We start from the raw sequence: 72,089 nt of genomic DNA, 5'->3' as shown, positions 1-72,089 counted from the left end.
AATGAGAATAAAAATTCGTCGGATTGATATGGGGAAAGGCTGGCGCGGCGTGCCCTAGATGGGGCAGAAGGTCTGGCATGGTGTGCCAGTAGTCCACCAAGAATAAGTCTCTGAAGTTATGGGATTGTCTCCTTGTGCCAGCAGTGTGCCAGAGTCATCTGCCCCCACACTTTTTCTGTCGTTTGCTCGGTCTTAGTCCTTTTTAAGTGTACCTTTACTCCTTTTTTTTTATAACTACTCTAAACTACATCTAAACATCGAGATATCCTTCATAACATGAATCATAACTCTTGAATTCATAATTTGAATTCAAGGTAGAGTTAGGAGTAAAGTCTTGAGAGATCATTTGAGTCATTTTGGGAAGTCTTTTACAATCTTTTAAAACTTCTTTTAAGACCCTAGTACTTGAGTATGAGAATGAGGAGAGTTGAGTTTCCTTTTTCAAATTGAATATATGGGGACTAAGTATCCGCAAGAGTAAATGTTTTTACATTTAAAATAAGAGGAAACACCGATTTCCAAATGAGTTCATGAGGAGTTTTGAGTATTATCTCTTTTAAGAGAAATCTTTTGAGTAATAATCTCAAAGTTTGAGGATGAGAAAATGAGTTCATGAGGAGTTTTGAGTATTATATCTTTTAAGAGAAATCTTTTGAGTAATAATCTCAAAGTTTGGGAGCAGTATTGAGCAACGATATGGGGACGAGTTCATACAACTTAAAGTCTTCATAAACCATGTAGCCAATGTGGGTAGAAAGTGTCATACTTTTTAGATGATTCATTATTGCTTTTTAAGCATAGCTTAGTGGATCCACTTAGTTGAGGATGTCTTATACTCTGGCAAGGTATAGGATAGTTCTGGAAGCGTGGGCGAGACGCTTTATCATCACATAGCTCATAATGATGGTTGTCGGTTAAAGAATCTCCCAATTTGAGTTATTTTGTATCTTTACATACAAACTGAGTTATTATTGTATTTTTAAATATATTGAGTTGTTATCTACTATTTTAAATGCTTTATATAAACTGCATCTTTATTGTTGTATTTATACTGTATTGAGTTGAGTATCCATGAGTTGAGTAGAGTTGAGGTGAGTATGTTTTCTTCTATCCAAGTTCAAGCTTTTATGTTATATTATGTGTTCCCCTTACATGCTCGTACATTTAATCTACTGATGTCATTTCGCCTATATCATTTCATAATGCAGATACACGAGATCAAGGTCATCAACAAGCATTTCATTGATACCATTTGTAGTCCCAGAGTTGTTTGGTGAGCCTCCTTACTTCTGGAGGATCCCTCATTTATTTCTATTTATTTCAGTTTTGTTAGGATGACCGAGGGTCTTATTCCAACATTCCTCATAGTATTAGAGGCTTCATAAACAGTAGTAGTTGAGAAGTGTGTTTCATTTTCTATTATTAATGTTCTAGACTTGAGTTGCCCTTGTGGCCAGTTTGAATATTTTTAAATGTTCTAAGTTAAGTATTTGAGACATTTGAGTTATAACTTTATATTTGAGTATGTCTTATGTTGAGTAAGTCTTCTGCTGAGAGTTAAGCCAGATCAGGGGTTCGTTTGGTGCCAACACTGGTTCTCGAGTATTGGCCCCGTTCATGGTGTAGGCTGCAAATGGGTGACAACTACTTTATGATTATGTACTATATTTTGAGATTATGCATGCTTTATTAATTAAGTAATTTATGAATCAAAGATTCTTTTAGATAAAGTATAAACATGTTTTATGAAAATGTTGTTTCAAATTGAAGTATTCTCATTATGAAAATGTTATCAAGATTTTGATGCTTTAGATAAGTGTCTGTATAAATATTTTATGAAATCATGTTTTTGAAAAAAACTATTCTATGAAGTTTATGATTGGATTTGTATTACTAGATTCTTACCATTTCAAGTATTATGATATGATATGATGATACTTATTTTTGTTAAGAGTTTACTTACAACTGAGTGGACTTTGGGATGGAAGCTCACCCATTAATAGATTCAGAGTGCTTTAGTAGCAATTTCCTTGTCTCATAACTACGTCCCACCATAAGATTGTCTTAGAAAGGCATTAGCTAGTGGATCCACCAAAGCTTAAGAACATTATCCTTACCTTATCAAATGGGATACTTCTTTTCAGTGTGGGAGTAGTACATCGGACTCCATATTACAGCTCACATGGTTTATGTCACTTATCAATAAACATCTAATAAAAGATTATGATTTTCTCAACAAACTATGTTTTCCTCCAACGATTATGATTTAAGCTTATGTTATAATTTTCAAATGTTGCATTGACCTTGTTCTATGATTTATGATTTTTATAACTACAGTAATGAGGATATTTAAATTTTTAGAAAGACTGGTTGATATAGTATATAAATTAATCTCCAATAACTAATCTACAATACTAGTCAATGGACTACCCTTTGATTTCTTTGGATCATCTAGAGGACTAAAGTAGGGTAATCATTTATCCTCTAATGTATTCATTATTACAACAAAACTCTTAGAAAGAGAATTACATAGTCTACATAAAAATATGAATTACATAAAGTTTAAAATTTCAAAATGAATCAATGACATAAACTTGTTGTGTTATGCAGATGACACAATATTTTTATATTTAGGGCTTAATATCACTCAAAAAGGTGATGAAGATTTTATAAAAGATATGAACATGTATTTGGATAAGTGATAAATCTATTTAAGAGTTATGTTTACTTACATGAGAAAGTTTCAGCAGCTGACTATCAGAGAATCAGAAAATTATTTGAGCGACTCAAGACTCTTTATCTTCACATACTTAGGTTGTTCTATTTTCTATGAAAATAAAAAAAACTATCATTTTGTAGACTTGATTAAAAATGACAATAGAATGGTCTCCTTTGGTGGAAGGTATACTATTATTACTCATTTTGTACAATCCATGCCTATATATCTTATGTCGACAATGAATCCCCCTAAAGGGGTGATTGACGAAATCTATAAAATTTTAGCCAATTTTTTTTGGATATATTGACGGGGTTAAAAGGAATTATTAGATTGCTTGGAATAAATTATGTTTACTCAAATCTGAAGGGGGGGATTATATTTGGGTCATTACATAATGTTGTTGATGCCTTCTTTGAATGTCTTGATGAAATTTTAGAACTTTCACAAATGTCTACGAATAAAATTGAAATATATATTGTAAAAAATGGCACCCTATAATGGCATAAAGAAATTGAGAATCTCATATTTGGAGAAGATTGATTAAAGTATAATAAGGAAGAAGATAAAGCATAATATTTGATGATAGATAATTAAAATGATAATTGAATCAAACAATGAGCATTATATTATGTCGAAGAAGTTAATCAGGAGAAGAGGAAATAATAACAAAGAATTTCGTATAATAGAAGCCAATGAGACAGGAGAAAATTACCACAGTTTATATCTGAGAAAACTACTAATCATATTATTGAGAACGTTAGTCTTATCTTAACAGATAGGGAGAATGATATAACTTGATGAATGACATGTGCCAGTGGTAAGTTCTTTGTTAAGTATGCTTGGGAGATGATGAGGCATAAGTATGAGGAAAATGAATATTTTGAGAAGGAGAAGATATGAATGTAAGGTCTGTCTTCACTATCAATTTCTTTCTATGGAGGGTTCGAAAAGGAACAATTTTCACATATGACAACCTTACAGAGGATGAGAATTAGCGATGTCTTTAGATGTTGATGTTGTGAAACACATAATCAGAAAATAATGTCGCACTTATTTTTAACAATCTCCATAGAATTTAGGATATGAAAGAATTTTACTACTTATGCAAGTTTGAACATTGAAAATATAAATCTCGTACAAACAATTAAGACTTGACCGGTAAGCATCAAGAAAGTTGCAAAATGCTTATAGGTTCATTCTAGCAGTGCTTAGGAGCTATGAAACAAAAGAAATAATATCAAATATGAAAGCACGATCTCATTTAAGAAAATGATTTACTAGATTCAGAAAATCATTCAACTTATTATAAAAGTAAGATATTCTCGGATTAGATACTTTTGAAGTGACCCGAAGGCGATGGTGAGAATTTTGAATTCATAAAAATAAAAGATATATCACCACTTGGTGTAGTGAAAATTTTCTCACAAAGGAATAATGAAATACAACACAGATGAAACTAGCGAAGAAAATCCAAAGCAATAAGAGTTGCAACAAACATTGAGGCAAAGACAAGGACAATTAGAAAATCTTTAAAGAAATAATAGTAGAAACAAATTATTTGACTGTGAAAAATATAATTCAAAAATTATGAAAGAGATAGCAGTGCATATGAAAAAGAAAAATTTACAAATAAGCCATATATTCAAGAAAGACAATCAAATGACAGACTAACTTGCAAATCTAGCAATAAAATAAAAAAGAAACTTACGAGTAAAAAAGCTTTGGAGAATTACCAATTATGTGAGGAAAGATTTTTTAACACAAAAAAAAATGCATATACCAACCATAAGGATAAGAACAAAGCAAATAAAATCACATGAAGAGACATAATAAGCAAACAACTTTGATATACAAAAATGAAAGTGACAACAAAACATATTAAGACAAGCATATATACATTTTAAGGGTTATTATAGTTGCATTCATAGAGTTTTTACTTATCTATGTTAAGATACAAAAATTTTGACCAAACAATTAGGAGTACGTCATGATCATTGAAGCACAAAGGTAAAAACATATTACAAGCATATCATGGCAAGCCAAAAGATAGTTAAGGAACTAAAGTTCACTATCTTAGAGAAAGAATAAAAAAAGGAAATTAAAAAAGGAATACATACCATTGGTTGACCTGCAAACTCCAGACGGCTACTTCAATCAAGTCAAAACAGTGGAAAAATCCTGACCTACTATAAATGAAAACCAATGATTTAGAAAAGGAAAAAAAAATGAGAAATACAAAAAGTAGAGAGATATATCTTCAAGCAGTTAGTGCTCTTGTGTGTGCTGTGAAGAAATCTTACCCTCTATTTAAAAACTAGGTTCTTGTATGTTTACTGAAAAAACCACAATAATACAGATTTATCGTAGAAACCTTCCAACCTCAAGGAAGGGAAAAACCACTCCACAGTTAGAAACAGATCCACCCACCCTTGAAAGTATAATAGATCAAGAACCTTCTTAACTACATCTAACGTTCTAACTTCGGGATGAAAAGTTCTACCCCTTAAAATCGCCTTAGATCCAAAATATCTTTCTTTCCCCATTGCCAAGTATTTGGCCAAATTCTTACTATTTTTTTGTGGTGGGAGAGATGACTCAGAGTGAACACACTCATCAGGTGCCTCATCAGAGTCAGAGTCCAAGTACAATAGTAGACGGAGGAGGGAGAACCAAAGACTTACCAATACGATGACATTTCTTACTTGACTCGGCTACCTCATTATATTGTGTTTGACTCACGCTCCATGTGAAGGGGATACAGATGCATGTCCTCTTAGCGGCAATATGCTTGTTTGGCCTCCGAGGACCAGTTCGACAGAGTTGACTAAGGGGAGTATCATCGATGTCCAAGTTTGAGGAAATCGCGATTTGTGTGGGTGTAGGGGTAAGATTGGATGGTGGTGGATCCAATCATTGTGGAGATATGGACATTTAGGGGTTAGGTTTAGGGTTACGTTTTTCAATAAGTGGTGAATATGGTGAAAGGGTAAAAGGGTCATTGGAGGCGTATGGTAGTAGAGGTGAGGATGTCCGAATTGGAGAAGGAGATTAGTGAGAAGGGGATTTTAGAGGCGGTGATGATGGTATGGTGGAGGAGACACCTTCCCCCTAAGATAATTCCCAGGGTGACTCGGGTATAAATTTTTTTTCAATATGGCGGAGTCCTCATCGTCGGAGTAGGTAACTAGGTTTAGTGGTGTAGACTTGGTTAGAGTTTGAAAGGGTTTGAAAGGGTTTTTTTTTTGGTGGGGGCGGGGGGCAGTTAGTTTGTGAGAGACGAATGTTAAGGATTGTTTTGAGTAGGGAAGTAATGATAGTGTTCAAAAATGTCACGACTCAGGGGTACCCCCTAGATGTAACATGGCGTATAGTTCCAGAAAGACTCCATACAAGCCACTTAGAATATCATTACATAAAGTACTTAGAACAATAAAGACTAAAACACATTTCAAGTTTTAAAAAGTTTTTCATAAAAGAAAGTGGAAGTCTAGACTTGTCTCAATGTAGCCATCTATTACAATCTTGAATGAAATAGGGCCTAGCCCATACAACATGTCCGAAAAGGAAATACATGAAAGGAACTACAACATATGAAAAAGTCGTCCTCGAACCATGAAGACTCACCAACAAGCTAGGAAGATTCAAAAGTCCAAGCTTTAGCCACTAGAATGATCACCTCGAGAATCGGACCCTACACATGGGGGAAAATGTAGGAAAAGTAAGCTTTAGTACAAAAATGCACTAAGTATGATAGCCATGCATAAAAACCTTTAAAACGTACTAAAAGGGACATTTCATTTGAAGGCATGCAATTAACCAAGTTTAACATGCATAAGAGGTTAGAAACCCATAAGTCATAAAACATAAGCAATATCAGTCATCATCATCATTTATGCCTTTGAACTCATAAACAAAGTTAATACAAAGCTCATCATAACACAAGAGAAACACTTCATGAATAACCTCAAAGCATACTTGTGAAAGGCATGAATGAGACCCCATAAATCTCACCCATGTTAACTAAACAACTATAGGCCATCACTCGTGTTCGTCACCTTTTGAAACTCTTGAACACTATGAGGTACTTCGCAAGAACATCCTAGTTCCTCTCTACATTGAACACTTCGAGATACTTCTTTAAGTACATCTTAGTTTAATATTATTTTGAACTCTATGAGATGCTTCTTCAGCATATCTTAGCTCATTATGTTTGAACTCTATGGGATGCTTCTTCAAGCACATCTTATTTCATTATGTTTGAACTCTAAGAGATGCTTCTTCAAGCATGTCTTAGTTCATTATGTTTGAATGAGATGTTTCTTCAAGAATGTCTTAGTTCATTATTAATCTTGTCGTAGTTGGGATATAGCCTTAACCGACATGAGACCATGTGAGCGATCGCATGATCCCTCATGATATTACCCACACCGAAAAGGATTGGTCAACTTGCCTAAGGTAGAACCGGTTTGTTAGCTTAGTTGGATCCACTAGCTAAACATCCTATGGGGCACCTAGTTATGGGATACAGATATTTCTACTAGAAACCCAGACTCTACTTGGTGAAGGATTCCATCTCATGAGACATGTTTTGGGAAAACATGGACTCTATTAGGTGAGAGTTCCCATTTCGGAAGACCGGACTCACTATGTGTGAGCCTCCATCTCATTTCAATATCCACTCAGTGTTAGGCCTAAATCCCACAAGATAGTTATTAAGTCCTACTAAACTCAAGTTTCATGAAAAGATGTCCTTGACAATCAGTCCAAGTTAATTAACTAGAATAACTCTTTTAGACCATGCGTGAACAACTATCACCATCCATGTTCTAGTTATGACGGCTCTTTAGCCTTTGGTTCAATTAGGTGAGAAAAAAGCCCTTCAACCTTAGAACCTTTTCCATGTGAGAACAACCTTTCAATCAGCCCACAACAACAACCTAATCATTAACACTTCAGTCTCAAAGCATCATTAAGACAATTGCATAGATATTATAGAAAATGCACAATCTCCTACTTTACCTCCTTGAGGTTAAAACCTACTTTAAATCAACACATCTAGAATTCAAGAATTAGACATTGATTTAATCATAATTTCATGTGAATCTATCACCACATACATCAATTCATATAATTCACCTTTCATCAATAAAGACCCACATCATACTATCAACTTTGAGAAATATGGGGATTTCATGGGTTCATGGGGATACAACATGAAACTCATAGGAAATCATAAATTAATACTTATAATAACATAATTCAACTATTAGAATCATTTTTGAAAGGAACCCATGACTTTTGAATCAAACCCTAACTTTTGGGGATTTCTATCTTTGAAATTTGGGTTTTGAAGGGACTCCATGATTGAAAGCTATCCATGGATAAAGACTTACCATACCTTTGCAATGAAACCCAATGAATTTGAGTAGAAAACCTTGATCCTTGAACCCTAGATTCAACTTCCTTCTTCTTCCTCCTTGAAGTTCTAGAGAGAGAATATTTGGAGAGTATAAAGTTTTGGGAATAGTTTTGGGTTTTAGAAATAATGAGGTGAATGACTTAATTTAGTGGTCTAAAATACTTATATAGGTGTTCTAAATTAGGCTAAAACGATACCACTTAATATTAATTAAAACTGGAAAATCCTAAAGTACCCCTAAACTTAACCACCAAAAACCAGTTTCCAGGCCTCATTTACGACCCTCACTGACGGACCATGGTTGGACCCACGACCCATGCTGGTGAAGCGTGGGTTGGGGTGTGTTGGGGTTCAGAGACTTGGTTTCAGGGCCTTGACCTAGGCCCCTCACCCATGGGCATGGACTGACCAACTGAGCGTAGGTCCCTTCCGTTGGTCACTGTCCAGGTATCTTCTTAGGGGTCCTCTTCAAGGACCCATTGTTGGTCCTTGGGGGTCGTACCTTGACGTTCTAACATGAAACCTTATATTTTTAAGTACAGAGACTTACATCCAAGACTCTAACCCTCACGTTAAGCTCTAGTTTAGCCTACCAATTTCTAGAGTGTTACAATATTTCCCCCTTGGGAACATTCGTCCTCGAATAATAATCTTGACACCTTACGGAAGTAAAGACTCAAGACTAGCAGCCCATAATACATGCAACATCAAAACAATGCTCAGAACGAAGGAGGAAACATCAACTCCATCTCAAACATACTCATTGCATCACAAGGTTACATCTTATAACCCATTATGCATGAATCTTCAAATTGCTCATCTTTTAGGGAGGAACTTCTTTCTCCAATCTCAACGCATGCTCAATACAATCTTATGGAGTCATTATGCAATTTACTCTCGAAAATCATAACTAAAACATGTTCAACAATTCATCTCATGAAGGCATTAGGCAACTCAGACTCAATGCACAACAACATGAGGAAAATCAATCATATAACCTTTTTTCTTTCAAAACATAAGATTTCATCAACATGCATAACTTAAAGAGATCATGGAACACATAAAACACACATGACTCAAAAACATAAGGCAAGTTAAGAGGAACTCTTTGTCTCTAGCTAGAGTAGGAGTAGAAGGAAAGAGATGGGGATATTGAGACACTCAACAACTTTGCTATCTAAGCACACCATCTCCCCTTTGGGAGGAAGCCTCTACTAGTTCCTTAAGTATCACTTCTTTCAAGCAACTAAGGTCGGATCAAAACATCAATGCCTAGCATATCAAGTAATAAAAGACAAAGCTAAACTAGAATCTAATAAAGCACAAAACACATACCGGTATCCACATCCGGAGGACACTCTTGTCCACCTCTAGCTTGGAGTACATAGAATATATATTTCTTGGGAGCACTAGTACCCAAACCACTTGGAAGAGCTTGTTTTCCCTCTCTTCCCTTAACCTTAAGTACCGGGCAATCCCTTATTTTGTGACCACTCTTACCACAACCAAAACAACCATTTGTGCAGGCTAGACACTCACCCTTATGCCTCTTTCCAGACCTAGCACAAGTAGGAACTAGGGGTCTACTACCTTTTCCTTGAAACTTAGGGTTGGATACCCTCTCTTTCTTAAACCTAGGTAAAATCCTAGAAGGACCTTATCTAGAGAACCTTCCTTGAGGGGAATTATCGTTATCTATTCTAAACCTTTTTTTCTCCCTAGACCTCTCTTCGAGTTTCTCCTCTTCAACCCTTTGGGCACAAACCATAAGACGAGAAATGTTCATATCATAATCAAGCATGGTCGTATGACATTCTTCCACTACTAAGTCGGATACGCCCGACACAACTTACTCATTATTGACCTAGGGTCGGCTAGTATGGATGGAGCATATCCCGACAATCGAGTAAATATCCAAACATATTCCTCCATGCTCATATTACCTTTCCTAAGGTTAATAAACCCAAGTATTCTAGCCTCTCTCATCTCCAAAGGGTAAACCTATCAATAAAACCATTCTTAAACCTTTCCCACTCCATGGGACCCGCTTCTATCATCCTTACTTCTTTCCATTGGTTGAACAAAATCTTAGCAACACCTTTCAATTAACGAGCGACCAAATCCGCCTTCTCTATCGGAGTCACTCCCACAAAGTCCAACACCTTAGAAACATCATCTATAAACTCTTGAGGATCTTCCTCCATCTTTGACCCATAAAATTCCAGAGTTTCTATCCCGACATGAGTCAACAGTTGAAAACCAATCCTAAAATTCTCGTCAGTCACTTGATCGGTCAAAGGATTAACCGAAACTTGAGGAGCTTGAGGAGGAGCTCCTTGATCAACATTGTCTCCCTCAATTCCACTAGTGAAAGCTCCTTGAGTAATCATGTCCTGCAAACCACCAGGAAAGGATTAGGAGAGAGATCTTATAGAGTAAAACACTATGGCACGACTTAGAGTAATGAAGAAGCGAAATTTCCAAATCATCTTGTAGCCTCTTATTGATAAATGTGGTGCGCTTCACATTATGAACAAGACTCTACTAGACGTGGCTTATGAAACATCATCCTAAGATCATTCTAAACCTTGTGCTCTGATTACGAAGTTTGTCACGGTCTATGAGTACCCCCTAGATGTAACATGGCGTATAGAACCACGAAGGACTCCATACAAGCCACTTAGCATATAATTACATAAAGTACTTAGAACAACAAAGAGTAAAACACATTTCAAGTATTAAAAAGCTTTTCATAAAAGAAAGCGAAAGTCTAGACTTGTCTCAATATAGCCATCTATTACAATCTTGGATGAAATAGAGCCTAGCCCATACAACATATTCGAAAAGTAAATACATGAAAGGAACTACAATATATGAAAAAACCATCCTCAAACCATGAGGACTCACCAACAAGCTAGGAAGATACACAGGTCCAAGCTTTAGCCACTTGAATGATCACCTCGAGAACTGAACCCTACACTTGGGGAAAATGTAGGAAAAGTAGGCGTTAGTACAAAAATGCACTAAGTATGATAGCCATGCATAAAAACCTTTAAAACATGCTAAAAGGGACATTTCATTTGAAGGCATGCAATTTACCAAGTTGAATATGCGTAAGAGATTAGAAACCCATAAGTCATAAAACATAAGCAATATAAGTCATCATCATCATTTAAGCCTTTGAACTCATAAACAAAGTTAATACAAAGCTCATCATAACACAAGAGAAACACATCATGAATAACCTCAAAGCATACTTGTGCAAGGCATGAATGAGACCCCATAAATATCACCCATGCTAAGTAAACCACTTTAGGCCATCACTCATGTTTGTCACCTTTCGAAACTCTTGAACACTATGAGGTACTTCTCAAGCATATCTTAGTTCCTCTCTACATTGAACGCTTAGAGATACTTCTTTAAGTACATATTAGTTCATTATTATTTTGAACTTTATGAGATGTTTCTTCAAGCATATCTTAGCTCATTATGTTTGAACTCTATGAGATTGTTCTTCAAGCATGTTAGTTTATTATGTTTGAACTCTATGAGATGTTTCTACAACCATGTCTTAGTTCATTATGTTTGAACTCTATGATATGTTTCTTCAAGCATGTCTTAGTTCATTATTAATCTTGTTGTAGTTGGGATATAGCCTTAACCAACATGAGACCATGTGAGCTATAGCATAATCCCTTTCGATGTTACCCACACCGAAAATGCTTGGTCTACTTGCCTAAGGTAGAAACGGTTTGTTAGCTTAGTTGGATCCACTAGTTAAACATCCTACAGGGTACGTAGTTATGGGATACAGAGATTGCTACTAGAAACCCAGACTCCACTTGGTGAAGGATTTCATCTCATGAGATATGTTTTGGGAAAACCCGGACTCTACTAGGTGAGAGTTCCTATTCCGGAAGCCTAGACCCACTATGTGTGAGCCTCCATCTCATTTCAATATCCACTCAGTGCTAGGCCTAAATCCCACAAGATAGTTATTAAGTCCTACTTAACTCAAGTTTCATGGAAAGATGTCCTTGACAATCAATCCAAGTTAATTCACTAGAATAACTCTTTTAGATCATGTGTGAGCAACTATCACCATCCATGTTCTAGTTATGAAGGCTCTTTAGCCTTTGGTTCAATTAGGTGAGATAAAGCCCTTCAACCTTAGAACCTTTACCATGTGAGAACAACCTTTCAATCAACTCACAACAACAACCTAATCATTAACACTTCAGTCTCAAAGCATCATTAAGACAATTGCATAGATATTATAGAAAATGCATAATCTCCTACTTTACCTCCTTGAGGTTAAAACCTACTTTAAATCAACATATCTAGAATTCAAGCACTATACATGGATTTAATCATAATTTCATGTGAATCTATCACCACATACATCAATTCATACAATTCACCTTTCACCAATAAAGACCCACATCATATCATCAACTTTGAGAAATATGGGGATTTCATGGGTTCGTGGGGATACAACATGAAACTCATAGGAAATCATCAATTAATTCTTATAATAACATAATTCAACTATTAGAATCGTTTTTAAAAGGAACCCATGACTTTTGAATCAAACCATAACTTTTGGGGATTTATATCTTTAAAATTGGGGTTTTAACGGGACTTCATGGATGAAAGTTATCCATGGATGAAGAGCTACCATACCTTAGCAATGAAACCCAATGAATTTGAGAAGAAAACCTTGATCCTTGAACCCTAGCTTCAACTTCCTTCTTCTTCTTCCTTGAAGTTCTAAAGAGAGAATATTTGGAGAGGATGAAGTTTTGGGAATAGTTTTAGGTTTTAGAAATAATGAGGTGAATGACTTAATTTAGTGGTCTAAAATACTTATATGGTTGGTCTAAATTAGGCTAAAATGACACCACTTAATATTAATTAAAATTGGAAAACCCTAAAGTACCCCTAAACTTAACCACCAAAAACCAGTTTCAAGGCCTTATCCACGATCCTCACTGACGGACCGTGGTTGGACCCACGGAGTGTGGGTTGGGATTCAGAGACTTGGTTTCAGGGCCTTGACCTACGGCCCCTCACCCATGGGAGTGGACTGACCAACAGGGCGTATGTCCCTTCCGTTGGTCACTGTCATGGTAGCTTCTTAGCGGTCCTCCTCAAAGACCTATGGTTTGTCCTTGGGGGTCGTACCTTGACGTTCTAAAATGAAACCCTATATTTTTAAGTACGGGGACTTACATCCAAGACTCTAACCCTCACATTGAGCTCTAGTTTAACCTACTAATTTCTGGAGTGTTACAAGACATATGATGGGAAAATTTTGAGAGACAGTTGAGTTTTCTAATGTGAGAAGTAAGTATGGATCATTTATGATGGATTTTCCCACGTAAATGCCAGGTTTAAGGTGGGTTGATTTGGATAGACTAGTTTCACAAGATTCTTTTAATACAAAATCATATGCGTGGATGTGATGTTTAGTTGAATAAAATGAGGATCAGTGCATACCTGTTAAGACGGAAACATGTCCTTGACATGAGAGCACCTTCACACCATAGTATAGGAAACTAAGGGTAATATCATTAGACATGATTGATGAGCTTTCCCATTTTAGGTTTATACTTGTAACAAGGTACCAAGATGAGTTAGTTAAAATTATGTGCGGAGATCATACTTAAAACCCTTTATTAAGGAAAACTTATTCTTGATACACCATCCCTAGGGCCAGTCGATTTCGTTGAAACACTACGAAAAAACTAACTTTTAGCGGTAATAAATATTAACATTAATAAAGAGTGCTAAAGTATTTGCCGGCATTAGTTAAGTGCCATTAGAACCAATGTCGCTAAAGGCTTTAGGGACATATACAAAGAGTGCTAATTGCCGCTAAAACTACATATATTTAGCGGCAATTAATTCTTAATTGCCGCTAATGATCATTTTTTTATGTAGTGAAATTGTTCTCATCCAAGTGCTTTGGTAAAAATGTCAGCGACCTGGTCCTCAGTCCTGCAAAAGGTCATGATGATGAGTCCTTTTTCCACATTGTCATTGAGAAAGTGGTGGCGTACATCTATGTGCTTTGTTCGTTTGTGTTGGACCGGGTTCTTGACCATGTTCACAACACTTGTGTTGTCGCATCTAATAGGCATACAACCTACTTTGATGCCAAAATCTTCAAGCTGCTACTTTATCCATAAGAGTTGGGCACAACATGAGGTAGTTGCGACATATTCAGCTTCAGTAGTAGATAGGGCAACAAAATTATGCTTCCTTGTATCCCAAGACACTAAGAATGGTCCTAAAAAGTGAGCCATGCCATACGTACTCTTTCTATCTACCAAGTATCCAGCGTAGTCTGCATCACTGAATCCTACCAAATCAAATGATTCTCATGTTGGGTACCAGAGTACCAGGTTCATAGTTTCTTTAAGATACCTCAGAATTCTTTTCACAGTGATTCCTTCGGGTAAGATTAGAAGTGGGAACATATACCAAAGTTGAACAAAATATCAAGTCTGCTAACAGTTAAGTATAGAAATGATCTGATCATTCCTCTATACTTTGTATCATTTACCGAGGAAATAGGTTCATCTTTGTTAATCTTGGTTGTCGTGCCAATTGGGGTATCATTTGTTTTAGCTTCATGCATCTCACACTTCTTGAGCAGTTCTTTTATGTATTTTTGCTGATGAATTGACGTGCCCGAGGGAGACTGGTTGATCTAAAGTCCTAGGAAGAAGTTGAGTTCTCTTATCATACTCATTTCAAATTCACTAGTAATTAGTTATGCAAATTCAACCTCGAGGTCTGCATTAGTTCCTCCAAATATAATTTCATCTATATACACTTGAACTATGAGTATGGCTTTACCTTTTCTTCAAAGAAAAAGTGTGTTATCAATCGTGCCTCTTGAGTACTTATGCGTAAGAAGGAAGTTTGATAGTCTATCATACCATGCTCTTGGTACTTGTTTCAAACTGTATAGTTCTTTGTCTAGCTTGTATATGGAATCAGGGTAATACAGACTTTCAAAGCCTGGAGGTTGTTTAACATAGACCTCTTATTAAAGAAACCCATTTAGAATGGCACTTTTGACGTCCATCTGGTAGAGTTTGAACTCCATATGATATGAAAAAGCGATCAACATCCAGATTGCTTCCATTCTTGTTACCGGGGTAAATGTTTCATCATAATATATCCCTTCTTCCTGATTTTATCCCTTAGCAATCAATTTGGCTTTATTGCGTGTGACTTGTCCTTGATCATCAAACTTGTTTCTGAATACCCGTCTAGTTCCTATAATGGTTCTACCATGAGGACGAGGGACCAAGTCCCAAACCTTGTTCCATTCAAATTGAATGAATCATTCTTGCATGGAGATAATCCAATCTAGATCAAGAAGGGCTTCTATGATGTTTTTGGGTTCAACTAAGGACACGTAAGCTGAGAATGCACACATATTCCTTAGTTTTGATATGGTATGAATCCCTAAATCCAAATAAGTGAGAATGTTATGCGCTGGATGAGAGCTCTGGTGTTCCCAGTTGCTTGGCTAAATTTGGGGCACACCTTCTGTGGGGGATAGACTAGGTTCCACGGGACTTTCTTCATCAGTTGTCTCTTCTACTTCATGAGAATTTGGATCTGAGTCAGAAGCAGGTTCATTTGGAGAGTCATCATCAGACTTGATTTCTTCAGGCTGTTGTGGTTTTTTCATGCCTATATTATGTTGATCATATTCCGAGTCCATTTTGATCGAGTTATTTTGTTCATCAAAGATGATGTGAACACTTCCCTCTACACGAATTTTCCTATTTTTCAAACACTTTATAGGCTTTGCTTTATGATGAGTATTCAAGAAAGATTCTTTCATCGCTATTAGCATCATATTTTCCTATTGCGTCCTTCCCGTTGTTGTGCACATAACAGACATACCCAAATACTCCGAGGTGTGCTAAGTTGATCTTTCTTACTTTTAAAAGTTCATAAGGATCCTTATATAGCACTGATCTGATCATACATTTGTGATAAGGTAACACGAAGTGTTTACTACCTCAGCCCAGTAAGATTTTGGAAGATTACTTGATATCTATTTTTGCATTCAACTACACCATTTTGTTGTGGAGTTCTTAGTGCAAAGAAGTTATGATCAACCCTATTGTTGGCACAAAATTTAAGAACTTTACATTTTCAAATTCTGATCCATGATTTGAACAGATGCTAGTGAATTCACTTTTAAACTTCCTATGAACTAGTTTCATGAATATTTCAAACATTTCAAATGTCTCATCTTTTGTTGCAAGAAATATGGTCCAGGTGAATCTAGAGTAGTCATCCACTATTACAAAAATGTATATTTTCCTCCTCTACTTTACACACACATTGGCCCACATAAATCCATATGAAGTAGGTCTAAATGCTTGGTTGTACTTACCACGCCTTTTGGCTTGAATGAGGACTTCACATGTTTTTCTTGAGCACATGCTCCGAAGACTTGATCCACGTTGAATCTCTTAGTGGGCAAGACCTTGACTAGGTCTCCTGATATAAACTTGTTTATAGTTGGGAAACTTATGTGTCCCAGCCTCTTATGCCACCGGTGAGAACTATCAGTAATGGCACTAAGGCATACTAGCATGTTTTCTGAAGGACTCATGATGTCAGCTTTGTACACATTTTTATGCCTTTTTCCACGAAGAATCAGTTTCCCAGAGATTGGATTGAACACTCTACATTCATTTGAGGTAAATAACAGATTGTTTCCTTTGTCGCATATTAGTGATATACTTAGAAGATTGTGTTGTAACCCTTTCACATACCCTTTGATCACATAATACACATTATCTATTGCTTGAGTGTGATTGGTCCCAAATTTTCTGATTCCCTGAATTTCACCATCTTTGTTGTGTCCAAACAATACATTTCCGCCCTTGTAGTTACTTAGTGAGAGGAAGTTTCTCTTATCCCCGGTCATGTGTCTAGAGCATGCACTGTGTAGGTACCATAACTTTATCTCTCCTCTCATGGGTTCCTACATTAAAAATTCAAGGGTAAGCTTTGGGTACTCAGATCCACTTGGGTCCCTATTTATTAGAGAAAGCATGAAATAAGTTTCTCTTTGCCCATTTTGACAAGGTTTTAGGTTTTGGAACCGATTTCGTGATTCTTTCATCACATGATTTTTTGAGAAACCTTAGATTGTTTTCATGTGCTTTTAAATTTTTAGGACATGCATTGCTCTTATGTCTTGTTAGTCTACGGTGATAACATAAACAATCTTGGTTAGAATTTGTAATTTCAGCAGACTTCTAGTTAAACCCTATTTCATGTCTAGTAGAGGACTGACCCTTTTGGATGCTATCAAGCATGATGGAGGATCTTGTCCATCTCATATTATGCTCTACTTCCATTTTGGTGTTATGAAGTTCTTTGTGAAGAGCTTCATTCTATTTAGTCATTGACTATTGGTTATTGCTTAGTTCTTTCATTTAATTTTGAAGATGGTGATTATTTTTCTCTAGATTCTCATTTTCTTCTCTTAGATAAGCATAATCATCCATCATTTGCTCCTTTGTAAAGTTGATTGACTGGTATGCATCCATAATAATGTTCAATAGGGATTCTAATTTTCTTTTGGAATATGAATGAAGATTTTCTCTAATGTGATGAAAATTTACCATGGACTGCTTGTCATCATCTTCATCTTCCTAAGAATCAATTTCAGCCATTAGTGCCAAGATGCTTGGGATTGACAAGTGTTTCTTTCTTCTTCTTCTATTAAAGTGACTAGTGCAAGAAAGTTGTACTTGTTTGTTTCCTCAATTGCCAATAATGACTTATTTTTGCATCCATCGTCTTCAGATTCTTCCTCAAATTGATTGCCCAAAGTGGCAAAGACCCTTTTTACGGAGACATGACTTCTCGATTGCCCAACTGTCTATTTTTGGGAATATACTTATTATTCTCTATTTCTTTTGCTTTCTTTTGCTTTCTCTTGATTGTTTCTCTTGTGCTCTAGGGCCCATAATGGAAAGAATTTGATAAAGTGATCTGGACTCCCACATTTGTGACATACCTATTCCTTTTGATCCTTCTAAGCTGATTTCAGGAAGTTCTTCCTCTAAAATACATGTCCCTTTTTTAGCATTCTATAGAATCGTTTGGTCATCAATGTGATGTTCTCATCCTTAAGATCTTCTTGTGTTGTAGCCTTGAGAACCAAGTTCTTATCTTTATTCTTTCCTCCAATTTCCTTTTTTTGATTTTTCTTGAGTTCAAAAGTCATAAGATTTCTAATTAGTTCATCCATATCTAGCTTATCTAAGTCACATGCTTTACTGATAGCTTCTACTTTGCTCTCACGGGATTCTAGTAAAACACTTAGAAGTTTTCTGACAGGCTTTTCATTAGGAATCACCTCCCTTAATGAGTAGATCTCATTGATAATTGCAGTGAACCTGGTATACATATCTTGAATTGTTTCACCTTTTGTCATTCGAAATAGTTCATATTGTTTGTTCATTTTGTCAATTTTAGATTTCTTTACCTGAGTTGTCCCTTTATGAGCGATCTGTAGAGTTTCCCATATTGATTTCGCATCCTGACATGATGAGATTTGATTGTATTCATCAAGACCTATCCTGCATATCAAAAGAAATTTAGCCTTAGCATTGTTTTGGATTGCAAGAGTATAGCAGCATCTCATTCCTTTCATGGGTATACTAGGCCCATCCAAGACAGCCCCTAGAGATCAGGATTTTCACCTGTTAGGTGATTCATTATGTGGTTTTTCCACCATCCATAGTACTTTCTATTGAGTAGTGGTGGTCGAGTTTGAGAAGCGCCTTTTTGTGGTGTAGGTGGTGCAACCATTGATCATTTTCAAGATGTGAGTCTTTTAACGAAACGATCTGCTCTGATACCAATTGAAGAAGTCTTACCCTCTATTTAAGAGCTAGGTTTTTGTATGTTTACTGAAATAACCACAATAACACAAATTTATCGTGGAAACCTTCCTCCCTCGAGTAAGGGAAAAACACCACTATTTTGTTAACTTCGAGAACAATTCAAGATTGCAACTCAATAATCAAAGAATTAACTCTAATGCTTCTACCCTTTATCGATTAACTATAATCGAAGACTCTACTCTACAAGAAGTCAAACTTGCTTCTTGTTACAATTTTCTCCAACTCTCTCCAAGAACAACTCCTAAACACTGATTCGACGATGAATCAATGCGACTCTAAAACCTAGAAAGAAATCCTAACTCTAGTACTTCTTTCTTCCACTTTGTAGATCTCTTTGAATTGTTCGGCCCTCCTTCAGAATAATTCTCTTGATTTGTGAATTGGCAAAGACGCCTCTCTCTTTCTTCAGCCTTGTCCTTTTATAAAGATTGATTAGAGCTTGACCAATTTCTAATAGGAAAGGAATTAGTTTTTCCTCTAATACTAATCTTTTTCCTCGAATACGAATCTTTTTCCTTATAGAATTTGTTTGCCTTTTTCCTTATTTTTGTTGGACTCATCTGCTTTTATTATTTTCTTTCTTTAATTTGAATTGTTGTTAGGAACAAACTTTTCTTTTTTTATATCTAACTGAGTGAACTTCTTTCCGCCTCTTTACTTTTGAAAACTTGGTACGTATTATGTGAACCTAGTTCATGTTGTCATCATCAAAAGCATTTTGAGAGATTTGTCAAAAATTGTCAAACCATCAATAGTTGAATCGGATGAATAAGAAGAGGAATAAGGTGGAAGCAAATCCATAGAAGAAGACGGCGAAACTGGAGATCCTGATGATTGCCGATGGGAGCTTTTTGAATGAGAGAGTGGATTTGGGAAGTGAAGAGGAGGCCTTTAGAGTAAACTCTACTTTTATGCAAGTATACTCAAATTAGACAGGGTTACAGATACAGCAGATTTTATGTTATTTTGCCTTTTTTTGTTGGGACATTTGGTTGGACTAATGGATGTAAATATGACTTATCAATGGCCTAAAAATCCATAAAAATATATTTTTTTTAAATAATCAATAATAGTGTGCTTTATGTTGTTTTCCTTCTTTTTTTAATATGTGAAAAGCATAAAAAATCTTTTTGAATCCAAACCACTTCTTGATCTGATATCATATTGAAGTGTGTGATCATCTCATATAAAATCTTAAATTATTAGCGAAAAAATACTTTTATTTACTTAAGACAAACCAGTTTCTTGTAAAAATTCATCTGTCATTAGAATAATAACCAGAAATTTAGGTTGCAAAACAATATATATTTAAAGGAGATTCTTTGGTATAAATTATCATGGTTTGGCATTGAATGTGTTAGTGGACCATATATAGTGAAAGTAGGCACAAGTTGGTTATTTGAGAAATGTTTGGTTCCTCAATCGTGCCACTCAGCTGGCCTGGTACCTAAAATGGCATGAAAATGGTAACTTTTTTTAGAAAGGTAACATGGGTTGTTTGAACTCACTAGTTCAACTCATAAAAACTATTTGCGCAAATAACGACCACTAAAGGATGATGTGTCGCATACGTAGATGCTCGAGTCTAAAATTAAAAAAAAAAAGTTATTATGAGAAGGTGCAAAAAAAAATTACTTTTTCCCTATTTAATTACGTAGTATATTTTTTTATTGGAAGGAGTTCAATTCTACCCCCTTTTGTGCCCATCTGCATCCACCAAGTTTATCATGAGGCTCAAATCTAAATTTTAGTTAAATGTGAAAGAATCTTATCTATGCAGATGCAGAAGCCAAGTGCAAGTTTAATTATGTGATCAAAGCTGGAAACATTTTACAAATAGTTATACTATAAAGTTATGGTAGTACACCACTATCTCAAATGATTAAAGGGTTTTAGACACATTCCTTCAAAAATGAACAAATTCAAACATATACTATGAATCTTGGTATCATTGTTTTGACAAACTACGTAAACGTGCAATCAAATTGACTTCATTTCAAAATATCAATCGCTTTGACAAATTTTATTGTTCAAAATTTAAGAAAGTATTTATTATTATTTTCTTTAAATTCACCTTTAACTTACTCCAATTAGTGATGTGTCAATAAAATGAGATAGTTAAGAGACATCAAATTTTATTTAGATAACTATTATAGTAGTATTACGATTAAAGTTACCAATATATATCTTTTTTAAAGATGGGAAGCAATGTCTAGGTTCTTGACAGTTGACACTCTTAATTAATTATTTATTAAGCAAAATCCTTGATTGTGTTTTTTGATTAGTGATGGTAATCCTAGGTTTAGAGGACAATTGCACATGGAAATTTCTAGAAATATAATGTTCCACTATTGTCTTGTCAAGATTGATAAAAATATATATGATGTGCTAGCTCTTTTTAAGATTATATTCTCTCTAGATCATATGACTGACTCACCGTAACATAATTAATTACGATATTATAACTTTCTTGTAATCGAATGGGATTAATATACTACTTCTTGGTTTCCAGCAAAATATAATATTCCCACGGTTCATATTTATATGAAAATAATTTAGAAAAATTTAAGGGAAAAAAAAAGTTTTAAAATTTATAGTCTAAAAATAAATTATAGATTTTTTTTATGATGGCAATTCATCTCATTAAAATAAATAAGAATTTTAAAATTTTAAATTTTACTAAATGTTAAAAGATATCTTTCTTTTTAACGACTAAAAAGAAAAAAAGAGTTACATAAATTGAGATGAAGGAAGTATGTTATTTAAATAAAAAAAGAACAGATATTCCCTCAACTTTGAGATTTAGAACGGATATATATTCAAAACATTAAAGAATATATTTATTGTAATTATATTGTATATCTTTTAAATATCATGGATTATTAATTATTGTGATTTACATTACTTTTTACATGATTTTCAAATATGTAAATTTTATTTCAAAAATCATAAATATTTCATGTCGAAATTTATAATCAAAATTAAATTGTATAACTTTTTAAAATTCGAACTGTGTCACATAAATTGAAACAAAAAGTATAATGATCGAATAGTTTATTGGTGACTAACTTGATTTCTTTTAGGCAGGGGTGAGATTAGATAGGGTGGTGAGTAGAAAAAGATTCTTATATAAGACACAATATGAACAGACGTGCAATGTCATTTATAAACACAACAATGCATTAGCTCATCCTACAATAAAGGAAGATGGAATATAATTTAAAAAAATATGTAGAAGATCTTCTCAATCAATTCGTTTAACTCTTCTCTAATAAATAATATTTTCCAAGATATTTTATAAATGTTTCTTTAATTTGCAATTTACATACAATTGAACCATAAACTATTAACCACATGTTTCATATAACACTTTTACTTTTCTTGTACATTCATATTTTGTGACAAAATTTTATTCCTTTACTAAGTGTACTAATGATTACATTGTAATTTTCTAGGATAATGAAAAGTTTTATAAGTTTGCTTTAGATTTTGGGAAAACTATGTCATATCTTTGCTAAATAAATGACTGTCAATACTGCATATACATTGAGAAATTTAGAAATACGTGAAAATTAATTTGGATCAAATAAAATACTTTTTCCCTCCCATAATAAATGCCAATTTATCTCATTTTATGCCCATTAAAAAAAAGTAGAAGTCGCTTTAATTCATATTAAGTGAACTGTTGGGGTATGACACACTCTTTAAAAAAAATTAAGAATGTAATTTTAAGGCTACTTCTTACTATTATCTATTTGCTTATTTCCAATCTATTCTTCTAGAAAATGTGAAGTAGTTAAGAACCTTTCATTAAATGAAGGGCAAAATGAAAGGTCATTCTAAATAGCTATCAAACAAATTCTAAGGGGTTGTTTGATAGATGGTTTGGAAAAGAGTTATGCATGGCCAGGTTGGTTCGGGTTTTTCAAATATCAAGTCAAACCATTTGTGTCGGATTTTTAAATCTATAAACCAAACCAATAAAATTTGGGTTTTTTTTCAGATTCTTTCGGACTTTTGGATTTTTCCGATAAATTATACATACAAAATATAATTTACTTGTACTTCAAATATTTCTTTAGTCCTACCAAAATACAACCATCTAAGGTGTTTCTTAAGAAAATAACACAAAATATGATATGAGTAATGACACTAAAATATTCAACAACTAAAATAAAAATAATGAAATCGCGTAAAACAAATATTGCAAATTAACAAATCATAATGAAAATGATCATAATTTAAAAGTACTAAATCATGCTAAACTAAGTTTAATAAGTATCAGTTACATGACTAAATATTAAAGGAAATTAAAATTAGATTATATATTTGAATTGTCTAAACCAATGTAAAACCAAAGAACAAATATTCAATATTATTGTCATTCTTAGTGTTGAATTGATTTTCTTTTTGCATTAATATTAATTTGATTTTGATTTAAGCTTTATTATAATTACCAACATTTGTGGACTATAATTTTTATTGAACCATTCAGAATTCTAAGTTTCAAACTTGAAATAATACACTAAAAGACAAAACTTTGAAAAAGTATAAGAAATATTTAAAAATTATATCAAAGTAAATATATTTATGTATAAAATAAAATTTTAAAATTATATATCTAATGTCGGGTTGGTTTTTTTTAGTTAAAATCAAACCAACCCAAATATAGTCTGGTTTTTTTTTTCAATACCAAGCCAAGTCAAACCAACCACTAGTCGGGTTTTTTTTCTCGGTTTGACTCGATTTGCGATTTGGTTCTGTTTTCGGTTCGGTTTGTACACCCCTAGCTACGATTGTGTACCCTTACTTTAGTCTTTAGGTTTTGAGTAAACAGTAAAGACTAATAAATCAGTCTAGTGTGAAGTGGGTAGAGTACTAGTAATTTTTGATATAATTATAGTGTCTAGTTATATATTAAATTATTAATATTTAATAATTAGGAAGTGTAAAATAGTAAATTATTACCGTCTTATTGGGTTATAGGTTTATCCAATAACCCAATAGTATAAATCGATACAAAACTAATAAGCCAATTTTTTTTTATAAACCCATTAAAAATCCAATAATCCAATAACCCAATAACATTTTTTCGATTCGATTTGTCGATCAGTTCGGTTTTTGCACACCCCTATATATAAGTTATGATGAAATCTATACATGATATTATGTGTGATAGAAAGTGAAATAACTAATACATAACTAATCCTTATATTATTAATACCCGCATAACTTTAACCAACTACCAAACGAAACCTCAATATTGGTGAGGTCCTCTTTCTATTTGGAGAAGTTATGGAAATTTACATAATTAACTCACTTGAGACTTACATTCTTCTTTTTCTCAGGAGCCTTTGTAAGGATTTCACTTGCAGTGACCACTGTGGACCACATCTATAAAGCCCAGAAAGGGGAGAAGCTATTTTACAATAGTCACAATTAGGGATGTCAAATGAGCGGGTTTGGTTGAAATTAGAGATATTAAAATGGGTTGAAATAGAAATTGGGTTGGGTCTTGACCCGCCCAAATTTACTTTGGGTCAAATGGGTTAAAAAACGGGTTGGGTCTTGATCCGCCTAATTTGACCCGATTAATCTCAGTAATTTTAACATAGTGATATTTAACTTTTATAATCACAATTTTAATTTGAGCTCAAGATTTTTTTAAAAAAAAGTAACAAATGGATATATAAATCCTAAAAGATTTTAAATAGATAATAATTCATACCTTTAACATATGAACATATCTTAGTAAAAAGTTTTAAAACAGATTGAAATTAGAGATTGAATTGGGCTCAATTGAGAATTCTCTTAAAGGCAAATTACAGAAATCACATACTTTTAAGGCAAAATTACAATCTATCTCTCAAAAGTTTGTAATTACAGAAATCCCTCAAACGAATACAATAATATAAGCGTTAATATATTAATCTGTTGCGCGAGATACATTAATCGTTAAGTAAGATACATTACATTTTATACATAATACACTAATGTGATGTACATTTTATACATGATATACTAATCTGATGCGCGAGATACAATAATATAAGCACTGATACATTAATCTGATACGCGAGATACACTACATGATACAATAATCTGATGCACGAGATACAATAATATAAGCGCTGATACATTAATCTAATGCGCGAGATACACTAATCTGATGCACGAAAATGAGGGATTTTTGGAGATTTGTAAAACTTATAGGGGATAATGATAATAAGTAAACTAAAATATGGGATTTCTGTAATTTTTCCTTCTCTTAAAATGGGTTAGGCTTGAATGAGTTGAGATTGAACCCAGTTCAAATTATCTTGAGCCCAACCCTTAAAATTCTAGACAGATTGAGCGGGTTATCTATGCTTGGGTTCATTTTTTACACCCCTAGCCACAATGTAGGATGTTATATATTTTGCCTTATTTGATCAGAATGCTGCAAATTTATTAAACTTTTTGGTATTTGAGCACGAATATCTAATAAATTATCCTTCTATTTGAAATTAAATACTTAATTTAAAAAAATAAAAAAAAATCTTCCACGGTTAGCTTTAATTTAAATAAAATAAAATGATTCTACAATTTTTTAAAAATAAATTATTATATTATAAATTCTTCTATTTCAATTCATGTGATTTTTTTTATAAATAAATTTCAAAAAGAAAACATTTTTATATTTAGTACAAATTATAATTTAACTTTTTTCTATATAAGTAAATATTATGACATGAATTGAAATTAGAGGAGAAGATTATTTGCGCCGTCCACATGAGCGCGTGAGGAAGTAGGCAAAGAAACCCTTTTACAGTTGCTGCACATTTTATGAAACAACTAAAAGTGCGCACTCAATAGTCAATAGTAGGTCGCCGGTTCGAGCCCCAGCAGGGCCACTGGAGGCATTACAAACCGGCCGCGTCTCCAGGGCCCCGTGGAACTAACCGTGGTGGACCCGCCTTGAAACAGCGGGACCCGGTAGGTACAGCTAGTCGGGTTCGCAAAGCGACGCCCGGAAACCACGGTAAAAAAAAAAAAAAAAAATAGTCAATAGTAGGCAGTGCAGTACTGCTACTGCTCACTGCTGCTTTGGCGAGTTGTTAACATATTTTTTTAATCTGGATTGCACACCGCAATATTTATTTGGGTTGATATAAGGATTTTTTTGAGTAACTTTTATAAATAGCTAACATAAAAATCATATTTGTATGTTATAGCTATAATTTACATAATTGTGCTTTATAACAAATTTTATGTTTGCTATGAAACTTTTGATTTGTATAATTCGATAGATACATCCAATTTTATACAAATTGTTCAGTTTTGTATAAATTCATTTATACATTGTAATTTGTATAATAAGATCTGTATTTGTATGATTATGAGTGTATAAGACGAAATATATGTATTTGTATTTGTATATACATTTTTCTCTTGTTTTATACAAACACAAACACATTTTATACATTTGTATACTGAATGGGTAATTGTATACCGAAAATAACTAATTGTATACCGAATTAGATGACAAAAAAATGGAATGTTTGCTGCGAATTACAAATAAAATAAACTATGACTATATCATTTAATTTGAATTATAGTTTGTTATTTCATACAATTTCCCCCTTTTTTTTCATATTTAAGGTTCGAATCTATGATTCTTTTCATATTCAGGACTCAAACTCGAAACTTTTGATTAAGAGTGAAACAGTCTCACCATTATACCACAACTTACATTGATAGTTGTTCAAATGTTATAGTCTCTCTCATTGCCCCTTAATTCATGCATTCATCCAATAAGTTGCATAGCTAATTAAAGGCGAATTTAGAATTTTTCTAATATTGATATATCACTTTTCAAGAAAAAATCGTGGGTGGAAATCAATTTACCTTTTTAGGTATATGTTTAACATTTGATTAATTATATTATATTATTTATTTTTAATATGAAAATGCTAGCAAATGCTAATAGATAAATTTTAAATATATACCTAAAATGTTTAAATCGACAAACAGATAATTTATTTCTTATTAAATTCGTCCTTATATGCATTTTCTCAGTTCAATTTGAATCGTCCACAAGAACTTTGCACTTTCTTTACACACATATAATCCTTAAATTTAATTTTTATGTACCATTTAAAAATAAAATTGAAGGGTTGAAATGGAACAAGACTAAGCTAGAGTGTCAACATAAAAAATGAGGGCAAGTTGACAGGGCTATCTATGTATTTGACATTTACTTTACTTTATTTGTTTGATTTCGATTTGACATACAAGCAACAATAACAACAACAAATTTAATGAAATTTTACAAAATGAAGTTTGGATATTTTTAGAAGACCCCTATATAAATATATGGTCTCATTAATATCATAAATTAATAATTCTTTAAAAGTACAAATATATCTAAGACAATTTAGTGAAAATATGATTTTATTGTGTTCTGTTTTTTCTTAAAATTTAAATCTAGTTGAAACTCATCTCTAACTTTTCCTATTGCATCCAGGAGATCCGATGTTGTCTTTTCGAACTGACCATAAAATTGTAAAGAGTTCTAGATGTGATAAGTTTTTCCTTACGTGTAACTTGTTCCAAAGGTATAGTAATCATCTTCAACTTCATCATCAACATTGTTTTTTCCGATGGTATATCCACAATTTCTTCTAAACTCTAGACCTCTGAACATGTATTACTTTCACCCGGATAATCCAACAGGTTATTGACATCCATTTTATTGTGGTAACCGAGGTCATTAATCATGACCTTAAGTTCATGAATGACGTTTTCACAAGTAGGTTCATTGAAATTTTTTGATATTGCATCCCCCGAACGAATTTTATAGTGTCGAAAACAATTTGCTATTGTCTCTTGCTGAACATTTGTTGTCCAAATAGGGATTGCAAAATTGATAGCATCCAAAACATTAATCTTTGTTTGATCAGTTTGTTCCACTTCATAGCCTTCTAATATCCTACGATGAAATCTGTTCGATAATACATCTTGAAAGCTCTTATTATCCCAGCATCACAAGGTTGATATTAGTAAGATACAATGATTTTGATGTATTCGTAATACTTTATGTATAATATTTTTTTAATGTGAAATCAATAAATATGATACATAAATTAGTAAGATACAGTGATTTTGATATAATCAAAATTAACCTTCATTAAATCTCAAACCATTCTTTAAATTAATAAATATTAATTTATCGATTAAATAATATCTCTATAAAATAATAAAATTTCATGGTCCCACCTATATTAATTTATAAAGATTTTACTGTATATGCAAGAAATCATATACTCGGCATATCAAACTATATCATATAAAATGGAATGAAGGGGCTATCAACTTTTTTCTTCTATTTATTTAAAAGAAAAGTATTGAGAACACTTCTAAACTCGGCGCAAATTATTAGTTTCATCTTCGAACTATTGACAGTCTTAAAAACACCCATTTACTCGACTAACAAGACTTAAATACACCCCTGGTTTTTCAATATAATTGAAATTCACCTCATAAATTCTCGCCAAGTTTAGGGGTACTTTCAACACTTCTTTCGTTTTTATTAAAAATTTCTCGGGAGTGTATCTAAGTTTAGTTAATAAAATAGATGGATATTTTTAAGGCTGCCAAATACTAATCGTTCGGTGACAAAACTTATAATTTCTCGTTTAGTTAATAAAATAAATGGATATTTTTAAGGTTGACAAATACTAATCATTCGGTGACAAAACTTATAATTTGTTCCAAGTTCAAACTATTTTCAATATTTTTCTTTTTATTTAATTCAATTTTCGATTTATGAGTTTGACATTAATACCCCTACCCCTTATGTTGCTCCCAAATGACCTTCTCACAAATACCACCACGTGCTCTTCTCTTAGATGTCTAAGGTGGACCTTCGTTCCCCTCTTCACCATACACACTCCCTTTTTTTCCTCAAAACATTTTCTTCTATTTAAACCTTTTCTTTCCCTCTCTCTTCTACCCAACCCCAACAATTCTCATTTCTCCCTTTCTTTTTTCCTCTCTTCAAAGAAGGAAAAAATAATGACTTCTACAATTGCAAATTATGGAGTTTCTCACTGTTTTTCACCATCTACTTCCTATTCACTTGATTTCACCCTTCCTTCAAAATCAATCTCCATGAAAAATCACACAACAAAAACTAAAATCCATTCTGCTTTACTCACTTTCCCAAAACAAAACAATACCCCCAAAAAACAACCACAATTTCAAACACCTGATTGGAATTTTTTCCAAAAGGCAGCAGCAAAAGCTTTAGATATAGTAGAAAGCGCGTTAGTCTCACGCGAACTACAAAACCCACTTCCTAAAACGGCAGACCCACGTGTACAAATCGCCGGTAACTTTGCTCCGGTACCGGAGCAATCAGTCCGGCATAATCTTCCCGTTATAGGGACGATCCCTGATTGCATTAACGGGGTTTATGTTCGGAATGGAGCGAACCCGCTTTTCGAACCGGTTGCCGGTCATCATCTTTTTGACGGTGACGGCATGGTTCATGCCGTCACTGTCGAAAATGGTTCAGTGAGCTATTCTTGCCGTTTTACTGAAACGGAAAGATTAGTTCAAGAGCGTGAATTGGGTCGCCCTGTTTTTCCTAAAGCTATTGGTGAGCTTCATGGTCATTCTGGAATTGCGAGGCTATTGTTGTTCTATGCCCGTGGAGTTTTCGGGCTTGTGGATCATAGCCATGGGACTGGAGTAGCTAATGCTGGATTGGTTTACTTTAATAACAAACTTCTAGCAATGTCTGAAGATGATGTACCTTATAATGTTCAAGTATTGCCTTCTGGCGATCTTCAAACAGTTGGTAGGTACAATTTCGATGATCAATTGAAAAGCACAATGATAGCTCACCCAAAAATTGATCCAGTTTCGGGTGAGCTTTTTGCTTTGAGCTACGATGTAGTTCAAAAGCCTTACTTGAAATCCTTCAAGTTTTCTCCGGACGGGGAAAAATCGCCCGACGTTGAAATCCCACTGGATGTTCCAACGATGATGCATGATTTTGCGATTACTGAGAATTACGTTGTAATTCCTGATCAGCAAGTTGTGTTCAAGCTTCAGGAAATGATCAAAGGAGGCTCCCCTGTGATTTATGACAAAAATAAGAAATCAAGGTTCGGAATTCTACCCAAAAATGCTAAAGATTCTGATAATATTATTTGGGTAGAATCACCCGAAACGTTCTGTTTTCATCTATGGAATGCTTGGGAAGAGCCAGAAACAGATGAAGTCGTTGTTATTGGTTCATGCATGACACCACCAGACTCAATTTTCAATGAATGTAGTGAGAATTTAAAGAGTGTATTATCAGAAATAAGGCTCAATTTGAAGACCGGAGAGTCGACAAGACGACAACTACTTTCACCCTCAGATCAGGTAAATTTAGAAGCTGGAATGGTGAACAGAAACAAACTCGGTAGAAAAACACAATTCGCTTATCTTGCAATTGCAGAGCCATGGCCAAAAGTATCTGGATTTGCAAAAGTCGACTTATCAACAGGGGAAATTAAAAAACATATATATGGAGATAAACGATATGGAGGTGAACCATTATTTTTACCAAGAAATGTGAACTCAGAGAAAGAAGATGACGGATACATTCTTGCATTTTGCCATGATGAAAAGACATGGAAATCAGAACTACAAATTGTGAATGCCATGACTCTAGAATTAGAAGCCACTGTCAAGCTACCTTCAAGAGTTCCATATGGTTTTCATGGAACTTTCATTAGCTCAAAGGACTTGCAAAATCAAGTATAATACCTCGAAAATTATCGGTATATATACGTACATATTAGAAGGGTAGAAAGGGTGTGATATAATATATGTTATAGAGGAGATATGTATAATCTTTTAATTTTCCTCAACATACCATTTTCTTGGAATAGAGAGTTGAGAAGGGAGATTTTCAGAGACCAAGCTTGAAGCTTGTAGCTATGTATGTAGGATTCGGAAAGCTCAGATGGTTTCTGTTTTCCTTCTTTAAATCTTTTTTTTTTGGGACAAATATACTCTTAGGTCTTTCACATATACCTATTTATCATTGTGTATGAGTGAATAATATTAATTCAAATTTACATCGCATTTTCATGATCAAATGAGTAAAGGTATGGTAGTTGATAAAATAGGATGTCAGTATCTCAAAAGTGTAGCGCTCTGGTTTAAACTTTCTCTGGATCATGACTAAAATATGGCAAGTCGAAGGGAAAATAGTGTTTATGATAAAGTATTTTCCGTAAGATTTCCAATAGAAATTTGGTATATAAAGGGTCATCAAGAACAAAAATGTTCGCAAAATGAAGATTCAAATCAACAACATATTTTTCATTGGTTTCTCATGGTCCAATTCTAGTAGAATGGTATACTAGCATTTTCTACTTTGTAAGCTCATAATCAATTACTTCGATCTTATAACTATTCGTTTATCACTTTGGGATATATAACCAAAGAGTGTGGTAAGGCGGTTGATATGTTTATGAAAGTATTTTTATCCTTCTTAGTGAATCTATTCATTAATTTGAATATCAAAATTAGTTAGATGTGAATTCAAATTGGTTGATTCATTATATATAAGTTTTTTTTTGTTGTTATTTTTTTATATCAAATGCTTAAAGAAATAAATCATGTAGGACATAAGTCTTTTTGATGAGACATGTCTTTTGATTCGAATGACGCTTCAATAATTGCATTTAGCATGTGCAAAATTGATAGATGGGATAAGTTCTTTTTTTTTTAGTTTTTCGCCCCTGTGTTCAGTACCCACATTGGAGTCTGGCTGATTTTGAATACACATCAGAAAATTTCATATTAGAGGTAAAATGCTCCCTAACAAAGCCGACTTCATACCCAGGGGACTTGAATCCGAGATCACTGATTAAGGAACCAGAAGGGGTACTTACTACTCCATCACAACCCTTGTTGGTTGCCATCACAGTCCCTTATTTTTGTTGCTGCAGATTTCATTATTGTCCTATTTTTCAAATATTGTTCAAATGGCCTTTAATTGTTTAGTAGGAGGCAAATAAATTTGCATATTTCTTGAGAAGGTCACCTGCATGAATAATCTAAAGTAACTTGTTTGTACGATTGTTGTTCATCGTTTTTCACATGTTTTCCCTCTTAGATTGATTTAAGTTACGTGTAAGAGATTTCAAACACTTCTTCATGAGTAATAATAATTGAATTGTCACAGCCAAAAGGTCAAAAGAAATATTTGATTTGATTTAAGAGGGTGCTGATCTTAAGGGATTACACTCTTGTATCTTATCTATAATAATTAAAAAATAATAATGGGGACGAAAATTATAAAGAAAAACAAAAAAATATTCATAATATCTTGATTAAGATTTTTAATTTCACGATATGTTCCCCTATTAATTCCTCTTTGTCCTATATATTGTATGGCCTTGTTCAATGCATCTTTAAAGGTTCTTTCGGCACAGACAATCTCCCATGTGATATGCACAACTACTTTCCTTATTTTGGGAGGGCCAAACAATCACATATATATAGAGAGAAAAACCCAACTTTCCTTTCTTTAATTACTTCATCATTTTTTGTTTTATTTCATGTTTTTGTTTCTCTTTTTACTTGTCATTTTCTTTGTAACTTCTTATTCTAATAAATGGGCAAAGAGGATGTGTTATAACAAAAAAGGAAAAAGGAAAAACTTTCAACATTCTTAGTTAAAGCATAATTTGCATTTCATCACATAAATTGTGAATAAAAAACAGTTGATATTATCATGAACATGAGTGTACTCTTCCACTAATTATTATGTTTAGTTTAAAATTAGGATTTCACAACTAGACGTATCGCATGGTGACACGTGGATATTGAAGGCAAATCAGATATGATGCAACAACAGTGATATCGGCCTTTACACGAGCTTGTCCGATAAAGTTGTCAACATCTTCTGAAGGTCTGGACCCGTGAGCTTATGTTCATCTGACCCCAAAGCTACAAGGTTGGGAACACCTCATTACTGACTTATTGAATGCATCTTTTCGAATAGAATAATGTTACAAATCGTACTAATGAACTTCACTCGTTGGAGGATTTAGAGCAATGCACCAATTTGTATAAGTTTTTTTAGAGGACAACTCTGTTGCACAATCTAGAGTATGAAAGAAGTGGATTCTTAAATGTTTGTAGTCTCTTATTTATAGAAGTGAGTCCCTCACCAGTGGCGTAGTTACAGCCACCCCAGTGTCACGATCCAAGGTAGCCCCTAGGCGTAACATGGCGTACATGACCACGAGAGGCTACATACAAGCCACTTAGCTTTCATAATACAAGATAATAGAATAAGGAGATTTAAAAGACCATTTCAAGATATCAAGGTTTTATAAAGTGAAGCGAAAATCTAAACATCGTCCCAAAGCCATCTAGTACATAAGAATGAATTTGGGCCTAGCCCATACATCATGTCCAAAACTGATGGTAAAGAAAAACTGAAAACAGTGAAAGTCCAGTCCTCGAAGCATGAGGACTCACCAAAGCTCGAACTCTCTCAAATTAACCTCTAGCCACGAAACTAAGAACCCTGACTGTCGGACCCTATATTTGGGGAAATATAGGCAAGAGTATGCATTAGTACAAAATATGTACCAAGTATGATAGTCATGCATAAAAACATTTAAAACATGCTAAAATAGGACATTTTCATGAGCATGCAATGATCAAGCTAAAACATGAATCTTGTGAGTTAGAAAACATAAGTCATAAAACATGATCAATGCAAGTGAACATCATCTTAAAACATATGAGAGATACTTCTTGAAGTAACCTTAGTTCATCATAACTTGCTTTTGGAAAGTAGCCTTAACCGACATATAAGACCATGTGAACTATCAACATGGAATCCGGTGTCTCCCACACCGAAAAGAGTTGTCCTAGTTGACAAGGTAAGGACCATGAACTTCTAGCTATTGTGGATCCACTAGCTAATGTCTATCTAGACAATCCTATGTTGGCACATAGTTTATGGGACTTGGGTAATCGCCACTTGTCCACTCGGTACTAAGCTTAACTTCCACGAAATAGTTCTTGATCCTTTTCATCTTATCTCTTAAAGGAACATGGGTAATTGCCTCTTTGTCCTTACATCATATGACATGGGTAATCACCTCTTGTCATTCAATAGAGGGCATTGTAATCGCCTCTTGCCTCAACATTATCATAACTCCTTAATTATCGGTTCATTTTAGGTGTGAAGACCTTTCACAATCATGCTTTCATGTGTATATGATAAATCCTTTCAACAACACAACAACAACATCATCATTCATACTTCACTCTCAAAGCATCCTTAAGACATTTACATAAATTCCATAAGAACATGCTTAATTTCATAATCTCTTTTTTCATAATTCAAAACCCACATCATATGCTCATAACTTGGAAAACATGGGTTCATGGGGAATCATCATAAAACCATAGAATGAACTCAATTCATGCATAAGAGATCATAATTCAATTATTTAAATCAATAATAAAGAGAACCGATAACATAGAAGAAAAACCCTAACTCAATTGGAGATTTCTAGCTCTGAAAATAGGAGAATTTGGGAACTCCATGAATGAAAGGAATCCATAGATGAAAACTATCATACCTCAATGCCAATTGCTTATATTCAATGGAGGAATTGGAGACTTGGCTTGAAACCCTAGATGGAACCTTTCTTCTTCAAGTTTTCTAGAGAGAGAAATATTTGGGAGGAAGAAACTTGATCTTATTTTGTAAATTTGAGAGAACGATTTTAATGGGTTGAATTTAGGGTTAAGATCACTTATATATGGGTTCTAGGTAAGTGCAAAATGGCATAGTATCAAGATAAAATAATTTGGAAAAGGCCCAATTGACACCTAGCTTACAACTGACGCGAACCTCCAGATGGAGGCCCTCACGAGCCGTCTCAGGGTCCAGAGCCATCTGGGAAGTCGTGACCCTAGACTAGTGGCTTGGGGAGTTCTTCCTCCCCTTCACGGCCACCACCACGAGCTATCTAAGGGCTCGTGAGAGGGGATCTTCACTTGGCAAGCAGGCTACACGAGCACCACCACGAGTCGTGGTGCCCTTCACGGCCTGTGAAGGGCCCCATGAAGGGTTCCATGGCTCAGTTATGGGCTGGTGACCTCCCACTTGGCTCTTTTTTTCTAGACTTCTTGATTCCGAGGTGTTAAACCCAGTTGTCCAATTGGACACCCTTTGTCGGAATATTACGTTGTATATATATATATATATATATATATATATATATGTCAAATTCTACATTTAAAGGATATATATTTAAAGTTGGACACCCTTAACAAAAGCTATGTCTTTTGCGCAGTGGTAATGGGTGTCCATTTGAATGAAGGAGTTCTAGGTTCAAGCCCCAAATAACACAGCATGTTTTTTGTTTTATTTTTATAGTCACACACCACTATTCTTGGACACCCTTAATAAAATTTTTGGCTTCACCACTGTCCCTCACAATCATAAATAAGATCATATTGACACAACTTCATAGACTTCCTTGGACATTTGAACTCTGTTCTCTAATACCAAATTTGTCACTCCCCAAGCGTACATTTAAACGTGACCGACACTCGGGACATTCTGATCCCAAGAAAGCCCTTGGTCTAACCTTCTACTAACTAAATACTATAACACTATATGAATATTTTTTAAAAGATGAGCGTGCCATAACTTTGAAACGAACTCAATAACTTTATAGTTAAAAATCTGAAATATCTATAATATTCATATGCCTGTAAAACAATGGTCAAAGTTATAACTGAACTTACTCGTCTATGAATCCTCTAATTACTGAAGATAGATTATCAGGATAAGACCTCTGCCTAACTACATACTCTACTAGCAATACATAACGACTACTAAATACGCTAGATGACTGGAGTCCTTTGAAAGTGAGGAGACATTTAAAATGCTAGATGAAAGGTGATTAATCCTAATGATGCGTCCTATGTCAATCCTGATGCAGCGCCGAATAACATCAGTACATGAAATGTACGATATTGAAAATAGTCTAATGAAACAAGTGTTGAAACTAAACATATATTGAGATAAATGAATAACATTGAAGATAGACTAAAATAAGTTACCAAATTTATAAAATAAGATGTTTCAGTTAAAAAGGGGGGACATGTTCTAAAACTGATAAACTGAAACATGATAGTTGAATACTTTAGATTGAGAAGAGAGATACGTAAAACAAGATGCAAATATTTTAAAGAATTTTTATCATCTAAAAATATAAAATTATTTTTATGGATTTGAGCTGAAAACATGTCTAACACTTTAAATATGAGAAATCAACATATCTATGAATCCATAAATGATAAAACTGGCCAGTTCGAACTATTAATTCATTAGCTAAGATGTTCCCGGAAAGTCGAAAACTAAGTGATAAAGGTTTTGTAAAATCTTCTACGATGTTAATAGGAAAAAGGATTGGGGTTGGTTGAATATATTTTCTGAAATAACTTAGATCCCTTTTTTGTTAGACATGCATAGAAATATGTCATAGATGTGAGTAAAGCCAAAGTAACAATAGTGTTTATATCATTCGTGGATGCGGCTAACTCCCCATGAGGTAATTATATGATTTTCCAAATGTAAAAGAACTCCTGACCAATTAGAACCAAACTTAGTCTAGATTTTATGGAAACTTTAACAATTTATGGACTAGTTGTAGCATTAGCACTTTTATTTGCAAATCCTTTTGTTTAATCTTAGCTTAGAAATATGAAAAATGTGTCTATTTCACACACACACACACCAAGTGAGCTCAATTTTCTGAATTTGTGTCCTCTCGATGCTAAATAAACCTCTCAAAATAATTTATATATACTAATATGACCATAAATAGATAAACTATATGTCTGTCTCAAACAAGTATATACTTTACTCGAAATCTATAGAACTGCACTATTAATGAGTCTACGCTCACAACTGTCTGAAATATAATGATATTTTGAGTTTTCATGATAAAAGCAAATTTTCTTTGAAAATCATATCTATGTTTGTAAGGAAAATTTGTAAACGTTTGTAAGAAATATTTTGAGTGAATAAACTTTCTTTAAAATATACTCTGCGAAATATGTATAAATTTTTATAATGAAAATATATTTTACTTATAAAAAAATACATATGAAATATTATGACCTGGTTTTAAAAAATAACTTTAGCAGAGGAGGGTCCATGAGCTATCATAAATATGACATGAAACACCACCCGAATCATCAATGAATATGAAATACAATGACTTTCAGGCTTTAGGAAGTTGTATTTCCGCATTGGTTATCGCTTTTGATTGTTTTAAGACTATGTTTTTAGTATTTATATCATAACTTGGTTCTTAATTAGTTATTAGATTAAGCTTGAGTTATTAGTTGGTTCTCCCATCGGAGGGTAGTGTGGGTGCAACTCATGACGATTCAGAGTTTTGACAACGTAGAAAGAGTAAGTTGTTATTAGATTTTAGCTTCCAGAGTTTCAGATTATTTCTATCCCTAACTTTGATTCAATATCCTTGATATACTTATTCTTACAGCTTTCAGCCTTACATATCAGTATATGTCTTTCGTACTGACGCCTCTTTGCTTGGAGACACTACATTTGTATAACAGGTGCATGTAGAGACTCCTATTGTCAATTATAGTAGGAGTTCAGACTCAACTTAAAGTTGATATGCTCATTTCTTTCTAGAGCCATGTTCTAGTTCTTATAGAATTGAGTTTTGACGCACTGCATGGGTAAGCCAGGGCCCTATCCAGTGAACTTAGTTTGTTACTTTTTAGAAACTTTTGTGAACATGTTTTTACAATTTTGGGTGTGTTTGGTATGATTCCAATTTTCTCATGTTTGGTTGGGTTAAATGTTTTGGAAAATGTTTTCCAAATCAACTCATTTTCCTCAAATTTAAGGAAAATGACTTCTCTTCAAAACTTAAGGAAAACATTTTCCAAAACTTTCTTTCAACTTCAAACTACAATTACTTTTTTGTTGAAAAAATCAATTTATTTTGTCCCTACCCTCAAACCAGCCCCCCAACCAACCCCCCCAAAAAAACAATAATTTAAAGCTTGTTTCTAAATTCAATTTTTTTACCCACCCTCACCCCTACCCCTACCCCCACCCCCTCCCCAAAAAATATTAAAAATTATTTTTAAAAGATATTTCTACATTTCAATTTTTTATTTTTTACCCCCACCCACTACCCTGGCCCCCCCTATCAATTTTTTAATTGTTTTTAAAAAATATTTTCAACTTCAATTTTTTATTTTTTCATCCCGATCCTCGATCACCCACGCCCCCTCCCCAGCCTGCCCCCCCTCCCCCCCAAAAAAAATTGAGTTTGTTTTTAAAAAATATTTTCAACTTCAAAATTTTATTTTTTCACCCCTACACTCGATCCCCCCAACCCACCCACCCCCTACTCGCCACCCCTACCCAAAAAAAATAATTTAAGTTTGTTTTTAAAAAATATTTTCAATTTCAAAATTTCATTTTTTCACCCTAACTCTTATTATGTTGAGTTCAGAGATGATTAAGTATTTTCTAAAACTTTAAATGATTTAACTCTTTTATTTCTTTACATCCAGCTTAAGTATATTTTATCTATTTCCATCCTCTCATGTAGTTATTTTACTTTGGCTATATTACCTACTCGTACATTCAATGTACTGATGTCATTCGACCCGCATCTTTTTAAGATGCAGATACAAGTGTTTAGGATCATCAACATGCACTTCTTTGAGATCACTCTACACTTCAGCTAGCTTTTTGTTAGCCTCCTTGCATTCTGGGGGACTTCACTTTTATTTTCTAGTCAGTTGTCTTGAGATGTCATGGGTCTTGTCCCGACATCCATCTTGAGTAATAGAGGCTTCATATATAGAAATAGTTGAGGAGTCTCTTAGTATTTATTTTTCCTTGAAATTTTTTTACAAACTATTATACTTATGTCGTTAAATATCTTACAGATAGTTTGAGTTGACTATTTACTCTGAGTTTAAATGTTCTAAATTTTGTTTTTAAACCTATTATTGCTTGAGTAAGTCTTCCGCTAAGTAGTCAGTTAGGCCAAGGGTTCACTTGGAGACCACCAATAGTTCTCGAGTGTCGACCACATCTAGGGTGTAGGCTCGGAGTATGACAAACTTGGTATCAGAGAACACAGTTCAAGTTTCCTAGGGTGTCTATAAAGCCGTTTCAATAGGATCTTATTTATGATTGTGAGGGTCCCTCTTCTATAAATGAGAGACTACAAACATTTTAGAAAAGTTTCCCTTCTTTAATACTCTAAATCGTGCAATAGAACTATGTCATGAAAAACTTATTCAAACTTGTGCTTTTCTCAAATCCATTCACTACCCCTCATACTCAAGTTTGAAAAGCAAAGGCTTTATCCTTATCGATGAATTACTCTAAGAAAAAATCTTTAGAAAGTCGTGAGACTGTAGAGGGGATTGAGAGAAGCCCGAGAGTAAGCTTAAGTGTTTGGATTCAAAAGAATGCACTCTTATTCATATGAATTGTGTGTTTGAGCTAAAAGTGAGATGTACTCCCAGACTCTCTTCTCTAAGCCTTAATTCAGGTGATACCCATTAAGGGGGAAGTATGTTGTAGAGCTCAGATAGTGTTTTCATCTGAAAGGATGTTATTAGTTACGATGTTATAAGCAGTAGTAGTAGAAGTGCCTTGAGTTAGATGTACGCATTTAGAGGTCTATTAACCTAAAAAATAAGGATAGTTATTGAGTAAAGTGTGTAGTTACAGTTATGTACCATGTAAGTCATTAATGAAGATTTTTCCTTTATGTGTAGGCTAAGGAATAATAATTTTTGTTTGAATTTCATGATAAAAGGTAAATGAATAGTTACTTGTTAGGATGGGTTAGAGTATACTTTAACCAGAAGGAAGTTTATATCGATGTAACATTGTGTTACTGAAGATAAGTATAAGTATTGAATAAAAGAACAAACTATTCATGAGGTGATAGACCTAGGCTAAGCTTATGATTTTTGAAGGGAGAGCTCTATGGTATTTAGAGGGTTACAAAACTTATTAGGCAATAATGTATAGTGAAAGGGTAAAAAGTACTTGGGTTGTAAAAAAAGTGATAGTAATATATAAATAGGTAGACCGAGAGATAAAGATAGACTACTTGTCATAAGATCTTAGTGGGTGAGTGTTTCTTTATTTTATCTAGTAGTAAGAAATTAGTATAGTAAGCCAGAAATTATATTGATATCCGTGTTCAGTAATATACACTAAGCTTGAATTTGAGATGAGTGTCGTGATCAAAAGGATGACAACATGAGGGTGATGATGCTAGTTTGAGATCTGATCTAGTAGGTTTGACATAAATTAGGTGAAATATTAAGGTGTTACTTTTTGATAAGTATGAGTGGTACACGTGTGGTATTATGACTCGTATATGAGACCAAGGTAGCGTGGCTAATTCATAGATTAGCAAGAGTATTAGGAGGTGTACTTGAGATCGTATGTAGTAAGACGAGGTTCCAATTAAGTTAATGATTTTTATGTGTCCCTATATAGTATATTTAAGATTTCAATGTGGAATAGGCTGATGTAAGCATTTTTTCCCCTTAAGAGTTAGATGAAGCTGCCTTATAAGCCAACGAGAAGAGGTTAAGAGAAGCATCTTAGAAAGATGTCTTAGAAGGAACCTTAGTACCTTCACATGAAGAGTTCAACAACCATGAGATAAGCCTTTCCCAATTATTAGAGTAAAGCGAATGTAGACCAATTGACTTAAAAGGGAGATGATAAGATGAGGAACAAAGTCAACTGTGGAGAATCAAGTAGCGATGTGTTCAAAAAGAGTTTTAAAAATATATCATTTCATTCATAATCTTGTGTATTCCTCAAAGTTTAGTCATTCCAATATCTTATTGATATTTCTAATATTAGAATTGTGTCCATAACCTGTGTTCATAAACTTCAGAGAGATTCACATCTATGCAAGTTCTGAGAATGAGGGGAAAAAACTTTAGCCCATTGATCTCAATATTACTCCATAAAGTTATGGATATTATCCTCATGGTATGAACCTATTCATATAAGCACTCATGTCTCATAGTATTCTCAGTATTACAAATTCATGATTTGATCTCAATGGCTAGAAACATAATTTTATGTCATGCATATTCTTATTTCAAAATTCTCGAATGAATTGTGCTTATGATCTTTCTCCTCAAAGCTCTTTCAATGACCCTTTTAGTTAGAGAATTATGTTAATGATAGTAGTTGAGTGATGATAGAAGGAGAATGTTGATGTTTCTTATGTTGGTAGCAGTAGTGTGATTATTCCATCTAAGATTATAAAAGTGGAAGAAGGATGAATGAAGTTTTATTATGAGTAATAATTAGGTGAAAGTAGTTAGTTAGTTTCTGATAGTGATGCATAAAATTTCAATTGATAGAGATGACGAGGAGAGGAGGAATTCTTAGAATGATTGGTTAGTAGGAGTCCATGGATTTACTATAGTATTAGGGTTGAATGCGGTGTTGTTACATGTAGATTAATACATGATGCATTAGATGCTTCTTGAATAGGACTCAAAGTTTTGTTGAATGTAGTGGTAAGAAGTAGCATTCTTGGGATGTGATTTCCTATAGAGGCATAAAACCTGAATCTTGTGGTTTAGATTAGTATAAACATCTCATGTTTAGCATCTTGTGATTTATAGGTTAGACTTGAACACAGTAAGAGCAGACAATTTAACTTAGACCTTGGTAAGAGTAGTCATAAACTCTTGTAGGAGTTATGAGTTGTAGCTAATGAGGTGCGGTATTCATAAATGAGGGCATGGTTTAGAGGTGTTGCTAGGCTTGAAAGCTAGCAATTGTACTGCTTAAGCCATAATAGTCCCATTTTTACTTCATGCCCAAATATTTATGTTTCATGTAAGATAACTTCAGATAAATCATGACTATGTCCAAACAATATCGTTCTTGACTTATGTACTATAGACAGTTTCGAACTCTTAGTATGAATCAATTTCGCCTATGTTAGTAGGTAAGTTCAGAAGTCAGAAAGATAGTAAGAGTAACTCCTTTCCTTTCTATTCTCAGTCCAATCATCATTTGAGGACGAATGATCTCAAGGGGGAGATATTGTAACATCCCAATTTTTTTTAAGTTAAGACTCTAACTATTCTTCCTTTGTGTATAAGATCGTACTGAGTAATTCTCAATTGTTCTTAGGTTTTAAGGTCAGTTATTTAGTGTGGTAATGATTTTTTTATATGAATTAAGGGGTCGTTTGGTTGTGAACAAGTTATCCCAGGATAAGTTATCCTAGGATAGCTATCCTGGGATAACTTATCCCACCATGTATATGGGATAACTTATCTCATCAGTATGATATAAATGGTGGGATAAGTTATCCCCAACATGGCAACCAAACAAGATAATTTTTTTTATCCCATCACTATTTCTTTATCCCATCACTATTATTTTTAATCCTTCACACCAAACGACCCCTAAGGTCACAAGAAACCCCTAGCACAAAGTTGAGTTGGAAGCTTTCTTACCGATTGAGTCTCAATATGATTTTTTACTTGGATAAAACTCAAACAATAATGATCTCATAAAATAATGAATTAGGTAGTCCATGACTTATTAAATTAAAGTTTTTTGAGTCCTCTTTCCAACGCCACCAAACTTGTCACATTTCGAGTTCAGAGCAAAATGTTTTGCCTATCTTAGTAAAACACTGTCAGACAGATGAAGGTTCAACGATGGCTATATGACCGGTGAAGTGTTTCACGGACCATGAAGCCATAAACGGTCCGTGAAGACTTCCTTGAAGGTCACACTGTCAGTTATTAATTTGGGGTCATTTTGGTCTTTCCCCTATGCATTTGGTACTTAAATTACGTCATTTTAATCCCTATTCTAAGCCTAAACCATGACATTTTACACCTAGTTAAGGGCTTATAAAGTGTTAGTGTAGCGATCCTTTCAAAACGATACCACTACTTAAAACAAGAAATCTAATTAAATACTTGCGACATTTAAAACCAATTAATGAGGGCATACTGATTTTAATCTAGTAGAGGGATTAGATTCATAACGAACTCCAAAAATAAATAAATATAATATTTAAGCCATTAACTGACCAGATCTTCATGCATATGTTAACCTCACACTCGAGGGTGAAATAACAAGAATATTACAAGCTTCCGAGTACCGAAATCAGCCGGCTCATGCTTCACACAACTTTCAAGACATATAGCAATTTAGTATATTACAAGACTTGAGTTTACACACCCCAAAAAGATAAAAACGTATAACCATACTTATATTACAACCCATGGTGACATGACCAAATCAGCCCTCAAAATCTCCTGTAAATATACAGCACAAAGATCATGTACAAGTCCCAAAGTTATACAAAATATATATGCCTACATGCAAATGTGATCTTCCTTAAGGCTTTCAAAATCTCCATCATCAATGGCCAGCTTCAAGCATCATCGCGAACAGCCCCTACGATAGAAATAACTATCGCTAAGCATATAGCTTAGTGGTGTACAAACTATAGGTTGGAGCCCTTAAATTCACCAAGTTATCATTCTCAAGTTAAAGGCAGCACGATCGAAACAAAATCAGTAAATCAAGTAAACAATATACAAGGAGTATCAAGTTCAATCTATAAAGGTCCAAATGTCAAGAATGCTCATAGCACAACTTTCAAGAGATTCAATAACAAGGCTCACCCAATATATACATCATGTCGTCACACTAAGCACGAGTAGGTATCAAGAAGGGTCAAAACCCAATAATCAAGAGAACCAAGAACCATATTAAAAAATGGCTTCCTAGTTCGTACTTAAAATGGACAACTTCCATTCTTAAGATGAACTAAAAATCCAGAGTCAAGATAGCAAATGATCCGAACCAAGAGGCATGTCAAGAGTGACAAAGTCACAGCCACAAGAAGGACAAGGTCCCAACAAGAGTGCTAAGTGATCAAACAATCCGTACAAGTGGGCGAGTTACATAAGCGTCTTTAATGTATTAAAGAATACCAATACGACAATGCAAAGTGACAAGAGGTAACCAAGATAACTTTCAGTTATACAAGCAGGTAAAGAGAGTACAAGTATTAGTTTATACACAAACCTCAGTTCTTTAGCACAAAAATAGTCCAACAAAACTCCACGAGTCAAACCGTAGACCTAGCAGCGTATCAAAGTCTTCAACTTGTACACGAGGATATGCAACCTTAAAAAAATGAATTCAATAACTTATTTACTTTCTAGCAGCTCAATAATGATGACGTAAAATAGGGTTATCATCACAAGTAAGCCTAGCCTGTACAAATACGACTATGCTCCCAAACAGTAAATTCTGGCAATCCTAGTGCATCATGTCGCAACTAAGATTTGAAATGGCAAACGGCAAAATTGGACTGTATACTCTTCATGAAAGATGTAGGTACCTCTCTTAAGGTTGCAAACAACCAAGAATGACTGAAAAATGTATTTTGGATAAAAAGATATTCAAAACACTATCAGTTGTCCATACAAGATTTCAAACTTCAGAATCTGGACAGAACTTGTCCTATGATGCGTCCCATATTTCGAATCCATAACAACTAAATAAGAGTTTAACATAAACATAAGAGTTCTACATATACGAATTATCTTTCCAAATATTATTTATTCACAGTAAAAAAAGTTCTATAGAACGAGATATGCTTAATCTACTAAACGCTACCCAACTCAAAAACAGGTTTTACCACTTACCAAAGAGAATAGTGTAACTCGATTTCCAGCCAAAAGGACCAGGATTTTCTCTTGTGATCTTAAAGAACAACAGGTTAGATAATGTTCTAAGGGACTTATACTTCAGGTGAGACGAATTTCCTAAGAGGAGGTGTCAAAATATAGTAACACAAGGGTGCTTATCATATACACAGCTGTCCATAAAAGTTGGCTGTCCAAATACTTGTGTGCTGCCCAAATGCATACATATACACCTATATATATATCCTTCACCTCCTTTTAAAGTTATACATATTTCTAATTAAAACATTACGCAAATACCCCCATACAATACATTAAATTACAATGACAATTATTTTAAGCAAGGTTGCAAATATAACATTATTTCAAGTTCCCAAAATGAGAATTAAACATATTGTAATAATTAAGCAGTGGTTTATCGACATGCGACTCTTGTTAGCATTTTCGGTGTGTTACAGTTAGTCAGTTCTTTTATGTTCATTAACACTTCAAAGTCATTAGAGCAAGGTTCCAAGAGGATAAAATCTAGGGTTTCAGGCTTTCTTCGAGTTTCATCAGTTTCGCCAAGAACTTCATTTCCAGGTATGCAAGGCTATCATAGTGTTGGAATAGTTCATCCTCACGTCCGACATCTAATTTTAAATCAGTAAAAGAGTAATCTAGGATTCTCTCCTTAAATTTGAGTTTTCTTGAGGTGAGTTGATATTGTGTTATGAGTTTTTGAGTTATTGATTATTGAATTTTATTTCCTGATTATTGAGTTGCTATATCTTGCATTGAGATTATTGAGTTGATTGTTCATGCCTATTTTTCCAGTATGAACCCTATTTCTGAGTATTCATTGAGTTCTTATTGAGAATCTTAAAAAAAAAAACATAATTGTTTAGATTGAGTTTTGAGAAAGTAAAGAGGAGTTGGAGAATACTTAACCAAGATTTAAGCAAGAGTATAAGGAAACTAAGTATTTCCCAAATGTTTCATTTTTACATGAAGAAAGAGAATATCATTTTGAGAAAAGTTAAAATAGTTTTCACAAAGATTGAGTACAAAGTCGTTACCTCTTAAAAAAGTCCCCTTTGAGGAATCATCTCAACCTAGAGAATGTATTTTTACATTGAGAAAAGAGAAACCTTGTTTTCTAAATGAGCAATGAGTTTCAAATATATTTTAGAGCAGTTACCTCTTTTAAGAGGATAGTTTGAGAAATTATCTCAAATCGGAGAAAGAGAATGTTTTATTCATTTTAACAAGAGTATATATATATATTATTGAGAGTAGTATTGAGCATCGATATGAGAGAGAGTTCAGACAATTCACAGCCTCCATAAACCATGTCTTGCCAACATGGATACATGATCATACTTTTTAGATGAATCATTATTATTTAGTGGATTCACTTAGTTGAGAGGTTCTATATATCGTCACAATATAGAACAGTTCTAGTAACATGGATAAGATGTTGTATCATCACATAGATCATAGTGATGGTTGTCAGTTAGACAATCTCCCAATAGAGTTAAAATGTATTTTCATATAACACTTATTATATTGAGTTCAGAGATGAGTTAGTATTTTCTAAAACTTTAAATGATTTAACTCTTTTATTTCTTTACATTCAGCTTGAGTAATTTTATCTATTGCAATCCTCTCATTCAATTTTTCGCTTCGGCTATATTGCATACTCGTACATTTAATGTAATAATGTCATTTCACCTGCATCTTTTTATGATGCAGATACATGTCTTTATGATCATCAACATGCGCTTCGCTGAGATCACTCTACACTCCAGTTAACTTTTGGTAAGCCTCCTTGCATTTATGAGGACTTCACATTTATTTTCTAGACAGTTTTCTTGAGATGTTGTAGGTCTTGTCCTAAAATCCATCTTGAGTAATAGAGGCTTCATAAATAGATAGAGTTGAGGAGTCTCTCAGTATTTACTTTTCCTTGAGATATTTTTACAAACTATTATACTTATGTCATTGAGTATTTTAAACACAGTTTGAGTTGAGTATTTACTTTGAGTTTTAAATGTTTTTAATTTTATTTTTAAGTCTATTATCGCTTGAGTATGTCTTTCGTTAAGTAGTTAGTCAGACCAAGGGTTCGCTTGTGGACCAAGAATGGTTTTCCAGTGCTGGCTACGTCCAGTGTGTAGGCTCGGGGTGCGACATAGCTATTACTACGTTATATAATTCAATTATCTCAAGCTCTCACATTTGCTCATTACCCATATTTCTCGATCAATCATATAGAACATGCTAATTTTTGTTACTTTTATCTTAGCATTTGTTTGATTATTTACGGTTGTTATTCCTTATTTCAATTTAATTTATCAAGCAATTTTACAGTAACATCTTATTGTTAAATTATCTCAATTTGTGTGCCTCTCTCTCTCTCTATATATATACCATGATTAGCAAATTCAATTGTTACTCTAAATAACGAGATAGGATTAAATAAATTTAAATAATTGTACATTCAACATTTAATTGATATTTGGTTTAAAAATAAAAATAAATTTTATAACACAATTTTAATCCAGAGGAGGAAAGATCGATTGCTATAGCATGAATATATTTTCCATAAATACCACCAAATTCTTGGGAAGGAAGCAGTGTTCTCATTAGCTGTTGCAGTGGGGAAGCCTTTACAGGTGGACATGGCAACTCAAAACAAGACGAGACCTAGTTGTGCTAGGGTCAAGGTGGAGGTGGATATGATGGGAGAATTCCCAAAAAGAATTAATATAGGAATGAGGAAGAAGATGGGGGAAATCAATGAAAAGTGGATCCCAATTAAATATGACTATGTTCCAAAGTATTGTAAAACTTGCAAGCTACCAGGACACAATGAAAAGGAACAGTTCATTATACATCCAGATTTATATCCCAAGGAGGAAGATGAAGAAGAAAACAAGAGAGGATAAGAATACTGGAGGGGATAAGGAGCGAGAGGTGGAGGAAACAGAAAGCCCAAGAAAATGAAAAGCGAAAATAGGAGAATCCAATGCTTTTCAAGAACAAAGAAGGAAAAAGGGGTACATAAAGGGTGGATATGTAATGTGTGGTAAAGGGGAGCAGATTTGGAATCCAAAACAACAACAAAATGTTAAAGTCGAAATCACCTATAAGTTTTAAGCTCCGAGGGACAATGAATCTTTACCAAAGGAAGGAAAGATTAAGAATGGGGAAGGAATAAATTCCAAGGAAGATACATCACATGAGAATGAGGGAAACATGGAAGAGGAATTGAAGGATCATGATGCGACACTGGAAGAAAAGGAGGAAACCAAAACCCCTTTGGTTTCTAAATCAAAAGGCAGTCATGCAGATGCTTACAGTGGAGTAAAAGACTTGGTTTTGACAGAGATAACAGATCCCGAAGTGTATCGCCTTCATGTGGGTAGCCAATAGACACAGAAAGGGAAAACAATCAAAAGAGTGGGGAGAAGAAGAATGGTGTAGCTAAAGTTCCACACACATTACAAGAGGAGGGACAAAGTCAGACAGGGGAGTAAGATACTCACAACCTAATATAAGAGATAGTGAAAATGCCAACTATAAATAAGATGACAGAACAAGAAAAGAAGAAGAAACAGGAAACAGAAGGGGATGAATGCACGAAAAGGAACATTGTGAGTATATGGCCAGAAGGGGATTTATCACTAAGGAAAATTAATCGGTTACAGGGGAGGAACAAAAAATGAGGGAAACTACAGACAAAATCACAAATGAATACAAGGAGAAAGAAGGGGTTGGCATCCACCACTAATCAATGATTAATAAAGTACTATTATGGAATATTAGATCAGTAAGAACTCAAAAATCTTTTGAGAGACTTATTGCCCTACATAGGAGGAATCAATACTCATACATTGTTATTTTAGAGCCTTTTCAAAATCTAGTAGACCTCGAGAGGTATAGTATCAAATTGGGAATGCCCAAAGCAAAGGTGAGCAGCTAAAAAAAATTAGATTTTCTGGGAGGATTATTGGGAAGAACAAGATTATACTGACACTTGCCAACAACTCACGATCAACTTTCAAAAAAAGGGAACCAATGAAGTTTTCAAAGCATGAGAGTTTTAAATAGGAAAGAGGAAAGAGGAGCAAATTATCAATTGATATGGAGTAAAGAGATACCTTTTAAGATGATTTTTTCTAATGGAAACTCCGGAAAAAAGAATTGCAATTGATGACAAGAGGAAGAGGATGAAAATTCAAATAGTGTCTAGATGTTGGTGCTGTTTGGAGACAGAAGAGGAAACAATGTCACATGCTTTTCTAAGAACCCCCCAGTTTTCTAATCCTACAAGTATACACATGGAGAACATGCACTTACAACAACTCATAATAACTTGGTGGAAGCATAATCAAAATGCCAAACTGAAGGTGGTAATGAGAGCAATGCTAACAATTATTATGTGGACATTATGGAAAAGGAGGAATAACTTGAAGCATGGAGGAACCACCACATACAATGAAATGGTGATGCAAGTGCAAGAAGAGGTGATGAAACTCATAAAGTTGAAATATCCTTGGTTACATATCAGAAAGGAAACATGGCCTCAACTTATCTCTAAATTGAAGGAGTATAAACCTAGAATACACCATTATGTACTATGGAGGAAACTTGAAAGAAATAAAGTGAAATGAAATACAGATGGGGCAGCAAGAGGAAATCTATGTGCTAGTTCAATAGGTTTTGTAGTGAGGGATGAGGAAGGTGACCTTATATATGTGTTACGCCCCGAGCCTACACCCTGGGAGGTACTAGCACTCGAGAAACATTATTGGCCCCAAGCGAACCCTTGGCCTTACTTACTTACTCCTTGGAAGACTCTAAGCATTATTACAATGATCAATTGCACATATAAACAACTGTCTCAAATTAAACTCAGAACGTTTAGGAATAAAACATTCAACTAGCCATAGATGGCAACTCAAGTCTTAACATAAGAAATAACAATGTAAAGACAACTGAACTAATATTTGTCTATGAAGCCTCTAAAACAAGGCGGGTGTAACACCCCAGAAACTAGCAAGTTGAACTAGTGAGTTCTAGAGCCTTTCGTAAGAGGTTTGGAGTGTGGTATGAGGATTAAAAGTTAATATGTTTCCCATACTTAGAATGGAGGTTTAAGGGTAAGGGCATCAAGGTACGATTCCCCAAGGGGTCCTTGAGGAGGACCTCAAAATAGCCCAAAAAGTTGTAAAAAAAAATACAGCACCTATGCTTGGCCACCTACTGGCCGTAGGTGGACCCACGCCCCATAGGTGGGGGTCGTGGGTCAAGGCATGAAGCTGGCCTGCCTTCTTAGCTGCAGTGACTATCTAAGAAGTGACCAACACGGCCCATCAACCCACCCACGGTCCGTGGGTGGGGATCCGTAGGTCAACCCAATTTTTCAAATTTTAGTTTTAGTTAGGGGATTAGGGAATTAATTAAGTAATTAGTTAAGGGATTAGGGAGGTCGGTTAATGAGTTATTAAACCACCTATAAATACCTAATAAGACCCTAAACTAAGTCATTAACTCATTCATCTAAAGAATCCACTTCCTCTCAAATATTTCTCTCTCTAGAAGCAAAGAAGAAGAAGAGGAAGAAGAGGGGCATCAACCTAGGTCAAAATTCACCATTGAAGCAAGCTTTATTTAGGGATTTGAGTTGAGGTATGTTTATCTTATTCATAAATGGGTTCTTCCCCCATAGACCCCCCTTAGTTTTCCCCCAATTGTGAAGTCTAAAATCCAATTCTAGCTAGGGTTGTGCTTGCATTGTGGGTAGGGTTTGGGTATGATTCCAATCTAGCGGATAATACCCAATTATGATTGATTTAGATTTGTTTAGTGATATTATGATGAATTCATGTGATTTCTATGGTAAACCCTAGTCTAATTAAATTGATGAATGTGATATTGTGGGTTTATGCCATTAGAGGTGAAATTGAAGGTCCAAAGGTTATCTTCCTAAATCAATGTCATGTATAGTAATTGATCAAAGTTAGGATCATATAATCATGAATTGAACTAGACTTTATTGAATAGGAAGGATCTTGACTTGTGAAGATGAAATTGAACCTCTATGATGAATTATGACTAGAATAACCTAGTAGTAAAGAATGTGATTGAATAGCATGTAATTTAGACATGACTGAAGTTAAGATTGAAAGTAAGCCTTTGTAGCCATCAATGGTAGGGATTTGGGGGGGGGGGGGGGTAAATCCAATATTATGTGATTGTGTTGTGTATTGCTTCTCTCTTACACACTTAGACATAAAAATTCTAGGAGATCCAAAGGTTCTCTCACATAAAAGGATTCTAGGTTGGCTTAATAACCTAAAATGAATCAAAACATGTTAGACTAGAATAGAATGAAGTTGTGATGTATGATCCCTTCATGTATAGCTTGGCTTAGTAGACTCGTAGACCTTCGATTTCATATACTGAGGTTCTTCTAAAGCTTTGTAGATTGGGAGAAAAGCTCCGAGACATTTAACCCAATTTTCAGAAAATTTATCAAAGAAACTTACTCTAACTTTTGCCAACTTTTTATTTCTCAACTTGCTTGACTTCAAAACTTAACTTACGATCATTGGGAGACTATATCACCTTATAAAACATCCCTATTAGCATATAAGACACTCTTTGTCTTATCCCCAAAGGTACCGGTTAACTTAAGCGTTCTGAACGGGCGGGGTGTTAGAATAGACATTCTTTAACTCGAACTTGTTTAAGGGCATCCTTGACCCATAACGTTAGTCTAATTCTTTGATTTTTTTTTTACCTCCCCTTTGTAACCGTATTCTCCTAAAATGATACACCAAGTCATATAAATCTCATACACTCATGCAATGATACGCGTACTATGCGAAAGAACCACGGGGTCTCACATTCTCTCCTCCTTAAGAATATTCATCTGCGAATGGATTCGACCAATCTCTTGATTGTATTCCTTTCTACTATTGTGCTGTTTGCAAGGCTATATTTGTTACGTTCGGAAATCTTAAATCTAGTTCTGAAAATCCACTTACAAGGCTTCGTATATCTAGCTTGCGACAATCCATATAAACTGCATTTTTTGGTATTTAAAATCCAATTAAGTTTGTGTACACGAATAATTGTCAATTATTGAAAAACAACTCAACTTAAGTCATCAATAGTTGGGGGTAATTCTTTCCTATTTCCTCCTTGGCTTCTCAAGTTATTTTCTCAACGTTGTTATTCCACCATAACACTTTCATAGAAACCACTTCTTCCGTCCAAATCTTTCTTACCTGCCAAACCAAAATAGCCACTAACACCTTAGCATAAAACAAGTATGTAGAGACAAGAATATCCTCAACGGGCATAATTCGAAGCATTTTCGATGCACTTCTATAAACTAGATACATGGAACACCGGATGAACTGCTTTAAATTCTGAAGGGAAATCAAACTCGTAAGCCACCCTACCAATCCTCCAAATAATATTATATGGCCCTACATTCCTTGGACTCAGCTTTCCTTTCTTGACTAATCGCATGATACCCTTCATAGGCCATACTTTGAAGAAAAACCAATCTTCTACATTAAACTCTAAGTCTCGTTGTCAAACATCTGCATAAGACTTCTGACTACTCTATGATATCTACAACCGATCTCTAATAAGCTTTACCTTCTCTATAACTTGTTAGATTAGATCATGACCTAGCAACTCTACTTCCCTGATCTTGAACCAATAAATTGGTGACCTGTACTTCTTCCATATAGTGCTTCATAAGGAGCTATTTGAATACTTGCTTGGATGTTGTTATTATAAGAAAACTCAACCAGTAATTTCCATGAAAATCTAGCACACATACCCATAACATGTCCTTGAGCATTTAGATTATACGTTCGGCTTGGCCATCAATCTGAAGATGAAAATCCGTACTAGGATTAACTTGAGTCCCCAAACCCTTCAGCAAGGATCTCTGTGTTGTGCTATAAAATGTGTCCATCTATTTGAAGTAATCTATAGTGAGACATAATTGAGTATAAATAACTCTCTAATGTACATCCCAACATATTCCACCAGAAGGTACTCCTGACTAGACAGAAATGGGCTGATTTCGTCAACCTGTGAAGAATCACCCAAATGGAATTTGATCTTCCCTCGCGAATGCGGAAAACATGTGACAAAATTCACATTTATCTCCTTCCACTTCCACAATGGAATAACTGTCTCCTGAGTTAGCAAACTAAGCTTCTGATGCTCTACCTCTCCCTATTGACAACATATCTCCTTAATACCATGACACATTTTCATGGTTCCTATGTGAACAGAGAATCGAGAATGGTTCGCATGTCCTATATTTTTCAATAGAAGCCATGTAGCATTCAGAACATATAACTGATCTCTGAATCTGAAGACTGTTTCTCCTGCTATATCAAAGGTAAATTTTTTTTTGCTGCTAAGCCTTGCCTCTGAGCTGATCTAAGCTAGGATCTTCACTTTGTCAAGCCTTCACCTCCACAAATAGAGATGATATTACCCAGTCCTGAACTGTGAATCTAGTGTCATTGGAGTTTTATAATATAACCCCAAACCAACTAGTTGACAGAGCTCTTATGCCATCTCCTGGTTCTCAGCTCCCAAAGGTGATAAACTACCCATAAAATTATGACTGAGGGCATCCGTTACTATATTTTACTTTCCTTGGATGATATAAGATGTCCACATCAATAACTTTCAACAATTCATTCCATCAGCGCTATTGTAGAATTACCTTTTTCAGTCTAAAAATATTCTGGGGGCTCTTAGGATCAACATTAAAGACATTCAAGTAATGCCTCAAAATCCTCAAGGAATGAATAATTGCAGTCAACTCTAAATCGTAGGTCGAGTAGTTCTTTTCATTCTTCATTAACTATCATGAAGCATAAGAAATTACATTTCTTTAATGTTTCATAACATAAACCAGCCTAATTCTTGAAGCATAATAATACATTACATTGTCCTCTTGACCGTCTTGTAGGGTCGGAACTGGTGTTGAAGTCATTTTATATCTCAGCTCTTGGATTCTTCCCTCATAGGCTATTGTCCATTGAAACTTAACTTCTTTTTAAGTCAAATTTGTTAGGGCTGCTGAAACTGGAGAAAAGAAAAAAAAATCCTTCGACAAAACTTATATAATACTCCGCTAACCCTCAGAAAGATTCGAACTTCGACTAGGTTCATAGGTCTAGGCCAAGTCTTCACGACCTCAGTCTTCTGTAAGTATACCTGAATACCAGCATCTAATACAATATGGCCCCGACAAAAAAAAACCATTAAATACAACTAGAACTCATACTTTGAGAATTTAGCTTACAACCTCTAACCTTGGGCTAACTGAAGCACTACTTAGTGATGATCTCTATAATTTGCCTCTGAATGAAATGTACCAAAATATCATTAACTAATACAATTATGAACAAGTATAGAATGACATGGATATACTATTCATCAAGTTCATAAATATTGTTGGGTCATTCGTCAATCTGAAAGACATTACAAGAAACTCAAAATGGCCATATCTAATCCTAAAAGTTGTCTTTGAAACATTACTCTCTCGAACAAGTACCTAGTGGTACCCTAAATGTAAATCAATCTTTGGGAAACATCCGACATCATATAGTTGGTCGAAAAAACCCATCAATCCTTTGTAGTGGATATTTGTTCTGTATAATCATCTTATTCAGTTTTTTTTGTAGTCTATACACTTCTACAATGATTCATCTTTCTTCCGAACAAATAACATTGGTGCACCACTTGGTGATGCACTAATCCTGTTAAAGCTCTTATCTAATATATCCTTCAATTTTGCTGGTGCAACTCTAAATGTGGAAATTGATATCAGCAGAGCATCTTGTAATGTATCAGTAGACAAATTTGTAGCTTGTTCCAGGGAAATAGCAAGAAGCTCACCTGGAAATACACTTAGAAAATCATTGCCCACTATAATAATTGAAGAGTCGAGGTCTCAACATCAATATCTTAAACTCGCTCGGAAAATATGATAAGTACAGTCTTTGGCAAACATTTCCTTGCTTAAAGATTGCAAATAAACTTGCCTTTTGGCATTGCACCATTAGCCTTCCATTCTCATACTACTTCCCCCGGGAACTGAAATCTAACAGTCTTCTATTGGTAGTCGACATCGACATAATAAGGTTTCCACCAATCCATGCCCATATCACTAACAAAGTCGAGCATCTCTAGCCCTATCACGTCTAAAAATATTTTTTGATAACAAATAATCTCAACCGTAGAACCTCGATAAATCCTCTTGAGCGTATGTGAAACACAAAGCACGATTCAGATTTCATACGTACTTATAACTCAGCTCTATAGCACGATCTATAAATTGAAAGAAATGTAACCAGTCCTAAATGCCCTATAGCCTCTTGATTATAAGTGTGGTGCACAAGACACCCATAAACAAGAATCTACAAGACACGGCTTGTGGACTCCATGGGACACGACCTGCTCTGATACCAAGTTTGTCACGCCCCAAACTAGAGAAGGCGTGAATGGTACTCCACACCTTAAGCAATTGAGTTAGCCACATAAACATACCAACTGACTCAATTGAGGGCTTAGAACGTCAGGCATCATAACATCTAAAATACTATGACTGGACCCTTAAGGTTATAACCTGAATATCGATAAGTCATATAGACGAAGGTAGACAAGCCAAAGATAATAAGGTACTAGCTAGCCGACAAGGCTACAATGAAGATATACACACATACATACATATCTATACATGCCAAGCCTATGTGACTGGAAACTGGAAGCTGCAGAAAGAAACCCAGAATACTGTGTCCACAATAGCCTCTATGAGTGACATAAGCACTGGTCGGGACAAGGCCCCGATTATACCCAAACTGTACAATAAAAGTAACATCCTATGAAAGCTCCAGGAAGAAGTGGAGCTTACCAACTCACAGGTGAACCCCGAATCCTAGCAGAGGGGTTAATCAGAATCCTTACCTGGACCTGCATGCACGAAACAAAAATGCGTCCCAAGCAACGGGACGTTAGTACGAATAAATATTTACTGGTATGTAAGGCAGAAAATAGATTAATAAATAGTTACTATAAAAAGGGGAAAAAATACCACCTGAAACAGAAACTCTAGTAGCTGCCATGACTGACATCAAACCTTATATAGATTAAATATGCATGGTATGCTCGCATAATAGTATGTCGTGAATATATATAGATGCAAATGCATGTCATACACAACCAAGTGCTAGCAATGGTGGTGCCTTCCAGTAGCGAACCAGGATCATATTCACCAACTTGTGGCCATCTGTGTCTCATACGTATAAATATAGGCAATAGGCCCCATACCTTTCGATTATAGCTCGGAAGTAGAATGCATAGAATGTAATTTCATGGATCCGTAATGCATTTGTTACCTGAATCATGTTGCCAATCTTGGCTCATTGGTACTCTTGTCCTCATAATATCGTAATCACTTTCGTATCACATGTAAATATCTCGTGAAACTTATATACTTGTAGATTAAATTGGAACACTTAACTTGGATTTAGAAAGGCAACTTAATCCTTGAGGACGTTCATAAAGAGCTTAAAGTTCCTCACTTAGTATCTATATATGTTTCCTTAGTGGTTTGTAAAAGAAAGTATTTCAGAAAAACCCGTACTTTAGTAGTTTAAACCTACGATTTATATTGAAGAGTTTTGGAGATCGACGTTTTATTTTAAAGTTTTCAAAAATATAAGAGGAAGGAGGATTGATTTCAAATTCATATTCATCTCTAATTTTTTTAAGTTACTACACCTAAAGAAGAATAAGAATTTGTACACATGGACCTATAGTCAAGAGAATCAACAAAATGACATAAAGACGCCAAATACCCTATCAAACCGAACGAGTGGAATAACAACATAATAGAGTCACAAAAATACACCAGCTGCAATATCAATGACTTTCACTAAATGTCTTTCTAGTAATAGAGTAGTAAAACAATATTTGACGATTTAGAATTCCAAAATTCGTGCTCAAAGGAAGTACATTGCTTAGCCTTAACATACCTTGATTTTGGGTCTTGTTGTATCAATATGGATTGTACCCCTTACTTACAGTATGTAATCTATAGAAAATCATGTCACAGTATGTAACCTATAGAAAACCATGTCACACAACCATTACAGGCAGAATATTAATATGGCAGGGTCAAAGTAGCAATTTAGATCTTACTAGTAGAGTAATTAGCTCGCTAGACCCTTTTTAAATGCATGCTTCATTACCTTTTCTTCTCCAAATTACAACCCCAAATTAATGACGCAACATACATTTTTGCAGTAGCTATTAACTAGTTGAGGCCTACACAATAGTCAACAACAACCAAATAGAGTATGCCTGCACAACAATTAAAACTCGGCGTATAGCCACACCCCTCTTTTCCAACCCTTAATAACCATAACCAAATCCTAACCACTAGTCTTCAAACCATTAAAGCCATAAAAAAATATGTATAATACAGTCCTACAATTATTCAATATAACCAAAATAACTTGAACTCGCCGCTTCCAATCATCATCTTATACGTTCATCCAATAATTACATTTGGAGTCGTGTCTTTCTCTTCATATGCAATAAAAGCTTAAAAGGACAAAACCTAAACTTAAAATTGATGGAGCTTGCAGTACATTAACATGTCTTGTCAATAACAAACAGTCTCCTTAAACGCAAGACGTTGAACCAAAAAGAAACAATTTGAAAATTGCAATGCAATAATAGAACCAACGTTACACTAATTTATGTTACAATTAAATATCCGTCTATACTTCTTCTTCTTTTCCAGACTCATATCAACAAGATCCACACACATACAAAACATTTCCAAAAATATTCCAACAACAACAATATCAGAAAATACTTCAAAACAGCCCAACATCACATAACTATCAAAATACGATTTTCCAGCTGTGTATTCGTGTTCTTGCTCATATAGCATAGCTATAACTTGGAATCAATCAATAAAATGAAGGGTGAGAATTATTACCTCCAAACAGCAACAACACCACCTAAAAACGAGACTCCTTTACCACGAAGAATCCTTCAAATCACAGCCAACGAGGAGGAAAGAAGTAACATAATCTCTATGAACATTCCGAGAGTGAAACCACATTGAAATCTTGTAGATATTTGCTTGGATGATAGGGGAACCTTTAGAGAGGATTTAGGACTGCTTCCTTCTATTTTTTGGTCAAAAAAATGAGTTAGAACTAAGGGAAACCAAATCTTATAGAGCTAAACCGATATAGGGGCGAGGGACTCACCTTCACATGCCTGCTTATGCAGTCTCACTAAAATCTAAATATCTCTCAATTCTGAAGTTGTATGGACAAATGATTTAGTGCATTGGAAAGTAAACTCGTAGACCGTAGATTCCATATATTGGGGTTCTTCTAAAGCTTTTTAGATTGGGAGAAAAGCTCCGAGACATTTAACCCAATTTTCAGAAAATTTATCAAAGAAACTTTCTCCAACTTTTGCCAACTTTTTATTTCTCAACTTGCTTGACTTCAAAACTTAACTTACGATCATTGGTTGACTATATCACCTTATAAAACATCCCTATTGGCATATAAGACACTCTTTGTCTTATCCCATAAGGTACCGGTTAACTTAAGCGTTCTGAACGGGCGGGGTGTTAGAATAAACATTCTTTAACTCAAACCTATTTAAGGGCAACCTTGACCCATAACGTTAGTCTAATTCTTTGATTTTTTTTACCTCCCCTTTGCAACCTTATTCTCCTGAAATGATACACCAAGTCATATAAGCCTCATACACCCATTCAATGATACCCATTCCAAACCAAGCTCCTCCTCAAGATCCAAATGACCCTCCAATTGAGAATGTCACTCTTTCAAAGTTTAGGGCTTCTATGCAATTATTGGCTCAAGCCTTGACGGTGCAAGCCAATAGAGAGGTGGTGGCTTCGGCAAATCCTATAAAGGGGATGGGTGCTTCTAGGGTAAGAGAGTTTTTGAGGATGAACCCTCCGGAGTTTAGTGGCTCCAAGGTGGAAGAGGATCCAAATGGGTTCATAGAAGAGGTTTATAAGACATTTGCTATCATGGGGATGACTTCAATAGAGAAATCGGAGCTAGACGCTTATCAACTAAAAGATGTTGCCCAAATATGGTATGAGCAATGGAAAGATGCTAGGCCGATAGGAGCGGGTCCAATAGAGTGAGAAACATTTAAGTCGGCTTTTCTAGATAGGTTCTTTCCTCGGGAGTTGAAGGAGGCTACGATGGAAGAGTTCATCAATCTTAAGATAGGCAACATGAGTGTTAAGGAGTATTCCTTGAAGTTTACTCTTTTGTCTAAAAATGCCCCATCCATAGTGTCAAATCCGAGAGATAAGATGAATAAGTTTTTGTCGGGTGTGTCCGACATGGTAGCCAAAGAATGCCGTATGAAAATGCTTGTTGATAATATGGATATCTCACGCCCCATGATTCATGCCGAACAAATGGAAGAAGAAAACCTCAAGGAAGAAAAATCTAGGGAGAAAAAGAGGTCTAGGATGGATAATGATAAGTCCTTTCATGATGTGTCCGATGGACATGGTCGTTCTAGGAATCGACAAAAGTTTTCCGGACATGGCTCTTCTATTTCTCCTAAGCATAAGGATGATAGGGTGTCTACCCCTATGCCACAAGGGATAAGTAATGAGTGCCTATGGCCTTCTTGTGCTAGGTGTGGTAAGAGACATGAGGGTAGGTGTTTGGTCGTTAGAGAGGGTTGCTTTAGTTCTGGTGAGAGTGGCCACATGATGAAAGATTGCCCTAAGGCTAAGGTTACAAGAAGAGAGGGTAAGCAAGTTGCCTCTAGTAGTGGGGATGTGGAGCCTCAAAAGAAGAATAAGTTTTATGCTCTCCAATCTAGAGAAGATCAAGAGTGATCTACTCATGTCCCTTCCAGTATGTGCTTCATGCTTTAGTAAATTTCCAGATTTCTTGTGTTTTGTGACTTGCTATGTTGAACTTTGAAGTTTATTTTAGCATGTTAGATGTTTAGAAGAGTTTGTGTAGGCTTACTCCCAAGGGGGAGATAGTGTGCCTATTTAGTAAGGTTATTGTGTGTTTATGTGTTGCCATGATTTCCTTATGTACATATTTATGAAAATGCTTAGGTCTATTTAGAAATGACTTATATGTATTGTTTTCCTCATGTTGTAGTGCATTTGAGTAGATTTTCATATAGACTTCATGAGTTGATTATGAACATGCCTTAGTTTGGAGTTGAAAGATTCCTCCTTGAATAGGTGCTTTTTAAGAGTGATTTGCATTTAGACTTCATGTGTGTGTGTTGAGCATGTTTTATCTAGGAGATGTTAGTTCCTCCTTGAAAATGAATAGATATAGGATTTCATGCATTTTCGGTTGGTAGAAGTAGTTCCTACTCCCTTGTGTTGCATTGAACGTGTTTAGCTTGGAATTGTTGTTTTCTTCCTTGGTTGTGTGCATTTAGATGTAGTGCATGCGTGATGGGCTGTTAGCTTAGAGTTGTGACTTTAAGAAGTGTTTAGAATCATCATTCGAGGATGAATGATCCCAAAAAGGATATATTGTAACACCCCGGAAACTAGCAAGTTGAACTAGTGAGTTCTTTCGTAAGAGGTTTGGAGTGTGGTATGAGGATTAAAAGTTGTAAAACTGATTCCCGTACTTAGAATGGAGGTTTAAGGGTAAGGGCGTCAAGGTACAATCCCCCAAGGACCACCCAAGGGGTCCTTGAGGAGGACCTCAAAACATCCCAAAAAACTGTCAAAAAAACAGCACCTACACTTGGCCACCTACTGACCGTAGGTGGACCAACGCCCCATAGGTGGGGGTTGTGGGTCAAGGCCTGAAACTGGCCTGACTTCTTAGCCCCATTGACTATCTACGAAGTCACCAGCATGGCCCGTAAACCCACCCACGGTCCGTGGGTGGGGATCCGTAAGTCAACCCAATTTTTCAAGTTTTAGTTTTAGTTAGGGGCTTAGGGAATTAATTAAGTAATTAGTTAGGGGGGTTAGGGAGGTCGGTTAATAATTTATTAAACCACCTAAAAATACCTAATAAGACCCTAAACTAAGTCATTAACTCATTCATCTAAAGAACCCACTTCCTCTCAAATATTTCTCTCTCTAGAAGCGAAGAAGAAGAAGAAGAAGAAGAGGGGCAGCAACCTAGGTCAAAATTCACAATTGAAGCAAGATTTATTTAGGGCTTTAAGTTGAGGTATGTTTAGTTTATTTATCTACGGGTTCTTCCCCCATTGATCCCTCTTTGTTTTCCCCCAATTGTGAAGTCAAAAACCTAATTCTAGCTAGGGTTGTGCTTGCATTGTGGGTAGGGTTTGGGTATGATTCCAATCTAGTGGATAATACCCAATTATGATTGATTTAGATTTGTTTAGTGATATTATGATGAATTCATGTGATTTCTACGGTAAACCCTAGTTTAAATTGATGAATATGATATTTGTGAATTTATGCCATTATAGGTGAAATTGAAGGTCCAAATGTGATCTTCCTAAATCAATGTCATGTATAGTAATTGATCAAATTTAGGATCATATAATCATGAATTGAACTAGACTTTATTGAATATGAAGGATCTTGACTTGTAAACATGAAATTGAACCCGTATGATGAATTATGACTAGAATCAACTAGTAGTAAAGAATGTGATTGAATAGCTTGTATTTTAGACATGAATGAAGTTAAGCTTGAAAGTAAGGCTTGTAGCCATCAATGGCAGGGCTTTCAGGGTAAAGCCAATATTATGTGATTGTGTTGTGTATTGCTTCTCTCTTACACACTTAGACATAAAAATTCTAGGATATCCAAAGGTTCTCTCACATAGAAGGATTCTAGGTTTGATTAATAACCTAAAATGAATCAAAGCATGATAGACTATAATAGCTTGAAGTAGTGATGTATGATCCTTTCATGTATAGCTTGTGTTAGTAGGATAAGACCAAGATTGGTAGCCTAGGATTGATGATTTATACTCTCCTATGGGTAGCTTGAACTAGCATTCTTAGGATGCCTTCATGGTAGCATGACTTAGTTTGGCCAAGACCATTTCATAGTAGCTTTAGAATTGAGGACTTATACTCTCCTAAGGGTAGCTTAGGATTGAGGATCCATACTCTCCTAAGGGTAGCTTGACTTTGCATTGTATGATGCACTTCAAGGGTAGCTTGAGTTTGGTTAGTCAGGGTAGCTTGGGATTGAGGACTCATACTCTCCTAAGGATAACTTAGGATTGAAAATCATACTCTCCTAAGGATAACTTGCATTTATATCATAGTATACTTGTAAGGGTAGCATGACTTAGTTGGTCTAGGACTATTTCATGGTAGCTAGGATATGGCACTTGTACCTTTCCTAGAGTAGCTTGGACTTGCATGATAGTGTGTCTTCCAAGGTAGTTAGCTTAGCCTAACCTAGTTATGTTGGTAGGATGATAGCATGGTCTAGCCTATTAGGGGTTTATTCCTTGGTATCCTTGAATAGAGGCAATTATAATAGAGGGACTAGTCCCCAACTAGTGATCATTCATGATAGTATAATGAAGTACTTAGTGTGGGTAGTAGTATGAGATGCTATCCATACATTGCACAAGTATGACTTAAGGCTAGGTATGAAGGATTCCTACACATAGTATAGACTTAGCTTGGGTTGTTTCTATAGTTACCTTCCAAGATATAGTTGACTAAAGGTGAGAGATTTCCTTAGTTATGAGAGTTAAGCTAATAATGAGGCCAAAGGAGGGTGAAAATGACTAAGATGACTTCAAGGTTATTCTTAGTGTAAAGGGGAGTATGAGATGCCTTTCATACATTGCACAAGTGTGTTTTGAGGTTACTTTGAAGTATGGGGCTCTTATGGCATAGAAAAGCTTAGAGACTTGACCACATATATAGACTATGATTAAGATGACCAAAAAGGGATACTTGGCTTCAGTGGTATTATGGGATGCTATTCATGCTTTGCACTTGTATGCTTTTGAGGTTACTTGGGAATGTTTTTATTATGGTAGAGATGACTAAGAGTCAATTATGTTTATATGGTGCTTATGTAGGAGACTACGCTATGACTATGCTGATTATGTTATGACTATGTTATTATGTCTTATGCTTATGTATTATGTTGACTAACCATTTTGAGATGCTCTTATGATGTTGTGCTAGCTTTCATACTTGGTACATTTTGTACTAACGCATATTGCCTACATTCTAATCAAATGTAGAGTTTCGGAGATTGAGTTCCTTGAAGGCTAGGTTTCCAAGAAGTAATGAGAGTTGAAGATTTGGTGAGTCCTCATAGCTTCAAGGACAAACCCATATTTCCTTTATTTCATTTCTTTATGTTTTAGATATTGTATGGGCTGCGTCCCAAGTCTTTTACTCAAGAGTTTAATAGATGGTTTGAGACAAAGGTTTAGTAAAGACTTCCGTTTGCTTATGAAAATGTTTTCGATTGTATGGTCTTAAAGAAGTTTTAAATTTTCCATACTTTTCTACTATCTTTTGTTATGATTATGCGAAGGGCTTATATGAGACCCCTTCGGGATCAAGTACACCATGTTACATCTTGGGGGTACCCCTGGGTCGTGACAGAGGGATGTCGAGACAAGACCCCCAATCATCCTAACAACTAAAGTACTAAAGAAATGTAAAAGGAGCCGTCCATAAAGCAAAGAGGCTCACTAACTGACTCTGAGTACTCAACAAGATCAACGAGGCACTGGATGCTGATCCTGATTACATGTGTCTGCATTATAAAATAATGCATGCTAATTGGCATCAGTACATTGAATGTACGAGTATGCGAGGAGAATACTAAATAAGACATAAGCTTGAAAATAATCTGAAAGGAACACTTACCTTGGCTTTTCTCAACTCATGAATAACTCAACTCAAATGCAAAGTAAACAACAATAATGGTGCGGTTATACAATGCATTTAAAAAAGAAGGTAGCAACTCAATTTGTTAAAGAAATGCAATACAACTCAGTTTACATGTAAAGTAATGTAATATTGTGGGAGTTTCTCTAACCGACAACCACCACTATGAGCTTAAGTGATGATACATCATCTTGCCCATGCTGCCAAAACTGTCCTATACTTTGCCATCATATAGAATGCCTTAACTAAGTGGATCCACTAGTCTATTCTAAAAAGCACTAAGGAATCATCAAAAAGTATGATCCTTTTCTGCCTATGATGGCTACATGGTTTATGGAGACTTGAGTTATTATAAACTCGCTTCCCCATATCGGTGCTCAATACTACTCCCAAAATATACTCAGCTCATATGTTTTTAAAACAAAACTCTTTCTTTGGTTTGAGATAATTACTCAAAACTTAGCTTAAAAGCTCTCTTGGAAATCAGTGTTTTCTTTCTTGCTCAAATGTGAAAACATTTTAACTCTTGGGAATACTTAGTTCTCGTATAATCTTTGAAGAAAATGAACTTTACTCTTAATGTTTACTCAACTCAAAGCTTACATCTTAAAACAAAGTTAAACCGTTTGTGAAAGACTTTAAGAACACTCTATGAACTTCTCTTAACTTACTCTTAACTTCCCTTGAATTGAAGTATGGATTCAAGGCTCATGACCTCATGTTAATGATTATTTTAGGATCTTTAGACTACCTTATAGTAGATAAATCGACTAGAAAACATAGGGACGTTGCTAATGAACTAGTACGGAAAGAAGGGGGAAAAGGTGGAAGAACTGGTGTCCCTAGCACTATGAGAGGCGCGGGGATCCAACCCTTGATTTCCAGGGACTGGGTTGGGGGAGAAAAGGCCCAAAATAATCCCTCATCTTTGGATTAAGACTCAAAGTTATCCTTGAGTTTTCACATGGAGCATTAATAGTCCTTCATGTTTGCAATATTGGTGCACTTTTGGTCCTCCTTCAAAATTTTGCTTATTTTTAACATTGATTTTATCCATAATTTATGTATGGAATATTTAATCATCATTTTATATATTTAGTAGAAATAACGACTCCATGTGAGAGATTGTGTGAAGAAAAATACCTTGTTTTGTTTAGTAAAAATCGTATTGCAGGTAAATTCGAGAGGTTCATCACGACGATTTCACGTGCAATAGTACAAATTTTTCTTTTCTTGCAATGTCATATGTTAAAATGTTCTTAGTTTAGCTGTAGTAATATTTCTATTGAACATAACAAGGTGTTCTTCTTCTCATCTTCTCTCACATAGAGTTATTATTTCTATTAAATATATAAAATGATGATGGGACATTCCTTACATAAAATTATGTTCAAAATTAAAGTTAAATAATAGGCAAAAGTTTAGGGAAGCACCAAAAGTGCACCAATATTGTAAACATGAGGGACTATTAGTGCTCCATGTGAAAACTCAAGGATGACTTTGAGTCTTAACCCAAAGATGAAGGACTATTTTGGGCCTTCTCTCAGGTTGAGGTGCTCTGGCTGGCGCGGTGCCCCAAAGCCCAAATTTGAGATCCCCAGTTGGGGAGCTCTGGTTGGGGCGGTGCCCCAGGCCCTTGCCCAGGTGGGTTCCGACTTTTCTTCTTCGTGTTTCAACTCTAAACCCCCTATTTAAACTTGGTTCTTTCCCCAAACACTTAGAATCAACTATACCATCAATATATGTAATATTCTACTTGAAATCAAACCTAAAATCATGAATCAAATTCAAGAAACTTCAACAACAAGAACCCACAAGATTTCAAACGAATTATCATCAAGAACTCATAAGATTTGCTTTCAAAACAATACAACTTCACTGAATCGAATCATGATTGGCGCGTGGGTGAAATAACCCAACGCTATGTGATCTCACATAGCTCGTAAGATTAAATCCTTGGTGAAATCCACAACCAAATTGTACGATCTTGACGAATCTTGACTTTTCTTCTCATTTCTCCTCTTTTCTCCTCTCTCCAAGCCCTAGCGTGAATTTACAATTTTCTAAACTGATCTAATTCTGATTTCACCCCAATTAAACTCCTAAAATCGAAAAAAATAATTGGGTAAGGAAAAGACCAAACTACCCTTCCAAAATCCGAATTAGACTTTCCTTATTTAAACAGCCCAACTTCAAATGGGAATATCTCACTCATACAAACTCGGAATCACTCAAAAAGAGCGGCATTGGAAAGAAAATTCCAAGATCTTTCCTATGGTATCTGGAAGCACACCTAAATCATCCTGAGCTAGGAGTTATGGTCGTTTGAAATACTCAAACTTAACATAACTTAACCAATTTTCCAGATTTTTCATTCTTTCCTAAAATGACTATTTCCAATTCTAACTCTTTCTAGATCTTTCAAATAGAGAGATGTTACAATATCTCCCCCTTGGGAAAATTTGTCCTCGAATGAGTTTACTATTACTAAGCTAACCGTGTAACTTCTAATATTCAGCTCAAACACCCAACAAGCAAATCTAACACATCAAGTACATAAATTAAAGAGTACTAAGAAGAGAATTAGTACCTTGGTCTAGAATTTCTCCGAGCTCAAAGAGATGTAGATATCTCTTCGTCATATCCTCCTCAGCTTCCCAAGTAGCTTCCTCAACAAACTAATTCCTCCAAAGGACTTTGACTGATGCTACTTCCTTGATTCTCAACTTGCGAACCTGGCGGTCTAGAATCTGAACAGGGTTCTCCTCATAAGATAAGCTATCCTTGATACCAATATCTTCAGTTGGTATGATAAGTGAAGGATCTCCCATGCACTTTTTCAACATGTAGACGTGAAATATCAAATGAACCGCTGCTAGCTCTTGTGGTAGCTCTAACTCATAAGCTACATTGCCAACCCTCTTGGATATTCGGTAAGAACCAATATACTGGAGACTAAGCTTTACCTTCTTACCAAATCTCATAACACCCTTCATGGGTGAACTTTCAAGTAAACCCAATTATCTACTTCAAACTCTAACTCCCTTCTCTTAACATCAGTGTAGGATTTCTGATGACTCTGCGCCGTTTTCAGCCTCTTTTGAATGACTTTCACTTTCTCCATAGCTTGATAAACTAAGTCTGGTGCTATCAACCCAGCTTCACCAACTTTAAACCATCCAATAGGAGATCTGCATCTTCTTCCATAAAGAGCTTCATAAGGAGCCATCTGGATGCTAGAGTGGTAACTATTGTTGTAAGCAAACTCAATGAGAGGTAGGTGATCGTCCCAATTCCCTTGAAATCAATCACACATTCCCTCAACATATCTTTTAAATTCTAAATAGTGCGCCTTGCTTGACCATCTGTCTGAGGATGAAAAGCAGTACTTAAGTTCACCTTTGAACCAAAACTTTTCTGAAAAGATTTCCAGAACTGTGCAGTAAATTGCGCACCTCTGTCTGAAATAATCAAAACTGGCACCCCATGAAGTCTAACTACCTCTTGAATATACAACTTAGCATAATCCTCTGTTGTATGGGTAGTCTTTACCGGTAAATAGTAGGTTGATTTGGTCATTCGATCCACAACCACCCAAATAGAATCATGCTGCCTGCGAGACCTTAGTAAACCTGTGATGAAGTCCATATTGATCATCTCCCACTTCCATTACAAAAGTTCTATATTCTGAGCCATATCCCTAGGCCTTTGATGCTCTACCTTAACTTGTTGTCAATTCAGACACTTATCAACAAACTCTACAATGCCCTTTTTCATACTACTCCACCAATAAACTTCTCTCAAATCACGATAAATTTGTATGGAACCCAGATGGATAGAATATCTAGAGCTATGAGCTTCCTCCATTATTCTCTCTTGGAGTTCATCCACCCTTGGTACGCACAATCTACCTTGATACCTCAGTACTCCATCTACCCCTTGTTCAAAAGCCAATACTTTTTGCTTATGAACATTTGCCTTCAATTCAAGCAAAATAGGGTCTTGGTCTTATTTCTCTTTTACTTCTGACACTAAGGATGATTCAGCCCAGTTCATCACCACTACTCCTCCCTCTGTGGAATCCATTAGTCGGACTCCCAAGCGTGCAAATCTGTGCACATCTTTTGCTAGATCTTTCTTATCTTCCTGAAAATGGGTGGTACTACCCATAGATAACCTGATCAAGGAATCAGCAACAACATTAGCCTTACCTGGGTGGTAAAGAATACTCATGTCATAATCCTTGAGTAATTTTAACCACCTCCTTTGTATGAGATTAAGCTCTTTCTGAGTAAACACATATTGAAGACTATTGTGATCGGTGAGCACATCCACATGAACACCATAAAGATAATGGCGCCATATTTTCAAAGCAAATACTACGACAGCCAACTCTAGATCATGGGTTTGGTAGTTCTTCTTATGAACTTTCAACTGTCTTGAGGCATATGCTATAACTTTGCCATTCTGCATCAACACACAACCCAAACCAACTCAAGACGCATCACAATACACAACAAAGCCTTGGGTACCTTCTGTAAAGTCAATACTGGGGCAGTAGTCAACCTTTTTTTCAATTCTTGAAAGCTTTTCTCACAAGCTTCAGACCATTGAAATTTCACTGTTTTCTGAGTTAACTTGTTCAAAGGGGATGAAATAGAAGAGAACCTCTCTACGAGCCTTCTATAATAGCCAGCCAAACCCAAGAAACTCCTAATGTCAGTTGGAGATGGAGGTCTAGGCCAATTCTGAACTGCCTCTATTTTCTGGGTATCAACTTTATTTCCCTCTCCAAACACAATGCGGCCTAAGAATGCCACAGACTTAAGCCAAAATTCATACTTAGAGAACTTGACATACAACTCTCTATCCTTTAGAGTTTGGAGAACTATTTTGAGATGACTAGCATGATCTTCTTCATTCCTCAAATAGATTAGTCTGTCATCAATGAATATGAGAACAAACATATCTAAATAAGGTTTGAATACTGTATTCATAAGGTTCATGAATGCTGCAGGCACATTGGTCAAACCAAAGGACATAACTAGGAACTCATAATGACCATAATGGGTCCTGAATACTATCTTTGGAATATCACATTCCCTTACCCTCAACTGATGGTAACCTGATCTGAGGTCTATCTTAGAGAAATAGGTAGCACCCTGAAGCTGATCGAAAAGATCATCAATTCTCGAAAGAGGATACTTATTCTTGATGGTAACCTTGTTCAACTAGCGGTAATCTACACACATACTAAGGGAACCATCTTTCTTTCTCACAAATAAGGCCAGAGCGCCCTAAGGGGAGACACTTAGTCGAATGAAACCTTTATATAAGAGGTCTTTCAACTGTTCCTTCAACTCTTTTAACTCTGCCGGTGCCATTCTGTATGGCGGAATATATATAGAACGAGTATCTAGAAGAGTGTCCATATCGAAGTATATTTATCTCTCAGGAGGTACTCTGGGAAGATCATCAGGAAAGACTTCTGGAAACTCTTTTACTACTGAAATTGTTTGAATATGAGGTATCTCAACACTATAGTCATTAATTCAGACTAAGTGATAGACACACCCCTTGCAAATTAACTTTCTCTCCTTAAGGTATGAAATGAAACAACCCTTAGGCACTGCTGAACTGCTACTCCACTCTATAACTGGCTCATTAAGAATTTGGAACCTAACAACTCGAGTTCTACAATCAATGGAGGCATAACATGAAGCCAGTCCATACCTAGAATGACATCGAAATCTACCATGTCTAACTCAACTAAATCAACCATGGTGTTCTTGTGATTGATGGAGATGACACAATAACGATATACTCGCCTACCTAGAATAGACTCCCCAACAGGTGTAGAAACACAAAAGGGTTCACAAAGTTTTTCAGGAAGAACATCAAAATTATTTCCAACATAAGGAGTCACAAAATATAAACTTGCTCCTGGGTCTAGCAAAGCATAAACATCAAGAGTAAAGACTTTGATCATACCGGTGACAACATCTGGAGAATTCTCTTGCTCTTGACGACTAGTGATCGCATAAAGGCGGTTTGCCTCTCCGCCAGTGTCGGAAGTAGCTCCTCTAGGTGAAGCTCTGTCTGGTGGAGCAACTGATGAATATTGGGCTCTATTGCCCTGATTTCCATTACCTTGCCGGTTCTTAGGGCACTCTTTCAGGAAGCGAACCTCTTGTACACACTTGAAACAATATGTGGAGCCATCGCGACACTTACCTGGGTGAATCATTCCACACTTAGCACATGCCGGAGCCCAGTTACCTCCTTGTGCCACACTACCCTGAGACTGTGCAGGTCTAGCTCTAAAGTTCTGTGAATTCTGACCATTTTCTCACCTTTGTTTCTGGGTGCAGGTGCACTAGCATATGATTGAACATGTCCTGTTTGCTTTTGTTGGAAAGAAGACTGGTTCACATTATTCCTCTACTGCCCGGACTCATTCCCTGTCTTCGCTTTCTTGTTTCTAAACTCCTCCCTATCCCTCAACTTCTCTTCGTCAACCTATTGCACATAGACCATCAACCTTGCTATATCTATGTCCCCAATTAGCATGGTTGCCTTGCCCTCTTTACTTGACAAACGAGACAACCCAGCAACAAAAAGACTCATCATGCTTCTTATATCCGCAACCATTTCCAGAGCATATCGGGAAAGTTGGGTGAACATCAAGCTGTAATCATGAACACTTAGTGAATCCTTCTTAAGGGTGAGAAACTCTCGTACCTTGGCCTCTTTTAGTTCTCAGGGAAAGAAGTGCCCCAAGAAGGCCTCCTCAAAACAATCCCAACTCTCAGGTGGTGCTCCCTTAGCTTTACCCTTCTTCTACTAGTCAAACCAAGTCCTAGAAACATTATTCAGTTGATATAATGCTAGTTCTACTTGCTCAGCATCAGCAATGTGCATAACTTCAAATACCTTTTGCAGCTCCTCAATAAAGTTCTTTGTATCCTCAGTAGTGCTTGAACTAGTGAAACTTGGAGGATTCATCCTCAAGAACTCTCGGATCCTCGAAGTATCAACCACTTCCTGTCTAGCTCCTCTTTGTTGCCCAACCTGGTTAGTCACAGCTTGGCTCAACATTCGAATCGCTTCCTTGAACTCAACATTCGTGACTTCTCCTTGGGGTTGCATTTCATGTGCATTAGGTACCCCTTGCTCTTCAACGTTCCTCCTAGCAGGATGACCTCAGATAGCTCTTCGTGGAGGCATGATTAACTGAAAAACACGCGCAAACATGAATTAGAAAGAGAATTTATAGAGCTGAACTCTATCGCACGAAATGAGTATGAAAGAAGTGAAATAATTTCCTAAGTGTTGTAGCCTCCTAATTATAGATGTGGAGCACTTCACACCGATAACTAGGACTCTACAGACACGGCTTCATAGAATCCCTAGGACTCTTGAACTCTGTGCTCTGATACCAAGTTTGTCACGCCCCGAGCCTACACCCTGGGTGAGACTGGCAATCGAGAACCATTGTTGGCCCAAGCGAACCCTTGGCCTGGCTTACTTACTCAACAAAAGACTCTTAAGCATTATAACAATGATCAATTGCACATATAAAACAACTGTCTCAAATTAAGCTCAAAACGTTTAAGGATAAAATATTCAACTAGCCATAGATGGCAACTCAAGTCATAACATAAGAAATAACAATGTAAAGACAACTGAACTACTAACTGTTTATAAAGCCTCTAAAACAAGGAGGGATGTCGGGACAAGACCCCCGATCATCCTAACAACTAAAGTACTAAAGCAATGTAAAAGGAGACCTTTGGAAATCAAGGAGGCTCACAAACTTACTCTGAGTGCTCAAATGGATCAACGAGGCGCTGGATGCTGATTCTGGTTACCTGTGTCTGCATCATAAAATGACGTAGGCCAAATGGCATCAGTACATTAAATGTACGAGTATGCGAGGAGAATACTAAACAAGACATAAGCTTGAAAAGAATCTGAAAGGAACACTTACCTTGGATTTTCTCAACTCATGAATAACTCAACTCAAATGCAAAGTAAACAACAATAATTGTGCAGTTATACAAAGCATTTAAAATAGGAGGTAACAACTCAATTTGTTAAATAAATGCAATACAACTCAGTTTACATGTAAAGTAATATAATACTGTGGGAGTTTCTCTAATCGAAAACCACCACTAAGAGCCTAAGTGATGATATAACG

At 35.3% G+C, this 72,089-nt stretch overlaps 1 protein-coding gene across 1 annotated transcript; it reads left to right on the top strand.

Annotated features, from left to right (window-relative positions):
- Window positions 1–29,078: 29,078 nt before the first annotated feature.
- On the top strand, window positions 29,079–31,222 carry LOC125836079 (9-cis-epoxycarotenoid dioxygenase NCED2, chloroplastic). Its single transcript, XM_049515160.1, has one exon. It carries the CDS (start codon window positions 29,156–29,158, stop codon window positions 30,896–30,898), a length of 1,743 nt encoding a protein of 580 aa, XP_049371117.1. The 5' UTR covers window positions 29,079–29,155; the 3' UTR covers window positions 30,899–31,222.
- Window positions 31,223–72,089: the final 40,867 nt, after the last annotated feature.

This window comes from Solanum verrucosum, unplaced genomic scaffold, assembly GCF_900185275.1.
Source record: "Solanum verrucosum unplaced genomic scaffold, falcon-dt-bn FXZP01000208.1, whole genome shotgun sequence".
Lineage (NCBI taxonomy): Eukaryota > Viridiplantae > Streptophyta > Magnoliopsida > Solanales > Solanaceae > Solanum > Solanum verrucosum.
This window is presented reverse-complemented; position numbering and strand designations above follow the sequence as displayed.

Bases quoted from the DNA above. Each gene is read 5' to 3' on its own strand.
- LOC125836079 (XM_049515160.1), top strand. From the start codon at position 29,156: ATGACTTCTACAATTGCAAATTATGGAGTTTCTCACTGTTTTTCACCA.